General features: G+C 36.9%; 7 protein-coding genes and 1 pseudogene across 15 annotated transcripts in view; 3 read left to right on the top strand and 5 right to left on the bottom strand.

Annotated features, from left to right (window-relative positions):
• The first annotated feature begins 2,427 nt into the window (after window positions 1-2,427).
• Window positions 2,428-10,249, top strand: LOC111467175 (carbon catabolite repressor protein 4 homolog 1-like). Of its 3 annotated transcripts, none has more exons than XM_023111975.1 (12): window positions 2,428-3,149; window positions 5,766-6,519; window positions 6,814-6,900; window positions 7,035-7,118; window positions 7,201-7,287; window positions 7,407-7,493; window positions 8,577-8,630; window positions 8,711-8,802; window positions 8,895-9,009; window positions 9,128-9,275; window positions 9,364-9,522; window positions 9,945-10,249. In XM_023111975.1, the coding sequence occupies exons 1-11, from the start codon at window positions 2,992-2,994 to the stop codon at window positions 9,507-9,509; spliced, it is 1,812 nt and encodes a 603-aa protein (XP_022967743.1). In that variant the 5' UTR covers window positions 2,428-2,991; the 3' UTR covers window positions 9,510-9,522; window positions 9,945-10,249. The 3 variants fall into 3 exon arrangements, with proteins under 3 accessions (XP_022967743.1, XP_022967744.1, XP_022967745.1); XM_023111976.1 differs by having other exon boundaries at window positions 9,940-10,249; XM_023111977.1 differs by lacking the exon at window positions 9,945-10,249 and adding an exon at window positions 9,856-9,866.
• Window positions 10,250-11,165: 916 nt separating this feature from the next.
• On the bottom strand, window positions 11,166-21,569 carry LOC111467185 (CDK5RAP3-like protein). Of its 2 annotated transcripts, XM_023111991.1 has the most exons (10): window positions 21,429-21,569; window positions 21,148-21,282; window positions 18,318-18,412; window positions 18,111-18,205; window positions 17,889-18,024; window positions 17,611-17,760; window positions 16,934-17,464; window positions 16,640-16,848; window positions 14,634-14,766; window positions 11,166-11,542 (listed from the first exon to the last, which is right to left on the bottom strand). In XM_023111991.1, exons 1-10 carry the CDS (start codon window positions 21,484-21,486, stop codon window positions 11,411-11,413), a joined length of 1,674 nt encoding a protein of 557 aa, XP_022967759.1. In that variant the 5' UTR covers window positions 21,487-21,569; the 3' UTR covers window positions 11,166-11,410. The 2 variants fall into 2 exon arrangements, with proteins under 2 accessions (XP_022967759.1, XP_022967760.1); XM_023111992.1 differs by lacking the exons at window positions 18,318-18,412; window positions 21,429-21,569 and having other exon boundaries at window positions 21,148-21,241.
• A 544-nt stretch (window positions 21,570-22,113) lies between these two features.
• On the top strand, window positions 22,114-34,692 carry LOC111467183 (TBCC domain-containing protein 1-like). Its single transcript, XM_023111987.1, has 9 exons — window positions 22,114-22,638; window positions 23,513-23,653; window positions 24,401-24,781; window positions 25,312-25,416; window positions 30,744-30,884; window positions 30,969-31,172; window positions 31,689-31,781; window positions 31,944-32,055; window positions 34,060-34,692. Exons 1-9 carry the CDS (start codon window positions 22,168-22,170, stop codon window positions 34,101-34,103), a joined length of 1,692 nt encoding a protein of 563 aa, XP_022967755.1. The 5' UTR covers window positions 22,114-22,167; the 3' UTR covers window positions 34,104-34,692.
• A 2,120-nt stretch (window positions 34,693-36,812) lies between these two features.
• LOC111467244 (zinc finger CCCH domain-containing protein 31) lies at window positions 36,813-42,905 on the bottom strand. The gene is made up of 3 exons (XM_023112097.1): window positions 42,590-42,905; window positions 40,755-40,812; window positions 36,813-37,820 (listed from the first exon to the last, which is right to left on the bottom strand). The coding sequence occupies exons 1-3, from the start codon at window positions 42,660-42,662 to the stop codon at window positions 37,055-37,057; spliced, it is 897 nt and encodes a 298-aa protein (XP_022967865.1). The 5' UTR covers window positions 42,663-42,905; the 3' UTR covers window positions 36,813-37,054.
• Window positions 42,906-44,119: 1,214 nt separating this feature from the next.
• On the bottom strand, window positions 44,120-45,494 carry LOC111467260 (annotated as a pseudogene).
• On the bottom strand, window positions 45,380-46,127 carry LOC111467283 (transcription termination factor MTEF18, mitochondrial-like). Its single transcript, XM_023112140.1, has 3 exons — window positions 45,849-46,127; window positions 45,502-45,806; window positions 45,380-45,463 (listed from the first exon to the last, which is right to left on the bottom strand). The coding sequence occupies exons 1-3, from the start codon at window positions 46,092-46,094 to the stop codon at window positions 45,439-45,441; spliced, it is 576 nt and encodes a 191-aa protein (XP_022967908.1). The 5' UTR covers window positions 46,095-46,127; the 3' UTR covers window positions 45,380-45,438.
• Window positions 46,128-47,788: 1,661 nt separating this feature from the next.
• LOC111467194 (pentatricopeptide repeat-containing protein At2g13420, mitochondrial-like) lies at window positions 47,789-49,878 on the bottom strand. 2 transcript variants are annotated; one of them, XM_023112011.1, is made up of 2 exons: window positions 48,330-49,878; window positions 47,789-48,228 (listed from the first exon to the last, which is right to left on the bottom strand). In XM_023112011.1, exon 1 carries the CDS (start codon window positions 49,863-49,865, stop codon window positions 48,342-48,344), a length of 1,524 nt encoding a protein of 507 aa, XP_022967779.1. In that variant the 5' UTR covers window positions 49,866-49,878; the 3' UTR covers window positions 47,789-48,228; window positions 48,330-48,341. The 2 variants fall into 2 exon arrangements, with proteins under 2 accessions (XP_022967779.1, XP_022967780.1); XM_023112012.1 differs by having other exon boundaries at window positions 47,789-48,210; window positions 48,333-49,878.
• Window positions 49,879-51,453: 1,575 nt separating this feature from the next.
• LOC111467237 (rhomboid-like protein 14, mitochondrial) overlaps window positions 51,454-53,245 on the top strand; it is a 3,529-nt gene continuing 1,737 nt past the window's right edge. Inside the window, exons 1-4 of one of the 5 annotated variants that reach the window (XM_023112082.1) lie at window positions 51,454-51,569; window positions 51,837-51,936; window positions 52,017-52,186; window positions 53,094-53,245. The exon at window positions 53,094-53,245 is cut by the window's right edge and continues 41 nt beyond it. In XM_023112082.1, the coding sequence (XP_022967850.1) occupies window positions 53,113-53,245 (133 nt within the window). In that variant the 5' untranslated portion in view covers window positions 51,454-51,569; window positions 51,837-51,936; window positions 52,017-52,186; window positions 53,094-53,112. Of the gene's footprint in view, window positions 51,570-51,836; window positions 52,187-53,093 lie in introns of those variants that run through there. The other 4 variants (XM_023112085.1, XM_023112084.1, XM_023112081.1 and 1 more) reach the window with 4 other exon arrangements.

Genomic DNA, 53,245 nt, shown 5'->3' with positions numbered 1-53,245 from the left:
TTGTTATTCTTTGTTTTCTAGATGGCTCGTGAGGGTAGCCGTCGCTGGTGGAAGCATTTAGGAGACATGAAGTTGTAGGGGACTCTTAGATCTCTAACGTCTTGTAGAACTCCCACAAGTGTATATAGATGTTTTGTTTAATCTTATGTCTATAAAGTTTACTTGTTCTCTCTCGTCATCCTCGTTTCAAAACGGAAGAAGTTTTATTAAAATTTTCACTATTGAGTCGATACGTGACAGTTCGTGGTTCAAAACCTCGAAAAGTAGGTTATTACATAAGCTCTTGTCAAGCACGTGCATCTTGATGTGATTGTATCCTGTTCTACATCCACAAAAGTATGCAACTCATGGCCAGCTGTGGCATCAACCAATCGATTGATCCAAGGTAATAGATGCACGTGTATTGCTTCCCATTAGGCTTATTTACGAGGACAACGTTAGAGAGTCATTCCTAAAATTGTGACTCTCGTATAAAGCTTGCTCAAAGCAACTAGTCAACTTTGGCAGTAGCAGTGAAATTTCTCAAATGCGTCCATCGTATGCCTCTTTTGTAGACCTGTTTTGGAACTGGGGTCAACGTTCAAGCCGTGGATCGCCACCATAGGTTTGATTATAGCTTTGTCCTCGTGAGTCACAAGAAGAACACGAACTCGAGTGTCTTGGTCACATGGATGCTTTCTTCTCTCAATGTCGATTAAGGGAATCATAAAGTTTCTTAGGTTGTTGTGATCGTCTGTACTGGAGATGTCTCTATTTTTTAATATCCTTCAAATGAGTATGTGGCTTATGTTGGGCATTGTCACTCGAGCGTAATTACAAGGCTAATGGTGATCGTGGCCTTGGCCTTAAAAAATTCAATGAGCTGGTTGACAATAGACACTTGGGTTGTACACACGTCAAAAGCTAAAAGTTATTCTAAGTCGTTCGGGTTAAGGCCTTCTACATTTTACTGAAATAGACCTTAGTCGAGGCTTCAAAGATGGTTGCAACAATGATTACCTCAACTTTTTCATCCCTTAAGCTCTTTTGGTTCCCCTTAAATTCTTTCAAATAACCTAGATGGATCAATGTCTCGTTCTGATATTTAAGGTCACTACAGTATGTCGTGTCATGATCGTGATCTTCATGGAACTTTTAGTACTTTTTTCAATCATGCTTTTGGAGCTCAACCTTTGCTTTGTCAGGCAAGCACCCCTTTCATTCAATGCAGACAAGGATTTGGTGGATCGAAGTGTTCATTATGGTTTAGTTTTCAGTTAATTTTAACCTCGACTAGAACATGGACAATGGATTCGTAGTTGTGCACAATTGTTCCTAAAATTCCCTCTGTCGGTGGCCTAATATCCTCCACTAGTTCATTCATTGAAATTAGTCCTAACAACCACGAGTCTAACTATCTCGCATATTTGCCTTTCCCTTTCTCGAGTCGTAGGGGATGGAGTTGTTAGTAAGGCTCGATCCATTATATGTGTCATAGCCTCCTTGCTTCCCATGAACTCACACATTGTAGCCTGGAATGCATCATCTATGCCATGAAAGAGGGCTTCTATTCGTAGTAGAGTCTTCCTTAGCCGGTTTGAGTTCTTATTTGTGGGTTGAGGGGATACTAGTTCTCGAGTTCATCTTTTCTAGATAGGTAATGTCTTTGAGGCATGTATGATATCAGTAACTCGATGTAATGGAGAAAATACACGTTGATTCGTGATTCCAATCAAGCAAGTGAGTTAGTTTTTATGGTTGAGTTGACTCGCAAAACAAAAACCTCACACCAATGAGTATTTTACCTAACACGCTTCAATATTTAGGTCAGTACCGAAATTGAAATGGTGTGAAGTTTAGCACAATTAGATTACATAATTTGTTTTGAGTTGAGTTCCTACATGCATACTAGCCCATCTAACACGCTTGTCAGATCCCCCATATGAGCTAGTTACGATAGAGGAGTGATTTCCAAGTCGTACATTTTGATCGTATACTTTGTTAAAATGACCATTTTAGCCCTTTCATTTTTATCCGTTTTTTTTTATTAAAATATTAACTAGTCATATCCCTATAGTATATTTTGGGGCATTTTAGCCCTTCAGGTGTAGACACGATTTTGGTGAACAGAAAGGGTAAAGACCTATCTAGGATGAAAGCATATAAAAGGGGTTTGGAACGGGCATGCAACCATGGACAACACGTCCTAGACAAGCAAGACCGAGATATCTGACATATAGCCATTGACAACTCGTCTTGGACATGCATGATCGTGACGTGACAATGTATTCACTAAATTCGATTTCGTGTTTATAAAGTTTTAAGTTCGAAATAAGAGTAATAAACTAAAATGAAAGTGGAAGAGACTAGATTTAAACCAACATTGTTGCCTCTAATAAGTCGACCTAGTCAATAAATCAAAAACTCATCTCTTAAACTCTTTACCCTCCTGAAATCTGGGCTTATTTTTGGCAATTTTCCCTGTAAATGGGAGATCTGTTAAAAGAGATGCAAAGCAGAAGAAATGGAAGAAAAACTGTGAATTCAAATTGTAAAGAGCTGCAAAAAGGGGAAAAAGATTAATTTTTGGGCGATTTCCCTCTCTCAATCAAACATATGAACCTGAATTTTAGTTTTACTTCTACTTCCTCCGTGAAACCCTAAAAATCGATACATTTCTCCAATTTTCTCTACTATTTATCCTTACCCTTTAATTTCCAGCACACAATTTGGTCTTCAATCGTCACCAATCCAATCCAACTTCCTAAATTTTCACTCGATTTGCTTTCGAGGTTTGGAATTCGGATGTTGTTTAGAGATTTGCAACCTGGGCTGCCTGCAAGTTTCTTGAATTCGGTGATTAAGGGGTTTGATTTTGCCTCCCGAAGCTGGCGAGTATTCGTGTGAAGAAGTATTAATGGCAGATCCGCCAAGTGTCTGCCTCTTTATCTCTGTATTTGATCAATTGGTGTATAGGGTTATTCTGTTGCGACGTGTGATTAACCATAAAGTATGCTGATCGTGCTACGAGTGCACCTTCCTTCTGATATCCCCATTGTAGGTTGCGAACTCACGCCCTACGTGCTCCTCCGCCGTCCGGATACCACCGTCACGACTGATGATGTGCCGGAATCGGCTCCGATCGATGGCTATTTTCTCAAATATAAATGGTAAGCCCCATTCGACATCCTTTTTTGTTAAGGTTTTTACTTTTGGGTTTGTCTTTGGTGTGCTGGGAGGCTGGTTTGCTGCGGCGTTAGGTCACACGATCGAGGTTTCAGCTTGGTGCTGCCCAAGAGTTGTCTTATATTTGTCCATAGCATATTTGGTAGGTTGCATGCTTTGTCACGATTGGGTTTCGAGAGTTTTAACTTGTGTTATGCCCATGTTATCATTCATAATCAAACGACGTTGTATAAATTAAGGTTGAATACTTCTTGGAAGCTTGAAAATCAAATGGGAATGCTTCAATACTAAAAATATTCTTGATTAACATGATACTATGAAGCTCGTTAGTAGGTTAACTAGGATCTCTGTGACAGCTTATGTCTTGGAAGGCTCCAAAAGCTTATGTCTTGTATATCTTCTTCGTATTAATATTGATCAGATGCTAAGCATTTCTCTTTTCTATAATGGGAAAATATTGAGTAACAAGCATGCTGGAATGTAGATCCTCTACTCAAGACTTGGAAATGGAAAGCAGATTTTTTTTCAAGATGTGCATGTACTTTCACATCATTGTGCTTCTTCCACATCTCATTGTTACTGTCAACCTATCTTAGTTTACTCATAGAAATCTATTGGTGGATTTTGTCATCTTTTTATCATCCTTGTGTTACGTTGTGTTCTTGGTATGAAGGTTAAAGTGGTCCTTTATATAGGAAAAATGTGGGGCATTTCCTTTTCCTCACAGATAAGGATTTGAGTTATATGATGAGGGACCTTTGATTGAACATTTGTGGTATCCTCAAAGATGAAGAGCATGACACTCATGCGGTATGTTGAGGTGTCCTCAATAGAGGATCAAGGGGGCTTAAGTTGGGTTAGTGGAGAGCAACTTGTACTGGTTATGGGGCTTTAGATTGGTGTTGTTCATTCACTTTTACTTTCCTAAAAATAGTGTTGTTCCTAACCAAGTGCTCATAGAAACTAGGCAATTGAGATTTATATGCTGAGGAAAAGGAGGGCACCGTTTTTGAGATAGATTTTGGAAAAAAGGGTCTATGAGTACGAAGATTGGAGCTTCTTGGACAAGTGATTCGGAAAAAAACGTTTGGCTTCGAATGAAGATTTATTATGTTCTTTCCTACCAATCATGCTGCTATAAAAATAAAATAATAATAATAATAAAAACTCTTGTAGGATCCTCAATTCTTGAGGACTTGGGCCGAACAATCCTTTTCTACCTGTCTGTTTGTGTTTTTTTGTGGATGTTCTAAGTAATCTTTTTGAGAGGAGCATACGAAAACACTACCCAACATAAGCGTATACAAAACCATGTTTTTATTGAGATAAAGGGCAATCCATGTTTGTTTATGCACACGTCTCTTCCAGGATTGGTAATGGCAGCAACACTGGTTTTTGGTCTGACTTATGGATTGGGGATGAAATCAAATTTCCTTCATTATTTGCCATCACACAGAAGGGTAAAGGCTCTGTTGCTGTTATGTAGAATTCCTCCTCGAAATCCTGGAACTTTTATCCCTGGAGAAAATTAAAAGATGAGGAAATCAAGGAATGGGCCAACCTCACCCTCTCTTGCCACTGTTCACATCAATGATTCTACTAACATTTTGAGCTGGAATTTTGAGAAAAACAGAGCTTTCTCACCCAAGTCCCTATCCCGTACATTGTTCTCAAAAGGTGATCTGGGCTGCAATCATCTAAGTAAAATTCTTTATTTGGGAGTTAAGCGACGCTTGCCTCAACACACAGAATAAGCTACAGAAGCAATCTCCTTGGTCTCCATCTCATCAAAGTGCTGTATCATGTGCAATCAGTAGAGGAAACACAAGTACATCTGTTTTTTTATTGGTGAAGCAAGCTAGATTCTTCAGGGAGTTCTTATTTGGTGAATTTGGTTGGCAGACTGCCCTCCCTGTCCACACTAGGGACATTCTTGGGTCTACATGGCTTGCGCGAAACTTGTATTTTAACAGATAAGAAACAAGGCTATAGAGACTTTCTTACCTGCAGTACCTTTTTATCTCTTGGTGTAAATTGAGCCCTGCTTTTATGTAATTATAGTCTTACTAATCTCAGGACCAATTAGAGAAGTTTGTTATAATACATTGGATTGGAATTCCCCTTTTGTAATTCCATCTCATCTATTTACTGTTTCCTATATATATATCTATATATCTATATATATAAATGATAAATACAAGAAGCCAAAGGATCCCTTTTTCTCTGATTCTGTTTCACGTATTTTTCTTTCTAGTTCTTGTATAAATAGGGAAAAACGTCTGGTGATAGGTACCAACTGTGAGCATAGTAAGCTTTGATTTATATGTATACGTACATGTATTTAAGAAATAAAATGTTGATTTGTGAGAAAAGATTTGCTTACTATTGGACTCCCATTACAAAATGAATTTGTTGTTTGTTTATCCTTAATTTTTCTCCAATTAAATTTCTTATTGAAAAAGGGATTGAATTCAATAGACTATTCCTTCTTTAGTATGTACGTTTTTTTTTTTTTTTTGTTTTTTGTCGTTTCCTATTGAAAGAAGTTATCTGTTTCTGACATATTCACTAATTCTGTTCTTCCATTTTTTCTGTTGCAGGTACCGTGTACAAAGTGATCGAAACGTAGCCGTATGTAGTGTACATTCTTCTGTGCAAGCAACCTTGCAATGCATAGGCTGTGTTAAGGCAAAAATACCTGTTGCTAAAAGTTATCACTGCTCAACTAAATGTTTTGCGGATGCATGGCAGCATCACCGTGTGCTGCATGATCGTGCTACTACTGCTGTGAATGATACTGTAACTGAGGACGATGAGTTATTTGGACGCTACAATAACCCAGGTTCTGGAGTGATCAGTGCTACCTTCTCTGGTGCAGTATCAAGTACTAGCTTGACCAACGGTCCAACTCCTTTTTATCCTTCATCCACTACACAAAGGAGTGGTGGAGAGACTTGGTTTGAAGTTGGACGATCTAAAACATACACACCATCAGCTGAAGATATTGGCCATGTCCTCAAGTTTGAGTGTGTTGTGATAGATGCAGAGACAAAATTGCCCTCTGGACCAGTCAACTCTTTACTAACTTCCCGTGTGATTCCAGCTCCATCCCCTAGTCCACGCTGTTTAGTCCCTGTTAGTGGTGTTGATGTGATTGGGAATTTGGACTCCAATGGTCGTGCTTCATCTTCTGGTTCTTTCACAGTGCTCTCATACAACATTCTTGCTGATGTGTATGCGACAAGTGAATCATATAGCTATTGTCCTTCATGGGCTCTTTCCTGGGCATACCGTAGACAGAATTTGTTACGAGAAATAGTTGGCTATCATGCTGATATTGTTTGTCTTCAGGAGGTATGATGGGACATACGTGGTGCGTTTTTCCAAAACCATGTGGATTTTGTTTACTGGCACTCAAAAGACAACTCTCTCATGTTGTGTTGGAATGCAAAATCTATTGTTTCTTAAAAGAAACCATTGAGATAAATTCCTATGTCTTCATCCCTTTTTGTGGTGCATCACTTTCAAGTTTTACTTCATGGAACTTGTTAGAATCACCTCCGTATTTAAGAATTAATGAGCAGTGATCTGATGGGATTACGTGAATGCTACCTATGCTAAAATATGTATATATATTTTTTTTTATAGGTTCAAAGCAATCATTTTGAGGCATTTTTTGCACCCGAACTTGACAAACATGGCTATCAAGCTCTGTACAAAAGAAAAACAAATGAGGTTTCTGTGTCCTTGTTCTTTTATTACCTTTAGCTTCCTACTTTTTCTCATTTGGCTTTTGTTTTTAGGGCATGATCTGTCTTCTTTTTCCTTTTCTGTTCGGTCCTCTCACGTTCCTTATTGTTGTCTTTTAGGTTTATAGCGGAAACACACAAACAATTGATGGTTGTGCAACATTTTTCCGTAGAGACAGATTTGCGCATGTCAAGAAATATGAGGTTTTGAAAACTTCTTCTAAATGCATGGTTTCCAATTTTTATGTTTATTTTATATCTAAGAGAGCTTTATGCTTGCGTTCAGGTTGAGTTTAATAAGGCTGCCCAGTCGTTGACCGATGCTCAAATTCCCACTGCACAAAAGAAGAGTACTTTAACCCGATTAGCTAAGGTATAGACTGCTTGTCCCTAGGTTGATCAATGAATTAAATTTGTGATTCTCGTTTTACTTTTCTCGTGTACTTTGTTTTTGTTCTAGCTATAATCAGCTTAACTACATTATATGCCTAGGACAATGTTGCACTGATAGTCGTTCTTGAAGCAAAATTTGGCAATCAGGGAGCTGATAATCTGGGGAAAAGGCAGCTTCTCTGTGTGGTAAGATATATTTTTGCCTTTTATTCATCGATCTTTACAACGGGTGATGATTGAAGAAGTGTATACCTTATAGGAAAAAAACACTTTATTAATTGATTTTGTTGCGAAAATTTGTTTTCTGTTTGTTTGCTGTCCACCAACTGGAGCCCCTTCCCAAATTCCTTTGATATTTGTTTGGCCTCCAAGGGTATACAACTTCTTGGTATGGTGGTTCAGAAGCCCCAAAAATTCTTTTGTAATTATAGCGTTCTCGTCATCATTAATGATGGGAAGGTGTTTCCTTTGTCGTCCCCTTTGTAGCCTTCGCATGATTTTCGGTGGTTCAGAAGCCACAAAATTATTATGAGGTTGAAGAAACCATTTACTTATTTCCAATGATATAGTGACATAAATCAAAATATTTGAAAAACATCATTATTTTTTTCAAAGTAAATATGTAGATAGTAAAAATTCAAACACTTCAGTTCAGCTGTCCATTTTATTGTTGAAAAAAAAACACCCAGACACATCTCAGTGGCGTCGCTTTGAAATAGCAAGGCTTCCTAAATGGTCTTTTTCATGTAAGCTTAAAATAATGTTTGACTGATGTCTTTAACAAATGTCGGAATTGCATTCGATTTGTTCAAGTTCAACTACCATTGAACTCATGCCTACTTATCAATATGAGTGTTCGATATAAATTGCCTAACTTGAAGTGTCCTAGCTTCTCCTTTTGGTTCTTGGCAGCCATCCCTTAGAAAGCAGAGGTCAGTCCTTTAGGTAAAACTGGTTAGATAGCTTTCTTTCTGATGTACATGACTTGTAAAGAACGATACGATCCTCAATTATGAAGAAAATACCATTATTATATCCCTGGATAGTCTCATTTTAGGCTACCTAGATTTTGTGATTCTCTTCTGTGGCTTATTTTTATCCTTTTCCTGTTATACTAACCAAATAATTTGGAGGGTTCTTTTTACTAGTTGCTTATTTCTTATAGAGGTTTATAATCTTTTTAATTTTGATTAACTGATAAAATCATGCCACTGTTCGACACTCATGCAAACAGAATTTGACCATTTTTTGGTGGAATCTTCTGTTCAGGCCAATACTCATGTTAATGACCATCAGGATTTAAAAGATGTCAAGCTGTGGCAGGTGCGTCCCCGCATCCCCGACCCACCAAAAAATGAGAAAGATTTAGAAAGTTCTTGCTCTAAATATTTATTGGAAATCAGGTGTCTACTCTTTTAAAAGGACTGGAGAAAATAGCTGTTAGTGCGGACATTCCAATGTTAGTATGTGGGGATTTCAATTCTGTTCCTGGAAGGTTTGTCTTCAGCACTGAAGCTCTAAGAATGCTGACGTTCTCTTTTTCGATCTTTTTTCACTGCTCAATTTTACTACCGAAATATGTTACAGTGCCCCGCATTCACTTCTTGCATTGGGGAAGGTAGAACCATCACATCCAGATCTGGCAGTTGATCCTCTCAATTTATTTCGTCCACCGAGCAAGCTGATTCATAAGCTTCAACTGGTACTATTATTCTCCTCCCCTCTCCCTCCCTCCCTCTCTTTTTATTTATTTAGTTACTTTTAGATAATTTAAATAGGATAGAACAAGTAAAAGCTAACTTGGGGCTGCATTTACACAGGTTAGTGCTTATTCATCCTTCGCAAGAATGGGTTCTGGTATTGGATCAGAGAAGCAAAGGAAGAGACTTGACCCAACAACAAATGAACCCTTGTTTACAAATTGTACTAGAGATTTCATTGGCACCTTAGACTACATATTTTATACTGGTAAGCTTTTAGACACCTTTTTTGTATGATACATCATTAAGAACAATTTCCATTTATTTCATCATTTCTCTTTCCTTTTTGTTTACAGTGGACTCCTTAACCGTCGAGTCTTTATTAGAGCTCCTAGACGAGGAAAGCATGAGGAAAAACACGGCACTTCCCTCGCCGGAGTGGTCTTCTGATCATGTGGCCCTGCTCGCTCAGTTCTGCTGCAAGCCTCGAATCAGACGCTGAGACTTCGATGCAGGTAACTCCATATTTCTCCATATTCAAATTTTTACTTCTTTTCTTCACTTAGAGTAGTTCCCTATTGAGCTAATTTGAGGGTTCTAGTTGTGTCCTGTGGATGGCTTCTGTCTGCTAATTGTGGAAGTAGGACTTGTTGTTTAAGCTTTCTACAAACTTTGCATTAGTTATGAGCATGAACTGAGCTGATTTCCTAATCATAGAGAAATAAGATTGCATATCGAAAAAGAACGGTTGCCTTAATAAGACATGGCGATTAACAGAAAACACTAGACAGATGCAATGAAAATTCCCATCCAAACCTCTGCTTTTATATACTTGGTTCATGAATAAGATGTGGAGATTGTCATGAACAGTGTTTGTGAAACGAGATTATAATGGTTTGTGTGGTAATTGTTGTATTAATGGTTGTTTGTAGTATAGATGTGGAGACATTCATTCAAGAGATGCAATGAAATAATGTTGGATACCGATTTAAGTGTTGTTGCAAGGAGGGATAAGATTTGGGCAGCATGCTGTTTCTTTCCTATTTTGATTTTTTTTTCATTGAGGAAGAAAAAATTTGGTAACTCCCAACAAATCTTTGCCTCTGATGTGTAATGGCTCAATATCAAAATCTGAAGCCATCATTCTCTCCTCTTTCTTCATGTATTTATTTTGCTCCCACGATGTGTATGATGATGATGATGGTCTTTCAATCTATATACACCATTTTTCCTTTCCTTTTATTTTGTTTTCATCTCACATGTCTGTGTTCTTTTGCTTGGAAATGGGAACTCGATTTTAAAGTATGGTTACTACATTTCTTAAATGTCAAGTCGAGGGCTTCATTGTTGGAATTTCGACCGAACCTGATCAACCTGAACTTCCAAATCCAAAGTATAAAGGTTGGGTTGGGTTACATTTTTTTCTAGTTTGGCTTGAATTGAATTTTTGGAAACTTGTAAACTTAGATTGGTTTGTGAGTTAGATATTTTTTTGGTCGTTTGATATTTGAGTTTTATGAGATTTTAGTTATTGATATATCTTAGTAAATATAATTTTTTTAAAATAGGAACAATCTGATAATCCAATCGAACTCAAAAATAGAAGGTGAAATTGAGTTGGATTATGAACTATATTCATGTTATTCGAGTCATTAGTTCAACTTGTGTACAACTGATGTTGTTGTGACGTTTTTTGGTTGTTGTATTCTAATAATAATAATAAGAGAAAATTTAAACCCATTTAAAATGGTGAAAAAATGGGCAATATAAACTTTTGTGATAGTAATCTTATGCAACATCTTATACCGAGACATCTTAAACAAACCTTCAATTATCCAACCTCTTTAAAAAAAATGTTCTCTCAAAGTTCCAACTCAATGTTGAAAGCACTTGTTAATAATGAATTTCATAAAACCAATATGGGAGAAGTGTTTAAGCATAGACATTTGTTAACTGATCCATTATATGGGCCAATTGCCTAAAGGATCTAAGGAATTGAGCAGTTATTCATCTAAATTGAAGTTGATTACAAACATACATGATCAACTGCTTTGTTTGTATTATCAAATTTTATACATCGATTCGATCATTCGTTACCATTAAAAGATAAAATAAAAGGAATTAAATTGAGTATTTAAAACAATAGGAACTTATATGAAAAAAAGACTCCAACAAAGAACGCTTAAAAACATGTATTTAGCCTTCTTAACACTAAAGAAAAACAAATCAAAACAAACTGAAAGGTGATGATGTAAAGTTAAAAGCATTAGTAAAGCTACTGTGTCTACAGATTGGTTTAGGGAGAAATAGGGTGAGGAACAGCAATCCACATATTCTTTTTATTCTAAAGAGTTAGCTTCAAAAGTGTGTGGTGATGACAGAGGCAAAGACATTTTTGGGTACTTACGCGGTGAGGCCACTTGTTAAGACAGTATTGATCTCGCCAATAATGTTGACAGGCCTTCCATCGAACATGGATGATAAAGTGCTTTCACATAACTTCTTCAACTCCCTGGTTTTCGTCAGAGCTGCTTCCTGCAATACCACCCAATATTTGCTCATTTTAGAGTTGGTTTCCCTTTTTTTTGGCCAATGTATCTCATCATATGCAATCCAGGTTAATGAAATTTCCGGCAACATTCATAAAAATATAATAGATAGAAGAGAGAGGCAAATACAAATGTTGTTGATGTTACGGTCATGCTTGTCTAAGGCATGTTGTCTACAGCCGCATGACAGATGTCCCAGTCTTACTTGTCCGAGTCAGTTGACAAAGACGTCAACCAATTGAGTGGAGGAGGATGTCGATGTCACGGTTATGCTTGTCCAAGGCGTGTTGTCTATGACCGCACGACAGATGTCCCAATCTTGCTTGTCCAAGACGTATTGTCCATAGTCACATGCCTACTTTAAACCTCTTTTACATACTTTCATTCTAGATAGGTCTTTACCATTTCACATTAGGTCAATACAGTGGTGTATGACCGTTCACCAAAACCATATCTACCTCCGCTAAGGCTAAAATGCCTCAAAATGTACTATAAGAAGAAGTGACAAATTCCCGACTTAGTCTTCAATTTCACTTGGCAAAAGACAGACCAAGCCTTTTCTCTCTTTGGGGTCATGTGGATGTATATAAGCCCTATGGTGGAAAACTTCACTAAATTCTCTCCTCCAGAGAGAAGGCACAGTACTCGGGTAGCAAATAGAACAATTCTTCATAGAGTGTTGGTAGAGAGAAGCCAAAAGATAATTGGGTTTACATTAAATTATACATTACAAAGATTAAATGAACAAAATAAAACATAAACTCGTATCTGTTTTTGGAATTAGATATTGTAATTTCATTGTTACTCGTGTTTTTTGTGTCTAGATACCTAACATTTTTTTAGTTCAACAATATATGGGGTAGAGAAATCAAACTTTTGACATCTTAATCGAGAGTAGATGCCTAAACTAGTTGAGCTAAGTTTAGCTGAGACCAGGTTGATGTTGGGAACCAAAACTAAAATTAAAATCAAATAGTCTTACGCCATTCATTATGGATCGACTTCCCAAAATATGACCTCCCCTCTATAAATCCTAACTCCTATTTATAACCAAACCACCTCTAATTAACTATATCATTAAACCCTTACTAACACCCCATCAGTAGAACATGACTCCTCCAGGAAAACTTTGGAAATACAAGTCTCAAAAGAGTATTAAATTCTTCCTATGGGAATTTGGTCAGAAAAGCATAAACAATCAAGACGTCACTCAGAGAAGGATCTGCTCCCTCACCCTCTCACCAAATTGGTGTGATGTGTAAGAAGGAATCTGAAACTGAAGGTCATTTGTTCTTTACATGCAGCTTGGTAACAGGTTTTGGAATTCTTTATTATCTTCCTTCAGCTAGCAGACCCCTCTTGCAACCAATATGAGAGGCCTGCTTTCTTTCATCTACTTGTTTTTTTTATAGGACACAAATACGTATATTCATCAAAAGAATAACAAAAGACAGCCTAGTAGAGACTACCCCTCTCTGCCAAACCTAGCAATGGAGAGCCTTCCAATTGTTTATAATCATTAAAAGATTGTAACTACAAAAGCCAAGAAGAATCAGAAGGAGAGGACTTCTTCAAACACCCTGTTGTTTCTTTCCCTCCAAAGCCCCAAAGAAGAGAAAGCATTGTACAACGCCAAAGGACTTCTCCCATACCACCAACAAACCTTCCCCGAGTTTCTTTGGAAAGCAAGACTCAACCCCAAATTTCTCAAAATAACGCAACCCACCCTTTAGCTGCAAAAGGACAGTGAAGGAACAAGTGGTCTAGGGATTCTTCCTCACGTAAACATAAACAATACACAGAAGGGGAAATCAGCCAATTTCGGAATATCCTCTAAACTTTTCCGTGGGTATCCAAACTTCAACAAGCCAACGACCAAAGAAAGACTTTACCTTTTTTGGGACTTTAAAGTTCCCGATTAGGTTCACCATTGGGTAGGTCAAATTTGTCTCCCCGTTGGTTAGCTTCAGAAAGGTAGAGTTAGCTATAGAAGAACCCGATGAGTCGATCTTCCACCTACGCAATCAGATGGACTGAGTTCCCCAAATCTCAGTTAAAAAGTGGTCTTCTAATATCCAAGTCCCATGCTTGATGCTCACAATCCCAACAATCAGCAATGGAGACCCCTTTCTTTATAGTAATGGAATAAATATCAGGAAATTTGATAGCCAAATACTCTGTTCCACACCAATTTTCTTCCCACGTATTAATTCTTCTTCCATTCCCAACAAAAACTCCACAAAACTGAAAAACTGGTCTTTGTCCTTCATGGTATTTGACCTCAGCCGCTGTCTCCATTTCTTTTTGGTAGTTTTAGTAGTTCAACCCATAAGCTCCATCCCATAAATAGTGCAAATACCTCTTCTCAGTGAACCTCCACGACCATTTCATTAGGAGGGATTGGTTTCGTTGATAGAGATAGCCAATCACAAGGCCACTGTAAATTGAGGGCAACGAAGTCCATTTCCAAGCCACAAGGTGAGGTGTCCCGGTTTGAAGATACCACCATCCCAAATAAAATCTCTGACAATTCTCTCTAAGCAATTGATCACCTTCATAGGAGCTCCCATGAGGTAAGAGAAATAGCAAGGGAGGTTATTCAGCACAGCTGCCTGGGCAAGGGTTACTGCCCCCCATTTCAGAGAGACCCCTCTCCATTTGACAACTTGTAGTTCAAAATTTCTCAACAAATGTATACCAAACCGCCACTGTCCCATAATTTCCACCAATCAGAAAACCCAAGGAATTAAAAGGGAATGAATTCTACTTTGCAGCTTGTTAAAACTTTGGCTACAACTTGTTAGAACTTTCATTTAGCTAAACCCTAAACATTTTTGTTTTATGAAAGTGTTTTTCTCGCCATTTGCAGATTATAGTTTAAATTATCATCCGCCCAACTAGAAGGCTTTTATGTAGCTTCCATCAGCTTTGGGGCGGGTTTTCCCTCTTCTTTTGTATATTTTATTCCATCATTGAAACATAATATTTTTATAACTAAAATAAAATAAAAATAAAGAAAAAAGGAAAAAAAAACTAAAATAAAATAAATAAATAAGTCGAAAGGAAGAAAAACTTACTTGTTTTGGCCAAGATGAAGCTAATGAATTTTGAAGCTCCATACGTTTGGCAGACAAGTCCTTCAGCCCTTCCTTCAGCTTCACTTCACGCTGCTTCTTTTCCTCAAGTTTACTAACTAATCTCTCTAGAAATCTGAAATCAAAGTTCACATCAGTTTCCCTGAGAATGATCAAATTTTAGAGAAAAAAAAATCTTAGATAAAAATTATAAAATAGAGTTGGATCACTCTACAGGAGCCTTTTTCAACTGGCCTTCAATTTTATCCCTTCTTTTTGTTTTGTTTTTTTGTTTTTTTGTTTTTTGTTTTTTGTTTTTTGTTTTTTTTTGTTTTTTTTTTTTTTTGGTAAGTATCGAACTTTTGTTGAAACAAAATTGAAAGAATGCAGGGATGCACCATAACTCGAGCCGCCAAAAAAACAGAAGAGTATCATTAATCAAATGGAGAGTATTCTTGAGAGCCTACTTTCACTCTGAGTTGGAATGTCTCTTTTCCACCTCCCCTTTTTATCCAATATTTCGTCCTTTGAAATATGGAATTTGTCTCCTAAAATAAAATTTTAAGAAGAAAATCATAATATTGGTCCCCCGTTCAGAATGGTTTCACTTGGCTTTCAGGTTATAAATCCACCATCTGAGCTTCTAAAGTTCTTGACTTAATAAAAAAGAAAGTATTTCGTTAACCATGATAACAAAAAGTGAACTTATATTTTCACATTGGCTTCTCTTGACTTGCTTTTGTCATTAACTTTCGTCGTATTACTTCCTGAGTTAGTAAGTTAGCTGATAAAAGAATATATTAATTAAAATTAGGAACGAAAATTGACAAGTAACATAATTAATCAAGAAATGTTCAATGAAATGAATCAGCCAAATTAATAATCAAACTAATAATTATATAAATTAATTAGACATATTAACAGATGAAACAAACTAACAGAAGTCAAGTGCCCATGATAAGTACACACCAATGTGAACCTTGATCCAAATCGCAGGGTTCAAAAATGTACTTTTCCAAATAAATGAAAAAACCATCAACTCAAAACCAAGTTTTCGATACTGATTCTCGACAACAAGACAATTAAATAGAAAATATATTGAATACATACTTCCTTCACAGACATTCAGCATTGTATTAATTGTGTCCCTGACGGTTAAAATTTGCAATTATGTCTCTAAACATTGAACTACATTTAACCAGTGCCTATAATCGTTACCAGTAGATAAAGTGCAAACGCGGAACTCATTTCTTGAAATTTGGATGAAGTGACAATTTAACAACTAATTAGATGGATTTCATACATTATTGGGCAGGTGAATTTTAAGAACCAAAAATCCAATTAACACTAAGAAGATGCTGTCAAATCTAATAAATAATCTTTTCAACTAGCTGTAAAATGCTACCTCATCCAAATTTTAAGTAAAGGGTGCTACTTCAGTGTATTGCTAACTAATATTCATCGTCAAGACTAAAAATAAGTAGAATTCAAAATCTAGAGATGTAACTAAAACCTCTTAGTTAGACGTAATGCTTACAAGGACCCAAAAATGAAGTTTAACCTAATAATTACAAGGGTCAAACATGTTAACTGTAGATCATATAGTATTTAAACCAAACAGTTTCTAGAATAACATTACATATTTTGATATGTTTTAGAAAGTACACATGCAGATTATCGTAATTGCAAAGTTTGTCAAACAAAGAATTATAAACCTACCAGCACTAGTTCATCAATCAACTAAAGTTACAAATGAAAAACAAAAATAACTTATTGCATCAAAACATAGAAACGTTAATATTAGCACCAAAGAAAATGCTAATACATACGAACTTAGAATAGTAAATTAAGTGGGTTAGTTTTTATTGAAAAGGTGGGTGAAATCGGGTAACAGTAACTTCATTTTGTTGGCATTTCTCAAGAAATTTTTTTATCAAAATCTGGAAAATCCCTACGAGAGGTGGATTAAAGAAATAAGAAAACAATGACCAATGTAGTAACAGTAGTACCTTTTAGAATTGAGAATCATAATTAAATCTTGAGTTTTCCTACTTGACAGTAATGATATAGCCATGGAAACATCTGATAGCATCATCTCAATGGCATCAGGAGTATATTGCTGCAGCACAAAGGGAGCAACTGCCTGGACTTGATGTTGCAAAGACAGAGTTTCATCATTCTTCAAATCATTCAAACGTTGACTTAGAAATGCCTTTATCTGAAATTGTAAATAGATATAGCCATTAAACCTTCGTATAAGATATTTAATGCCACTTAAGTTTTGTACCAAAGCTATGATATACCTCGTATAGATCATCAAGAATCTTATTTCTATACTCGGTCTCCAAAAGCTGGCTTCTAACTTCAGTGATTTCTGCAGAATGAGTTGAAGGAATGAATGTTTTATTATTCACTTCTATATCAGGCAAGGTTACATCATCGATGATATCAACTTGAGGTGTTTCAACACTGACATCCCATGAAATCTCGGACACAGTAGCCTCTGGCAATGTAGTACTACCCTCTTTACTAGATTCCATTTGGTATGATGATTCCAAAGCATCACTCGCATGAACTATTTCATAAGGTCCCAAACCATTTCCTGTATCCTCAGTTTCCTCCAGTGCACCTATATCCCAGTCAATTTGAGTATTTTCCAAGGATATATCCCAGTCAATATTATCAGCAGCAATTCCTGTTTGTCCAATAGCATCTGGTTCTATATAGCTTGATTGATCATTTACAGAATCAACAATCTCAAAGCCCACAGACACATGTAAAGAAGGAGGATGCTCACGTATATGCCCCAGGCTTGGTAATACAGTCACGTGTTTCTGTACACATGTATGAAATGTTAGAGACTCAGAATTAACATTCCACATCACAATAATTTAGTCATCAGTATCAGGAAATAAATTTCTCTATTCCTCTCTTGGACATTTATGATCATCAGACAATGCTTATTGCACTATTTCCTTACATCCTTATCCGAGTGAGCATCCCTTACAAAATTGGAATAGTATTCAATAGCACGTGACACAGAATCACCATTTATGACTTCTAATATTCTGCTAAATGTGCTTGGAAGTGACCTTGCAGTCTCCAGAAGTTCAACTCTAACATTTTTTCCCTGCAAGATGAAGAAGATAAAGAAGCTTGACTTCAACAAAAAAAACAACAAAAAATAAATCCACGCAATAAAAGGAAGATACAAAAAGAGTCTCCTAAAGCTTCAAAATATACAGAGTAGGTTACAACCTGCAAACCGAGATCCTGACAAGCCTCTACATATCTAGCTGCCGAAAGAGAAGCATTTCTTTTAGTATCAGATTCTTTACGTTCCAGCTCAGCTAGCTGTTGATGAATCTTTTGGACCTGTTTCTTCTGATATGGGCTTCACATTAAAAGTAATAGTAGCATGAAAATTGAGCTCTTCTATATCCATCAGTTACTACACAAAGTTCATAACAAGACATTTACATTTCATAAGTCACATTCTGAACAATTATTTGAGCTGCCTCGCCAAGAAAAATATGATCCTTCTCATAAGTTCGTACAATCACCTCCCAAGCACCCTGACAAAAATATTTCTTATTTAGAAAACAAACGGAGTAAAGCTCTAAATTAATTCAAGCCTGCCAATGTACAGTGAAGGCTGAGAAAAGAGCAGGAAAAGACAAGTCTTACAGCAGCACCTGATAGCCGGCCAAATATATTCCGGCTTTCTGGGGTTGACTCTAGAAGAATATTATATATTTTCTTTGCCTCTAGATAACCAATATCTGAGAGAAAAAAAAATCCCATACAACCAGTGTAAAAGTTATTAATGAGATTTAAACTATTACTCATAAGTAAACAAATTGAATAACAAGGGACATTTGATGCACAAGATAGAGAGATTACATCAATTAGAATTTAGAGATGTTAATAGAATTATGATAGAACCTCTGTATTTATTCAACAGAGAAGTACACTGCCCTAACTAACCTGTTTCTAATGTGTAGTATCTCGATTTGTACCAAAAAAGGGGGAAAAGAAGAAGAAGAAGAAGAAAGGGGGAAAAAAGAGGGATCAGTAATGTCAGCCATGTTTCAGTAGAGGGTCGGCATAATGTCAGAGTGACCGTATGGTCAACTGTCAGTTTCTTTAATTTCATTACTCTTTGTATAGCTTTTAAGCCCCTAGGAGTTCATTCTTCAAGCTTTATTTACTAGTTTTATTCTTTTGATTTAATGTAGGCCATATTGGAGGAACTTAAGTAAATTTAGAATTTTCTGAAAACTCGAATTGAGCCCAGGAAGTTAACAACCAAATAAGTCGCCATTTGAATTTTTAAAAAATACTTGTAGGGATCGACTAGGACTTGGGTATATGAATTATTAGCATGATTTAAGGATAATTTGAGCATGGAAATGGATTAGTTAAATCCTGGATGATGGATTTATGCTGGTTTAGCTGATGCGCACGTTTAGGACTTCCCCCATGTAACCAATGACACTAATTTATTTAAATGCTTTGTTAGGACTACGACATGTTATATCTTATTGTACCTGATATGCATGGAGTTGTGCAGATACGTATGATTTATGATTTCATGTCACCCATAGAAGCGTGTTAGGAGGTTGGAATACCTACGTGCCCTGATTGACGTATGGATTAGATGTTATGTGCCTTAAGAGGATATGTATGATCTATTAGTGATCCTTAGCTTATGTTTCATCCTTCCTTGGTTCTTGAGCCACATTTAGAGTTCCTTATGATACATGGGTTGACTAGATTTATGTAGGGACATTTGGGGACAACTCCTAAACGTCGACTCACCTTAATGGGTGAGGGTCTACTTAGCATATAGGAACGCAATGTCACCCACTTAGAGCCCATGGCACACTAGAGGGTACTACTGGAAGAGCTTTGGTTGTACCTAGTGGATGCCAATTTTGCACTATTCAAGCCTAGAATGGCATAGGAATAAGGAGCATTGTCGGTACCATTATGGTAGCTTCCGACTAGCGCCTATTTACTACTAAGAGAGATCCGATTGTACCTAGTGGAAAGTAGGTTGTGCACTGTTCTAGCCAAGAATGACATAGGAATAGGGAGCATTTTCATATGCCATTTGGGGAGTTTCCAGCTAGCACTTAGTAGTAGGCGCGTATGGAGATGTAGGTAGATTGAGAGGTCACCTATAGCGAGCGACGGCTCCTTCATACCTGTTAGACTTTCCTTGAGCTTGAGACATACGAGGGCACCCTAACTTATGCGCAAGAAGCACAATGACTATATGGACCTTGGAAAGTATGAAACGAGAGGTTAAGTGCATCCTGAAACCTAAATATACCCCGATGGGTGGCTTGCACTTAAATATACCCCGATGGGTGGCTTACATTCTTGGAATAGGAGTAAGTAGGGTATATGAACCTTGAGAGATTGAGAAGGCTAGAAATGAACCCAAGCCATGGAATTAGCCGACTGTAGGATTCTGATGGAGCACATAGCTTAAGAAGCATTGAATAGGAGGAGTTTCAATGAGACCCTACAAGTAGGTGCTCATTGAGTATTTTTATACTCATTCCTACTATTCTTTGTTTACAAATGGAGTGTAGACCTTGATTGCTAGCAAGAGCCTACAGAGTCGTCCAATTACAGAGAGGACCCTTAGATCAAGTTGTTTTTCCTCTTTTGACATTTTAATGTTATTCTTAAACACCGTCTTGAAACTTGAGTCATTTTATAAACTATTTTGATGCAATTCCGTGGAAGTGATTTTGTACTTTTAAATACTTTTTATATCAAAATTCCTGCTTATGTTTGACTTCGAATTCTTCATGTTCCCCGTTTTTTCAAAATTGAAAAAGTTTATCGCCCTTTTTACACTTGAGTCCACATGGCGATCCGTGATTCAAAGGCTTGAAAAGTGAGTTGTTACATAATGCCACTGGTAATCAAAAGAGTACCTATCTCTCAACACATTTCCAACTAAAATACTATTAATGTCACACTCTTTCTCAAATGTGACTTTTTTAGTGAACCCCACACCAGTTGATATCTTACCAAATACTCCCTGCCTCTCCTACGACTATATGCTAATTTCTTTTATCACCCTTCTGGTAGAAAAGATAAAGGAGAATGATTTTTAATCCTAGTTTGGCCATTGCTTGAGAAAACGCCAAACCTCCCCAATTTAGTTTTTCCATTCGTGAATGTACAAGCCAGCCGGCTTACGACTAATCTCACAAGACAAGTTATTAAGCAACTCATAGAATGACAAGTTATCAAGAAACCCATAGAATTTAATATCTTAGATTAGTGCTCGTTTTTTACTAAAATGGAAGTTTGTTTCTTAGCTTTGCAGCAGCGTCAATTAAAGGTTCCAATCCCGTCAATTGCAGAACTAGTGATAAAAAGGAACTCTCTCTCTATCCTTTGTTAATCAAATTTTATTCAGAGTAGACTTCACTTAATGCCAGTAGATTAAACATAATAATTCCGTAGAAAACTTGAAAAAATCAAATCTAACCTTCATGGTCTAAGGTATGGAAATAGGGATCGGTATCTTTGGGAAGGGACAAGAACTCCTTGGAGATGCGAACTCTCAACGCTGCCAAACGCTTACGCCAATCAGCAGGGACTCTTTTCCGATCGACAAGCCACTCTTCACTCCCACGAAGGTGCAAAAATCAACCCCAATCAAATTGTTGAAAAAAACAAGCACAATTCAAACAAACAATAAATGAAGTATGCAATGAAATCAAAATCACTAATCGAACAAGAATCGGAGATTGTAAGTGGATTTGATACCACCAAGACGAGAGAATGTGATGTCAATTGGAAGATTCCGAATATCGTCGGCAGCCATAGTTCTTTTTGCACTAAGAAATCGTTGCTTAGGGTGTGTAAGAGTTTTGTTCGGGATCGAGGGAGAGGCAATTTTTACTTCATTATTCTTAATTAAAATATATATATATATATTAATTTTATAATTATATTTCAATTTTCCATTTTTTTTATAATAATTTTTAAAATATATATTGAAATTGGCTCGCAAATTTTATTTTATCATTTATAAATAAATAAATAAATAAATAAATATTTTAATTATTAACCGTTTATATTTATTGAAAATAAAAAATGAATAAATTATTTGAACAAAAAAGAAATAAATTTTTAAATAAAAGATGTTGTGTTGATAGGAACGGTTAAATTACTAAATAGTTAACAATTTAATTACATTTAAAATAATTTAATCATTAAATTTTTTATTTTTAAAATTCTCATAAAATTCAAATTTTGTCTTAATTTTAAAAAACACAAAATTTAATGAGAAAAAAAAAAGACATGGAAAAGAATGAGGGTCAATGATTTGACTAATCTAATTCATTTAGACGAATAATATATGGCCACGTGTCAAAAACTCTGAATCTGCCCGCAGGCAATCCCAGCCCAACCCCTTCTCCCTCCCTTATTGATCTCTGAAAGGATCTGCCATTTCCACGAGGCTCTGTTGCGCTTCACTCTCTTTCTCTCTCTATCCATCGCCATGACCGAAGCTACTGACCAATCTTCCTCATTGCCGGTAAAAGATCCAATCTTGATCCGTCCCCGTCGCGAGCCCTTTGAGCATGGCCTCCTCCCCATTCCCAAGCTCGTCTTCTCCGACCCCATGCAAACCCTAATCCCTCTCAAGCAAAAGCTTCTTCAGGCTTCCCCTTCCCACCGTCTCAACTCCTCCGCCATTTCCGAATCCCTCCAGATCTCTAGTGACCATGCTCGCCTCGTCCTCGACACCCTCGCTTCCGTTCTCCACTCCGACTCCGACCCCCTTGTCAATGCTACTCCTGACGAGGTCGATTCTGTTGGCGTCGATGTCCTTGATCTGCTTCTCTTCTTGTATATTCAGTCTTACAAGAGGCTGCTTCCTAGATCGCATAAGGATTCCGCTGCTGTTGCCGATGTCTGGCCTTCCACTTCTGCTTTTGATGGCTACTTGTCTGCCCTTTCGCCCTTGCAGGTTTTTTTTTTATTTATTTTTTTTATCTCGATTTATGCTAGTCAGAGGTTTTGATGTCTTTTGCTGGGGGTTGCTGATTGTTGATGTTGATTGGTGGTTGTTATTTTATTGTTGAGGGTTCAATCTTTCGTTCGTTTCGTTTTTGGTAGTTTTTGCATTGGTGTTGCCTGTGCTTTTGTGAACGAGGACAATTAATTCTATATAATGACGAAGTAAAATGTGCTGTTGGAATTAATAGTTTCAGTTTAGCGGATCGATAGATTCAATTTTATAAACTCAGAATATGTAGCTTTTTCATTTACGGATGACGTTCTTGGTGCTTGGTAACAGTGATTTGTTGGTAGGCTGTCCAGAATTGTTTTCTCAACAAACTGCTTTCATTTTTCTCTATTAGCTTAGAATGTCTGTTTTGTTTTTTCTGGAGTGGATTTCACTAACTTGTTTACTGAACTATAAATTAAATCACTTGCTTTCAACCATTGATGGTCCATCATGTAGACCTTGTTTCGGTTTTCATGAACCATGGTTTTTTTTTTTTTTTTTTGATAATGGCATTAATCCTTTTCTGGACAGGGCTCTGTTAGTATCATTTGTTTGTCTTGGTTCTGCTGAGTTTTTCTCGTTGACAGTAGTACTTCTGCATTGTAGAAATAGTGCTTCCTCTCTCTTTCCATGCATACGAGCAGGTGTTTAGATGTGCAAGTAACTGAGGAAGTTGATTATTCATTTTTAGTTGCTTTACCATTCAGGTTCATTGTACCTGCACATTTTTGAGAATTATCTCTTTATTTATGTAGGGTAGAAATGTTTATACCAATCACTTTATTATCAGCGTACTGCTAAAATAGCTCATATTTGTTCCATTACACTGCAGCTTGTGCGCAGCAACAGCCGTCGACTTATGCCATCACAGGCTGATGAAGAGGCTCACCAATTATCATATTTACAAAAGCACTTGCCCAACATTCTCTCTCTCTTGGCAGAGAGTGTGGAGGAGGAAGGCGAGGAATCTTCGGTTAGTAATTTTTGGCTATTTTCCCTTCAATGATTGCAGAAGAGAAACTGTGATGAAGCTTAACTATGTTAACTTCTTCTCCTTTTCTAGGTTATACGATGTAAATATTTTTGTAATTTCCTAGTCTAGTTATCCATTATTTGGTCAGCATTTCTAATATGGACTTGTCTTATTTTGCATTTGCCTTCTTTTAATTACTTCTTTGTCAGTTTTGTAGTAAATTTTAATTTGAACGTGCTAAAACTTTGATGCACTTCCTTTGTACTTGCAATTTCGTTATTTGCATGCTTGTTAAGTACTAATGTCTCTCTTATATGCTAGTATGAATTTTCTCACTACAAATCCTTGAAGTTTTAGAACATTAAAGTGAATTTTTATTTGTTCTTATAATACTTGTTCATTATGGATGGTTTTACTTGAAAATAGTTTACCTTCTTGAACTTTTGTGATAGGATAGAGTATTATTAGGATTAGAGTACAGTAGTAATCAAAGAAGAGAGTTGTTAGGGGATTTATTATCAATAGGGGGAGTAAAGAAGGAGGGCATTGAGAATTTTTTTGCGAGTGAATTAGGGCTTGGGAGTGATATCAAGAGGGAGGTCCACGTACCTTGAAACACTTGGTTTATCTTGTAAGTTTTCATCCTTATTTCAATATAGTTTGATTCTGTTTTGGTTCCTATCATTTTGCTTTCATTTACAATTTTCAAAATATCTTATTCTTTGTTAACTGCATGCAATCTTGTAGGTTTTATCTGTTGAAAGATTTGAGCACCTCGGATTTTTGGTTCAATTTGGTGATAAGGGATCTGATGGAATGCAACTGAGCCAACATACTCCATTTTTTGCCAATTCTGATCCTGATATGCCTGCCGTTCCATTGCCGGCAGCTCAAGTGTTGGACTGGATTTTGCAAAACATTGCATCTGCTTTAGATAATATTTCAGAGAGAGCTTCTCTTAAAGAAAATGGACCATCTGGTGCATCTGACCCAGATGTTGCTATGGCTGATGCATCCACAAGTTCAGTGAATAGGACTAACACTAGCAGGGGTCCTAGTTATATTGAGGGCATTTCTAAGTCTTCTCTTGTGAAGCAAGCATCTGATCTCAAAGGTTCTTCTGTGAAGGTTTGTCATTGTATTGTTTTATTACTGCTGTATAATAATAATCTGTTGAAGAATAAGCTTAGTTTCTTTATTGTAAGGTTATCATATTTATTTTCAAATGAAAGTTTTGATCACTGAATCTGTTATTCTTTTACCTTTGAGCGTATGGATTATGATGTGTTTGACATATATACTCAGAATCAGGCTAGAATGGGCCATATTATTAGTGAAGGTTTCATATTACTTCATAGTGCTGTTAGTTCTAGGCATTGTACTTGTTCCCACTTATATCTTCTGACAATTAAACTGATTTCCAAAATCTCTTCATCATATATGGGACAGACGTAATTCCAATTGGTATTTGATTGGAATCAAGGTACATATGAAATTCAAAGGAATTAGGCAAAAAAAAATTGATCCTAGCCTCATGGAGGTGATGTATGACAAAGTAGAATGAAAGATCTTGAAGTTGGCAATGTTAATATTTTTGGTTTTACCCGTGAGTTGTCTCTGGATGTGATTTCATTTGTAAGTTTTATTTGTGGTTACAGGTGCTTAACTGCCATGAATCTGTCATTTACATATTAGCACCTTTGAGATATGCCACGATATATGGATGTTCTGATACTACTATCGTTCTTGGAGCAGTTGGAAAGGTAATAACTAGTAATAATTGCATTTTGCTAATGGATTCTATTTGTTCATTGTGTATGCATATTAGGTGAAGAGTTGTATTGTCGTTTCCGTTAGGCTAGTATATTTACTGGTTTGAATTTGATTATGGGCTAGGTGAGTAATGTGATTGCGGCATTTAATCGCTATTTCTTGAGTTTCGCATACCTATTTTTGAGGAAAATGGGAACCCACAAACATCTCCTTAATGGTTGGATTTTGTCCATTCTGTGTATAAGTAGTCGTGACTTTGTTTTTGATTCATCTGAAAGGGCCTTATACATTGTTGTCCTGCTTTTATTCCATGTATCTTTCCTTTCTGTAGTTAATGTGTAATTTTTTTGCACTCCCTAACGGTACTCTCCTCAAATGTAATGCTACCCAAATGTCTCCTTGAATAGTCTTCATTTGTTTAATCTCATCTGGCTACGAGAGTTTGATCTTATGAAAGCTAATGACAAACTCAAACAGAGGACAACCATGGGTTCCACATCGGTTGAGTACGGAAACTTCTCCCTAGTAGACATATTTTAAAACCTTTAGGGGAAGCTTGAAAGGGAAAACCCAAAGAGGAAAATATCTGCTAGCGGTGGACTTGGACTGTTACAAATGGTATCAGAGCCAAACATCAGGCTTTGTGCCAGCGAGGACGTTGGCCCCCAAGGAGGGTTGATCGCTTGTGGATGTATATAATAAAATGATCTGAAATTCACAAGAATAAGTACAAGTATACACTATCACAAATAGCAAGTAATAAGTAAATTATCGATTCCATAGAGAACCTATATTTTTGGTTAATTTTATCGTTGGAAATTAAGTATGTTTTTGGGTAACATTCAAATGGTGTTGGTGATTTCGAATTAAATGATGCAAAGTGCCACTGCGGTCGAAAAACAAAAAAAATTGAGAAAATCAACAATAATGAGAAAGATTCGCTAAGAGAGATTGAATAGATAAGATTCTAGTTTCTTCTAATAGATTCCTAAGCCCACTTTCGAAGGTCATGTATAGTGATTACTTCCATAATTGTTTTTAATTTTTATTAACAAGGCTCTAGGAGAAGAATTATTTCTAACCCTTCTATTCCCTTCAAGTCTTCTTACAATGGAACTAGAGTATTAAAGAGGATTTCATTGCTCCTTCTCTTCTCCCGAATGAAAGAACAACTATGTATGTAAAGTAGCTAATTAAACACACATGTAAATCATTAACAACAACTCTTTAATAAACTAAAATCATACCGTCAACATACTTAAACTATATAAACTCTCTTGCCTCCCCTACAAAGCTTAGCTCTCCATACAAACTGAAGTAAACAGAGGAACCCACATCTCAATCCTATAAAATGGATAGAGTAAAAATAGAGAGTAAGGAAATATTGAGTTATCAAGCTTGTTGTTGCTTTTCAATGGAAGTTCCTTTCCTTTAAGCTCTCACGTCCACCTTTTTGCCTCAATCAATCCTTCTTGGTCTTCTTTTCTTCTGCTGTCAACAACTACTGGATTAGGGTTTTCTTCTTCTTTTCTGATTTCACAGCATCTGAGGTTGCTGCTGTCTAATCTGAAAATCTGCTCTCGTTTTTAGTTATTCCTCTTTCGTTTTATATTGTGTATGGCTCCCCGTTTAGGGTCGAAAAGGAATAAATTGTCCACATAGGATGTTCCTAATTGGGTAGTCAATGACCCACTTGGATTGCTGATGTGGATTAAAATTTCCATGTCATCCCCCATTTGTTTCCAGATTTACTACTGCATCATGGTTCAGCATAAATGTCTGAAATTTTACCACATAACTCAATTAAATGTAAGCTCGATTTATGCAAATTCATGTTTTTTTTCATGTTAAACCCAATTGACTATTTCATGTATACCAATTAGAATAAATGGAGCAATTAATGAGAAAATGGTGAGTATGAGTGCAAAATTAACTACAAAAAGATGTGATATAACTCTACTTTTGGAGAGATCAAGGGTAGAGTGTGAGATCTCGCAGTGGTTGAGAGGGGAACAAAACATTCTTTATAAGGGCGTGGAAACTTCTCCCTTGAAGATGCGTTTTAAAACCTTGAGGGGAGGTTCGAAAGGAAAAGCCCAAAGAGGACAACATTTGCTAGCAGTAGGCTTGGGCTGATACATGCACTATTAATCCCTCCCCTCAAACAAGGATATATCATTCCTATATGTCTATTGAACATGATTGGACTACTTTTCATCTTTTTACCTTCCAATGTAAACATTATCAATCTTATTGAATCCAAATGGAGGAATTGTTGTAGGGGCTTGGTCAAGAGTTTACGGGGTAAAAGAAAGGTGGAGCAGGTGTGCTGGTTGGCTTAAGGTGCGCGGTAGGAGTCATTATATTAATGTGGGATGCCTCAATTGCCAAGTCTTTGGAAGTGATTAAAGCGGCCTTTCTAGGGTCAATTTTTTTATTAGCTTTCAAGGGTAGAGCTGATGTTTGGGGTTTATGAGCCTCCCAAACAAAGCGAGAGGAAAGAGTGCTAGGATGAGTTTGGTGGGCTATTTAGCTTACGTGGCCCTTGTTGGTGTGTGGTGTCACGATCGTACTTTTTCAACCATGCGGCGTCGTGATGTTGACACACTCACGACCAGTCTTGAGGGGAAACCATACTCATTCATTTTTCGCTCGACTTTGTGGCTTTGTCAGACCTTAAGCAAGGTTTGTCCTCGCCCATTGAACAAAACTTGTGCGGAACCCAAGCTTGATCAACCACATGCCACCTATGCGTGCATGTTCAATTATCTGAGACCCAACCAATTTGCCTCTACACTAGGCCATTCGACTCGACCTTGCCTCTACTTGGGGCCAAGGTCTCTCAACACAATGTTGCATTTCAATATCATCTAGGAAGAAGTTTTTCCATCGTTGGGGGCCAAGGTCTCTTGCATAAATCTTAAACTTCTCCATCATCATTATCAATGGAAGACCAAGAGGGAAGATTTATGCCACACGGGGTCTAAGACAAGGAGACCCACTATCCCCTTTTCTCTTCATCATGGTAATGGACTACCTCAGTCGCCTACTGACAAAAGCAGAATACGAAGAGCAGATAAAAGGTTTTCATATCGATAATGAAGGCCTGAGCATCAACCACTTTCAGTTCGCAGATGACACAATCCTCTTTTTTGATTTGGTGGATGCATCTTCCATAAAAAACATGATTGACACGATAAAAACCTTCAAAGGATTATTTAGACAAAATATCAATCTCCAAAAAACTAAGATCATTGAAAAATTTAATAGCATATATGGTTGTAAAAAGGGAGAATGGCTGAATATATGCCTAGGACTACCTCTAAAAGGGAACCACATATCTTTTTCCTTCTGGAAGATTATTATTGAGAAAATAGAAAGAAGGTTGTCACCATGGTCAACACGTTATACTTCAACAGGCGGAAGACTCACCCTAATACAAGCTACATTATCCAACCTCCCTACTTACTACATGTCTCTATTTGAAATGCCACAAAAAGTGGTCGTGGATATAGAAAGACTATTCAGAAACTACTTGTGGAAAGATGGTGCACACTTTGTTTGTTGGAATATTGTAAACCTCCCAACAGAAGAGGGAGGCCTCGGTCTTCTCTCGATAAGGAAGAAGAACAAAGCTCTCCTTGCCAAATGGATATGGAGATATCATCATGAAGAAAAGGCCTTATGAAGAAATCTTATAAAGACTATATATACTCCTACTATAATGTCCCACATTGGTTGAGGAGGAGAACAAACCACCATTTATAAGGGTGTGAAAACCTTCCCCTAGCAGACGCGTTTTATAGCCTTGAGGGGAATCTCGAAAAGGAAAGCCCAAGGAGGACAATATTTGATAGCGGTGGATCTGGATCGTTACAAATGGTACCAGAACCAGACATTGGACGATGTGTCAGTCTTCTCACTGTTCCCCGAAGGGGGGTAGACACAAGGCAGTGTGCCAGTTAGGACGCTAGGCCCCAAAGGGGGGTGGATTTGGGGGCAGTCTCACATCGATTGGAGGAAAGAAAGAGTGCTAGTGAGGACGCTGGGCTCTGAAGAGGGGTGGATTTTGATGTCCCACATTGGTTGGGGAGGAGAACAAACCACCATTTATAAGGGTGTGGAAACCTTCCTCTGCTAGACGCATTTTAAAGACTTGAGAGGAAGCCCAAAAGGGAAAGCCCAAAGAGGACAATATCTGCTAGTGGTGGATATGGGTCGTTACACCTACATCAAACAAAAATCATCCCTTCCATCTTCTACAAAAGGGCCTTGAAAGTGCAAAAAGAAACATCAATATCTCATCACCAACCAAACTCGCCATAAGGAGGGTAATGGGGAAGCACATCATTTTGGACCGACCCATGAATTGAAAACACCAAGCTAGCCTTGAAGTATCCACTTTTGTACAGGCTCGTAGCAAAAAAGCCACAATTAAAGAAACATGGAATGTTGTCAACAAATTTTGGGACTTGAAGCTTGGAAAGAATTTAAAGGATAATGAAGCAACGGAGTGGGCCGAATTAAGCCTTGACTTTTCCCCTGTAGTATTGTCAAACAAAGAAGATTCACTAACTTGGCTCCCCAGCGTTGACGGGGTCTTTTCTACAAAATCCTTGATGATGGACATGGGAGAAAAAGTAGAAGCAATAAATCCCACACTAGCAAAGACAATATGGGAAGGACATCAACCTAAAAAGGTAAAGTTCTTCCTTTAAGAAATAGCACATAAAGCCATCCGCACAAGTGAAAATCTTCAAAAAAGAATGTCTTACATCACTATCTCTCCAAATTGGTGTCCATTATGCAAGAAAGAAAACGAATCACAAAGTCACTTGTTTATGCAATGCATATACACTCAGAATTTTTGGACAACGATTCTCAATATATTCAAATGGCATCTCTAATTTCCTAGAGAGGTAAAGGATTTTTTGGATATGACTTTAACGTACCCCACCCTTTCTAGAATGTAAAAGCCCTATTATGGAAAAACCTCATCATGGCTTTCTTTTGCAATTTGTGGAAAGAAAGAAATTAGAGAATATTTGCAGATAAGACGCAGACCTACACAAAACTTTTCGACAATGTTGTTTACCAAGCTATATTTTGGTGTAAAGTGTCTAATATTTGAATTCCTATAGTTATACCTCTCTCATTGCGAATTGGGAAGGTCTTTTGTAAACACCGTGGATTATACATCCCTCTTGTAAATTTCAATCATCAAGGAAATTGTCTCTTGTAAAAGAATAAAATAAAATAAAAAATCCCATGACAAAAGTAATCCGAGTTGTGCTAAATGTATTCTTTTCTTTTTCAGGCTGTAAGAGTCGAACATTGTGAGCGAGTTCATTTAATAACAGTTGCAAAAAGAGTTTGCATTGCAAATTGTCGAGAGTGTTTGTTCTTTTTGGGGGTAAATCAACGACCGCTGATTGTTGGTGATAATCACAAGTTGCAGGTGAGTTATTATTTAATCATATTCATTAGAAATTTGAATTGCCTTAAATTTTCATGAAACTGGACATTTTATATCTCATCGCAGGTAGCACCATATAATACATTTTACTCTCAATTGGGATCCCACATGAGTGAAGTTGGCATCGAGGCAGCTCTGAACAGATGGGACGAGCCACTTGCCCTTGGAGTTCTAGATCCTCATGATTCATTATCTCATCCCGCGGGTGTCTCTGATGTACAAACTGAGACTGCTACATGTCTGGATCCTGACCAGTTCACTAATTTTTTGGTAGGCCTTTTATTATTTTAGGGTGAAAAAGTTACATTGCGCAGTATTTTTCCTTAATGTTTCATGCAACCATTAGTTAGAGTTGTTTAGTTCTGTTTATCAGAATATTGTGATATAATTATGTTGTCTAGTGGCTCTTTTATGGATACTTCGGTATGAAAGAAACAAGAAGTTGTTTCAATTTCAAGGGTGTGACTCTTGCCGTTAAGATTTTCAAGATCAAGTCAGACTGTTCCCTTCTGTTGTTTTGAGTGCTCTCTTCATGTTGACTTTTGTAATTATGGCTAGATGCAAATTTATACCAATTGGGAGTCCCTTCATAATCCCTTTGGCTGGTTGAGGATATCTCATCTCGGTCTTGGTATACCCTCTCTCTTTTGATTGATGAATTCGTTTGCCTAGTTTATAGAGTCTGGCACAGCAGTTTTCTATAAGAGTCACGTAAGGTTCTGCCCCTCTATGGATGGAAAAGATCATTTTACATTTTTTCTTATGATGCACTATCCTCTGTTGCAGATTCCAAACTGGGTTTCTGGTGAATTTCCTGGAGCTACGGACTGCAATCCATTCCCACTACCAGATGCTTATTTGGCCTCTCTTGAGAGGAATGTATGTCCATCAAACTGTCCTGATTAGATTTAAGCTAGCATTGGCATGTGCATGTTCGTCAAACAATTGCATTAAGATTTTGTCTTTATTTGACCTCATTTTAGATTTTGTGGGTTTCAATTACTCCGTGTAATGGACTTATTATATCTTTTTTACCCTCAGAAAAAGTCTTTAGGGGAAGTGCTGCAAATATTGAGAGAAACCCCACTTGAAGAGAACCGCAAACGAGAATTATCATCTGCACTTCATGTATACTTCAAAGACTGGCTATATGGTAATGATCTTTTCTTTTCTTTGCATGTACTCAATGTATACATCAAAGTCGTGATTGATAATAGTCTATTTTTATTATTTTAATTTAAGAGCCCTATTTTTTACTGCAAAGAATGATCTACTTATCTCTGTGCAAGTTGGCATGAAGGTTCATGGATATAAGATGATGAATAACATAGAAAATAAATATGAATTGAGATCAAACGTTTCTTGGAATTAGAATTTTTTTTTTTTTTTTTTTTATTGATTTATTGAAAAGCTTACTAAGTAAGCCATAGATAGATTAACAGGGCTTAAAATTCCAACTTGAGTTAATCTTAACTATAAATATTACACAGAACTGGATGCCGGTGACAATGAAGAAGCTTAAAACATAGCTAGGTCTGTCTGGCTAGAATAACCTCACGATTAATCCATAATCCATTCAAAATCTCTAGCTCTCATCCTTTATCTTTCATCAACTATGCTATAAAGAAATTGTCAATAATTTAAGTGGCCAAGATTTCTCCATCTAGACCCTGAATTTCGTTCTTTGAAGCTGGAGAATACCCTTACAGTTGAGACGTTAACATTTGATGGTCCTTTGACTTGTTAACTGCAATGATGTTGCTCCCTTTCTCGTTGTAGTCTTCTTGAACCAGCAATCTCTTCATTTCCTTATTTTAGCTTTGATAGTTCGTTGTAGTCTTCTTGAACCAGCAATCTCGTTGTAGATCAAAAGCATAGCCCTTCACCTTTGAAGTTGTAACTCAACATCTAACACCCTTTTGAACAAGGTTTCACACTTAGAGCTACTGTTGACTTTTCACCCTTTGCATCACTCTAGTCCTTTGTTCTATGCATTCTTTAGTTGGTAACTGTTTCGTTTGATGTGGAAAAGAGGTTGGGCTAAAAGCATTTGCCCATCCTAAGCCTGTAGTACTTGAAAAATATTTTGTTTTTCACTTTGATATTCAGCCAATTGGAAGACTTCCATTGTAGCATTCAGGCTCACAAGCTTGAACATACTTAATTCCACTCTGGTCTCTGTCTTCATCCTATTAAAGAAGTTTCTCGACTACAAAGTCAAGAACCTTTAGTAAGGAAGCTGCCAATGTTCTTTATATCCGAATGTTGTCTCACATTGCTCTCATGATGAAGCGAGAAAAATTACTCAATAGAGTTTCCTCTTGATTAGATTTAATTGAACGATCAATGCCTGCTTGAAATTCTCCCACGATTGCAATTGTCACCTCCTTTTGACCCATAAAAAAATCTTGCCATAGCCTCCCTGATCACGCACAAACCTACTGGAGATAATGTTTCTAATTATTTTGCTCAATTGGCCTCGAAGTATTGAACTTTTTCATATCCCATCCACAGGGGTTGCTGCCATTGAACAATGGTAGCTTATCCTGTGAACTGACCTCTTTCTTCCACTCTTTCTACCTCTTTCTTTCTTTACTGGTCGTTGCATCCCCACATTTGCCAATTCCTCGGCCATTAACCTGTTTTTGCGCTAATGGCATTTGCCAGATGCTTGGTTTCCTCGTCTTAAGTTGGGTTACTCCTAGGGATTCAGAGATGTTTTCTGTTTGGATCAAATTGAATTCTTCTGCCACTATTCCCAATTTTTTGATTCCATTACTACGATCTACTTGCCATCTTGTTTTCATTTGGCATATCAATAGAGAATTTCGGTACCAATTAACAGAATACTATCAGCATGAGTTCAATTGAGCCTATCTTACCATCTGCAGTAAAGGTAAAAGGGAGAAAAGTTGTTTTGAGTGGGGAGAGGACGGGCCTCAAATTCCTGAGGTTGCATTTAAGATATTGGATAATGGAGGCGACTAGACTAGCTAGATTATTAGGACAACAGACGTTTATTAATCTCACTTTTTTTTTTTGTGTTTTTTTTAATGTAGTAATGAACATGGCTTCTCTTTCAACCTGTAATATGTTTTGCCTGTTATTACTGTGCTGCATGATATGGCTTATTTTGGTTGTCTTTTTGTTCCTGCAGCTTCAGGGAACATCCGTCAGCTTTATTGCTTACAAGGTGACTGATTGATTGGGACGGGAAAACGTGGGTTTTACAGTCAAATATGATGGTAAAGGCAGGAAAAGTTCTTTTTTTCCCCCATCTGTTTCTATATTAAATTGTCAACTAGTTGTTTCCGCCAATTCCTTTTTGGTACTCTACTCTTGCTATGAGTAGCTGAGAGCTAACCCTCTGCACGTGGTGGTGGGATCAGAAAAGAAAAAGAAAGAAAGAAAAAGAAAAAAAAAAGGATTTGCTAATCTCAATTGTAATTCTTATGGGGAAAAAGAAACAAATAATGTCTCTGCATTTGCTAATCTCAGGACCTTGTGAATTCCACCTTTCCCTTTTTGGTTTTCTAACAGTTGAGATTTGCTTGTGGATTGAGTTCATAGTTTTCTTTTTCCTCACAAAATCCAATGATATCGAGTATGTAATGTAGGTTGATGAAACTGAGAATTTTGTTGAAAGCATGCCTTTTTGTCTGTAATATATATATGTGTGTGTGTGTATTGTGAGGCCAGCTTGTCAGTGTTCTGCTTGTGTAAAACAAAGCAACCTTCTTTATTTTCAATATCATTCAGATGAGAAGGCTGAATGTTGGTTGGTTGGTTGGTTGCTATTTTGGTTATAAGTCAGCAATTTGATGCTTTGGACGATTTTACAAGCCACTCTTAGTTCTCTGTGCAATAAAAAAAAAAAAAAAAGCACAGATCACCAATCTAGGCAAATTTGATCTACGGTTTGCATGGTTGAGCTTCTCATATTTTCTGGGTTTGTTTTAGTATAAGATGACAGGTAAGGCGAACATTTCTATATGGAGCCTCCTCATGACATCTAAGAACTACCGCATTTTGGTCCTATCTATCCCAACTTCCTTGGCATTCCTAGGTGTATTTACTAGTCCATGAGTCGAGGAGTTCTGTCTATTCAATAATACATCATTTCCTGCCGGGGCTCAGGCATTAAAGAGAGGTGAGGCAGGACGGTTGCTTGCTAAATCAAAGAGAGCAGAAGCACCTCGCCTAACAGTATCGGTAAGCAGTTAATTAATCATATCCCATTTTAGTATCAATTTACCCTACAATACTTGGCTTATCGGAGAATCTAAGAGAGATATTACTGTCGAGATTCAACAGCTAGGCCACCAACACAAGGGTCTAGGAATGGGAAATCCTTTAAATTTGTTTAGGGGTGAAAGGATTGTGCATGCATTCCATTCTATTGGCCCTCCTCTCAAACCTTTGAATAGCTACCTTTGAATAGAATGCATTCCATTCTATTCTTTTTCTTAAATTATTCTTTCTTACAATTTAACAATTTATATTTATTAACAAATAGAAATCACTCGCGAGTTTAGGTACTTTAAGATGAATTGTAACAATAGATTGTATTGCTCATTTAAAAGGTTAACTTAGGAAGTAGTTTTAGCTATGATTTGTGTTTGTCCTCCAATACTTTCAATTGAAGGTACAATAATGGTTGTGGATTGATGTCAGTTTAAAACAAGTTCATACATTACTAGTTGGGAATAGTCGTTAAATCATTATAGTTATACAATGACAATTAACTATGATGTTAGTTCTAAGCTAACATTATACCCAATGTCATCATATATGTCCAAAGACAAATTTTAGAGGACGTGTTATACTTACCATTGTTTCAGTATAAAATGATAGTTTAAAACTTGTATAAATCGATAATTTGAATCCAAAACTTGTATAAAATTGATTTGTACATAATTCTCGGTATATGTTATTACTAACTCAACTCAATCCAACCAAATATTTCAGGAAAATGACAATTTCAAAACATTCCATCATTAATATAATGTATAATTGAATATAATTCTCAGACAACTATACAATTCTAAGTATTGAAAATAGAGTTGGATGGCAATACAATCAAGTAGCATTTTGCTTGAACTTACAAATTAGAGAGAGATGAATATAGTTGGATGGCAATACAATATTGGGCACATAGATAGGTGCATTTTCTACTAGGGGTGAAACATCTTTGAATTCTCCTCTTATAGACATTTACAATTGAATTTATTTTTCTCTCTTTTTTAACTTTTTTCGGGTTGAAATTCACATCAAAACTAATTTTTATTATTTTGATTACAAATTAAGGGGAGGTATTCGTTTAAAAAATTAGATTTTCACGAACTTTGCTCTCTTCCAATTCGATATTTGGAAGTGACTATAGTCCTAATGAGGAACTGCGGTTGACATGGGAGTAAAAATGGAAATGAGGGTAGGAATATTCATATGATCAAAGAATCCGACCAACCTGAACTACCTAACTCAACCCAACTGGGTTTTTTTATGGTTTGAATTGAGTTAGATTTTTGAAAAATCGAAAATTTGGGTAATTTGGTCCAATCAACCTAACAAACGTGAAAATAGGGTTACAACCTACTTTTAAGATTACTATAAAGTACTAATACATTTTAAGATTATTATAAAGTACTAATACATTTTAACCGGTAAATGTTTAATATTTGATTTTATGAAGTTTTAATAATTAATGTAACAAAACTATAAATAAGTTATATTAATCCTACCCAACTAAAAAGTAGAAGGTTGAATTAGACACTCTATTTGAGTGGCTCGAGTCACAAACCCAACCAACTCAAAATTTCGATTTAATCCTTAAGGAGAAGATCTTTACAAAAAAAAATATCAAAGTCCGTGTTTAGCTATGTGCTGTTCTACGATTGAAAGGGACAAACATTTAACCAAATTATGTAAATTATGAAAACATCTGATGCAATGGACATTAAAGAAAATGATTTAACTTAATTATCTTCTAATCAACAAATATTAAGACACTCATAAAGCTACAACATAACAAGAACAAGAACCGCCAACCCTCCTCAACTTCAACTTCAATATCGCACTCGTGTCGTCGATGACACGCTTTAAAGCAAAAACTCCCTTATAACAATAAAAGCTCGACAAAATCGGGAACTTGATCATACTCCAGACTTACGTAACTCAGCAGCTCCGTGCGCAAAATGGCATCTCTCACCAAAAGTACAAGAACCTTTTGCAAAATTATCACATAGCTTTGTTTTATAGTTGCTACCTGAAGGAGCAGGGCCTCCTCCTCCCATCGCACCATGGGCTTTGCCGGGTCCTGACATTGAAACTGTGATAATGAGCTCCCTCACCATTGCACTTGCTTCGTTGATTTGCTCAAAAGTGCCCTCCAGTTCTATGTTCCTGAGATTTGGGTCTGATTCATTGTCCCTGATGGAGAGTTTGGCACCCGTTTGGCGACAAATCTGCTTCGAGTTAATCCCACCCTTCCCAATGATCGCTCCGGCGAGGGATGCATCTATACTAATCTTCGCAGTAGCTGAAGCGCCAAAGCTTGCAGCAGGACCTGGTGGTGGCAGGTCCATTCGCCCACCCATACGACCAACCATATGTCCTCCTCCCATACCACGGGGATTATCGTGAGATGGAGGGGTAGGCCTCCCGAGTTCCCACTCTCCATGGGCAAAGTTACATTTATCACCGAACTTGCAGCCTTCAGCGCTGTTGAACTTGTTACACATGCGAGTTTTGATTTGGGACGGAGCAGAGGACCCGCCATTGGAGACAGGAGGGGCAGCCATATTTCTGGATGGTTGAGAACCAACAGGAGCAAGATTCATCATTTGAGCAACAGCATTATAACCACCAGGAACGTAATGCAAAAAGTGGCAGCTTTCACCAAATGGGCAACCAGCAGTGCTGAAATCCAAAAAGATGAACACAACACTATTAGATCAACCAAACCTCCGAACCAGAATCCCTCGGAAATTCATAAATCTAAAGATTAGTATTCACTCGGAGAAATCAAACTCCAGCATACAAATAGGAGCAATCAATCTCCGCAAGAACCGCATGCATATCTTTTGAATAAAGTAATATCATGTTTTCCTCTTTCTAAATGTTCAAACTCCTCCAGAAGTTGTATGTTATTGAGAAATAGCATAAAAATTTTCTGAGATATTTCAGGAAGTTTTGAAAAATGGCTCCCTTCAGTATAGAAAGAAACTTTAGAACGAAACAAATAAAACAAAGATCTACTCTACTGGAAAAAGAAACTATAAACAGCCTTTTTGTAAAATGCAGCCCCACTAGAAACGAAGTTGCAAATAGAAAGAATACTCGAGCTTCTTCACAAAGACCTTTTTTGTCTTTTGCAATTAACTTGGCAACCTTTAGCAGTTTTTCTCCCCTTTGGGGTGACAAGTACCAAATCTGTCAACCAACCTCCCATCAAGCCCCAACTCCTTGTTAGTGCTAAAAGATCCCATCCTTTTTTTTCTATCGGAACAGTTTACTCCCTCACCGTGCTACCAAAATAATTTTTATTTTATTATAAGATCAAAATTATTTTTAAGAATTAGCTTAGAAATGAAAGTAAAAAACCCACCACCACCAACGTTTGAAACTTAAAAGCACAGTTAATTCTTTTCATTTTTGGAAACAAGACTTCATCTTTTAGAAACAGCTTCCAATCAGTCCCAACATTAGACTACATATTACTTTAGAAACTGTTTTCTAAATCAATAGTATAAAACTATTTTCTGTTCTTTTTCATTTCTAGTTTCTACCGTTTTTTATTCTGATGAAAATTTATCCTGCCAAACAGGTTATCCATATTAAAAAAAAAAAAAATTATACTTGGTAACAGAAAACTATTTTTAAACGTTCAACCTAGTATCTTAAGTAGGACCCCGTGTATCAAGTATAAGGTTAGCAAGCGTTTAAAAAAGCATATCAAGTAACCAAATCAAATTGCCACACCTCAAAGAGAAGCTTAAGCAAATCAAATAACTCAAACTAAATCTTCACATCTTGATAAAAGATTAAACACAATGCAATCAGGAGAGTGAATAGGAAGCTCTTATGGCTGATTATTGCCCTACAAGAAAATCTATTTCAGACATGAGTTGAAATCTTGGGAGAAAGATATGAAAACTTAACACTTTTCACGAGATAAGCAGACAATAAATCTATTGGTAAGTGGTCTAATCCATTCAAGAAATTCAAAACTATAGGCACTTAGTAGATCGTCACAAACAATTAGAAAATCAATTGTTACTGGGACAAGAAAAAATAGAGGCCTGTGTCCTTTTAAAAAGAATAAAGATGCACACTTACAATGATTTATGGCGACGAAAAAAAAGAGATTGAAAGACATGAATTGCCAACAAATACAAAGATAAGGAAAATCCATCAGCATGATCCATTAATACTAGAAAACTCACAGCTGATAACAAACAACTCAAACATCGATGGAATACAAAGTGGCAAATTGGAACACAGATCACAAAATACTTTTAAGCCTCAATCCCTCCACCCATACTTTCTACCCATATTTCTACAAGCCATCAATATACTGAAGAATATTAAATAGAGGTACTAAAAATTGAAGCAAATGGCATGCTCTAGTTGAATTAGCTGCTAGAAGGAAAAACGATGCAAAGGCAACTGTAATAACTTTTCTTTTTTCTTTTTTCTTTTTTTTTTTTTTTTTTTTTTTTTTTTTTTTTTGAAATAAAAATCAAATTACACCTCCAAATTTTAGAGTTGTATCAATTAAATCCTCAAACTAATAATTATATCAATGAAAATCTAAACTTTCAAGTGAATCAATTTAGACCCTTCATTAGGATTCTATTTTAAGACCTTTAATGCATAATTCTCACACATGTATATGACATTAATAGAGAGAAATCAAATGGATAGTAGCAACTCTCACTATTTATGAGTGGTTCCATCTTTTCTTCTTCCTCTATTTTTCTTTACTTATTAAGAAAGAATTCTGTGATACGTTTTCCTACTATTTTAGCAGACTTTTGGAAGAAGAATTATATTTACCCAACTATGAGTTGATTTGAAATGAAATTAAGTTAAAATTGTTATAACTCACTAATATAGGGTCTACATTGATTCACTTATGAAAGTTTAGGATTCAAATTTATACAATTATTGCTCTGGAGTTTTATTTGATACAAGCCTCGAAGTATAGGGGTACAAAATTGATTTTTTCCTCTATTCTTCTTTTATTAAAAAACAATTTTTGCTTAAAGGTTAGATGCTGACCATATTTCTCTCTACTCTCTCTCTTTTTTTTTTTGACTGGGGCATTTCTATTACTAAGTGGAGAGATTCACAAGGAAAAGGAAGGTAAGTCATCTCTATTCAGATAAGAGATGTGTAGACAAAAAAAATTAGGGCTCAAAACCTCATTACAAAGATAAATGATGGACGCAAGCTAGTAAAATAGAACTGGATCAAAAGGGAATAATAATCGACCAAAATTAAAAATAAAAAAAAGAACAGATCAAACTAATTTGTAACCAATGAGAATGAGATTGTATCCCACGTGCAGTGCAAAATATAAATGAAACAGAGAGAGAGAGCCTGTGTTTTGTAGTAACTGAGAAAAATTTTAACTTACTATAATTCATTAATAGGTTTAGTTTTAAAATTTTATTGACTTGGTTGAAGGCTTAGAGTAATAATTTATACCTGTATTCCCAGTTTTTAGAGGCGCAATTACTCAGCTTTATCTTGTAATTCATGATCAATTAAATTCTTACAACAAGTTTAGATGATTAGGGAGAGATAATATGCAGCTTAAATACTTATTTAGGTAGGTAAGATATGAACCTGAAAAACTTGGTGCATGGCTTCGATTTGCCCCCTACAGTTGATAAGGACTCCAGTTCTGTTGCAAAACATTAATTATTCTTTCTCAGTTACAGTTTGTTAAGATTTTTACTCTAATACTTTAATACATCTTCACACTTAAATTATTTAGGCAACTAAAACAATTACTAAATAATTTGTAGCTTTCTGTTACTGTAGGGTAACAATCTAAATATATGATTGGTAACTTCAACTGTTTCAGTTGAATTGTGGGGTTACCTAGGTTTATATATACAATAAGGCCCAACACCAAAACAAAGTTTTTTTTTTTAACAAACAAAAAAAAAACCACCTAGATCCAAATTTTGTCAATGGTAGATGAAGCATTTTAACCCTCCACTCCAAGCTTAATGACTGACCTAAGGATAAAATAAAATTATTCCGAGAACAATTTTTTTTTTTCTTGATCCAAAGAGTACCTTTTCCATAAATAAATATGATGCAAACAATTGTTTCCCTCACTCATCGCTCAAAGAAAAAATATTGCAGCAAATGAACAAGATATTCAGGAATTGTTCTTAAAGTCATAATTTTTTAAATAGATCTTTTCCATATTCAACCCATATTCCCTTCAAAGTGTATACAACTCAAATATGCTGGAAGGCTGAGGAGCTAGTCACCTAATGACAGGGTAACTAGCGACTTTGATGGATGGTGACCAGTACTTCTGAGTTACAACAATCCTAGAGCTTTAAAAACCAAGGGTTTTTCCATAATATAAGACTCGAAAGTTGTAATCAAGAATAAAGAATAAAAAACTCGATGCTTAAACCTGTGCGGGGGTAGGGGCGGATGTAGCCAAGTGGATCAAGGCAGAACATTAAATAAAACAAAAGGAGGGATCAAACTGATTGGAATTTTTTTACGACAATTTCAAGTTCATAATAAATGGAAAAAAATTGGATTCAAATCTGCATTGCCAATTCTAGATTCTAGTCCAAGGAGAATAGTTGAAATAAGAGGCACTCAACTAGAGATATTCTTTCCCAATTCTTTGCTTTTCATCAACATTCTCAACATACTACTGGATGAAGCAATAATGACCGACTCTGAGGTGTTAAAAGTGGAGAGAGACCAAACCATGGTCTGTTGAGAATGTTGATGAAAAACACAGAAGTGATGGAAAACAAGAAAAGGGCAGGCTCCACGCTCCACCATACTTGTAATTCGATTATTGAACCCTACGCACACTTTGCTGAAGGATGACAATGGAGACAAACCCTCACATGGTCCCACATCTCACCACTAACAGGCACAATTTTAAAAGTCGTCCAATTACTAACCCTCCTATTACGCCACTAGTTATATCTAACCCCTCTCATAACCTACAAACAACAACCGTCTTCAATTACTTAAAGCAGATGCACTTACTAAAGGAGTATGCCAGTTATCCCTAATTGAAGAAGTATAGTAAAATGACATTGGATCAAACGCATATATACGGGTAGATCACGGAGCTCGAACACGTGGCGCCACTAACTAAAAAATCCGTAGAAACAAATAAAAGAAGAACCAGTGAGACAGTAAAAGCGAAAAGTTCCAACTTCAGAAAAGAAACGAATAACAAACAGAGGCCAAAAAAACCATCCTCCCCCAACAACGAACAAAGCAAAGCACTAGCTAAGCACATAAATGTTCTCTCCTCCCAGATATAAGCAACCAGATAAAGCTCAAACTAGTGGTACAAACGAACGAGACAAAGCATCGAACTACCACTCCAACAAACAGAACAACGAACACAATCCCAAAAACAGAAAATAAAACAAAACAAAAAACAAAAAACAAAAAAAACGAACCTTGCTTATGCTTCTTAAAGGAACCATTAGAATTGAAGGCAGCTTCAGGCCTCCCTCGCTTGCGCATATCCATTGTAAGGAAGTACAGATCGAGATCGAGAAAGTAAATCGAGAAAGAAAGCAAGCAGTGGAACAAGAGTTGCAGAGATCAGAGAGAACGCAAGAATAATTGGAGGAAGAAGAAGAAGAAGAAGAAGAAAACCCTAAGTGTGGAGTCGGAGAGTTATGGCGGGGAAGGAAATCGAGGTTTCTTAAAAGCTATGGAGAAAATTAGAGAGATGGGGAATTAGCGGAGAAGGGTGGAGCCAGGAAGATATTAATAATTAAATAATTAAATAAAATCAAAATAATTGGGGGCGGATTTTGAAATTAATGTTTCAAATTGGCTCATTCTTCCCGTTGGGTTCCGCGCGCTATTACCTTACGAAAAAAGAAAACAAAAGGCGCACGTGACATGCACGTGTCACGTTGACGTCATCGAAAAGGTTGAATCCCTCTCTTTTTCCCGACCGCCAATTTTTCATTTTTTTTATTAAAATAAATTATAAAAAAATTAATGTTGGGCGAGCTAACTTCTAATTCAAATACGACTCCCCTATAGTACGACGGCCCGATGGATAGTCCGTTGAAAATTCATTTCACACCAAATTTGGTGGGCTTTCATCTTTCATATCGACGGATTTAACTCCCGACCTGCATGCCGAAACTCATAGAAATCCCGACTTTTGATGTTATGGCTCGAGACCCTATCCGGCCCTCCTCAAATATTGAGTAGTAATCAAATAAGAACTTAGAACACAAATATACACGTATGCACTCATTTGTTGAGAACGAAATAATGGAAATAAAAGAGTTTAGACGAGAGAACCAAAGAAGAGAGACACGTAAAAGTACTAAACTTCGCACCTCACTCGAGGAGAAATTATTGGATAATAGTTTTACAAAGTTAGAAGCATGAAATAAAAAACTACCAAAAGTATTTGAATTTTGTAGCCCCCGAACCATCTTGACCTCAGCTAACCCCAAAAAGCCTCTCAGTCAGTCCCTTGAATTTTTAAGAAAATACGAAGAGCTAACCAAAGACTTGGTTGTTGATAGACTGAGATATATATAAATGCTTTGCTACAACAGCACATAAGATGTAACGGCCCAAACCCACCGCTAGCAAATATTGTCTTCTTTGAGTTTTTCCTTTCGGGCTTCCCCTCAAGGTTTTAAAACGCGTCTACTATGGAGAGGTCTAGCCCTACTCCGACCAGTGCCTTGTACCATCCAGTGACTGACCAAACACCGAGCGAGGTGCCAGCGAGGACACTGGACCATCAAGGGAGTGGATGGTGAGATCCCACATCAAAGAGGGGAACGAAGTATTGCTTATAAGAGCGTGAAAACCTCTCCCTAGCAGACACGTTTTAAGAACCTTGAGGGAAAGCCCAAAAGAGAAAACCTAAAGAGGACAATATCTGTTAGCGGTGGGATTTGACTGTTACGTAAGATATACCTCACCTCATCAGGATTTCATATGCAGTGAGTAAAGAATATGTAAAAGGAACCTCGAATGGCCAGTACTGAACAAAACAATGTTGTGTTACACTCCCCCAAGAGGACCATCGAAACCTGCAAATAAGGAAGACAAGTTTCACAGGAACTGCAAGCAACAAACTATTTAGTATGTCTACTTTGTGAAAATGATGCAGTATTTCGAAGTTCGACTATCATTTCCCGAAAAATCGAACTTTTTCACTGATCTTTACAGCAGATTAGCCCTCAAATCCATGAATTATTGAAAAAAATGTAGTATAACAGCACGAGTATAGTCTAACGAGCACGAGTATAGTCTAACGAGCACGAGATGTAAAAGAATTCAAACCTATTTCTCTCTTTAAATTCTGCCAAACTTCCATGGCCCCGGGATGATGATTCACATACCGTCTTAGAAATGTATTTTCCGAACACGGAACGATGGTGCTCAACGCCAATGCAGGGTCGGCTGCTCCTTGTTCCTTGAGCCAACTATACATAGAGAACCTAAGAGTGACCCTCTGAGCTGTATAGGAAAGATATGAAGGGAAATTATTTACAAGAAAATCTATCATCAATGCCAGCTTCAACAACACAATCGAACCGCTCTTGGAGCTCTGCTCCCTTCCCTCGAAACACCTTGAGTGCTTCTTTCATCTTACTCGAGTTTTCCTTCAGTCCTAATTTCAACAAGAATCGAGTTTTCTGTTGCCTTGATCTCATTGCCTCTCCAGTATCTGGTAGCGGTGTAACTCTTGTCCCGCGCTTCCAGTTCTTCAATTCCTCTGGATTCTCTAAGATAAATCGACAAAGCTGTTTCTTCCCAACATTCAAGTTAACGAGCAAACGGTTCGTCTTTTTCAGAGTAAACGATCCCAATAGCAAGGGATGAGACTGGAAAAGGTATTGTATCTCCTGCATACCCATGTCGATTTCATTGAAAAACAAAAGGCATAGCCTTATATTCGAAACAAACTTACCAACTCGGATTCGAGGGAATTGCACGAACACAGAACATATCTGGATCAATGAGTATCCCATTTTCAGTAACAACCCAATTAAGGAAAGGGACTTACCTCCTGAATCCTCAAATAGAAAATCTGGATGTTGGCTGATTAAATCAGCCAATTTTTCATTACTGCAACCCATCTGTTCAAACCAAACGAACAGCCTAAGAATTTGTTTCCAGTTATAGGAGTTACCATCCTTCAGTCGTTCTTCAACCCAGCTTGATTCAAATCCAATGTTCTTCAATTTATCTAATACCTTGACAAACCCCTCATTAGCACCACCAACCAATAGATAAGGGCTACAAACAACAAATTTAACTACACTAGCTTAGCTGAGACCAAGTTCTTCATACACTTTCAAAGTCGAGACCAAAACGAAATATCTGAGTCGCCTCCTTGTAGATCTTCCCTATCTTATTTCGTTCAATTCCATAGCTACACAACACATTATAGTTCTCTAGCAATAAACTATCATCACTCGAGAACATCAAATCACAGGGAAGAAACGCATTATACTCTGCAGGTTGCAGGCCTGCATTCTCAAAGAAAGGCTCGAATTCATTAATCGGATGATAGAGCAAGAATCGAGTAATTGATCGCCCAGTATCGCTCTCATGTTCAACTCTTCCTAGAAGCTTTTCAAGAAAGATCGGTGAATTTCTACTCATATTCTCAGCATCCATAAACTGAATCCCTCTAGTAGAATGCAAATATTCCAACAACGCAGCCTGAGCCTCCTTTCTAGTGGCCCGAGAAATCCGATTACCGTTTCTGCTACCCCTAGTCGAAATTCCCCCGGAATTTCCACATTCTCCCGTCTGGGGAGGCTTTTTAGTTCGATAAAATCTAGGGTTCGAGGCAACAGGGGAAGATCCAATTATCCAATACATGAAACGAAATGAGTTGAAATTGTTATCAGCAATAATCGAAGAAGAAACAACGGAAATTTTTGTAAGTTTTTGCAAGTAGGACATGACAGAATGCACAATGTACGCAGTTCAAGCTCATTACATACATCAAAAATGAAATTTCAAAAGGCACCTCTTGAGAAGATTAAGAACTTCAGCTTTTTGAGATTCGAAAGTCCGACAGTTTCAGTGAAGATCGAAGTAGAAAAAAGAGAGAAGTGGCTGCTGGAATTTGTTTTGCAAATGATTCGCCGTCGAGAATTTGTAGATTGAGAATACGAGAAGTACACTGGTGGTGCCATATGAATTTTCGGGCTTTCAAATCCTTCGCCAAATTGCTACTTTGGAAGTTCGAATCATTTAAATTTTGAAGCAGACTACGATAAGCAGATGGAGCGATGAAGAACAGTTGTTCATCAGGGTTGTTGAAAAATGGTCCAAATTTAAATATAAACTAGGTCATCTCATCTCATCTCCATAGAAGAAACGTTTTAAAACCATGAAGCGGCAATAAGTAACGAACCAAAACCGACAATATATGCTAGAGATAGACTTAAGCTGTTACAAATGGTATCAGAATAAAACACCGAACGGTATGCCAACGAGGACGCTGAGCCCACATCAATTTGAAAGTAGAACGAAACGAGTGTGAAAACCTCTCCCTAATAGATGCATTATAAAACCGTGAGGCTGGACCAAAGAAGAACAATATCTGCTAGCAGTAAACTTTGACTGTTACAAATGGTATTCGAGCTAGATACCAAACGGTATATCAACAAAGATACTAGCTCCCAAAGAGGGTGAACATTTTGAAACTCCGAAGTCTAAGAACTAATTTAGTGGTAAAAGTGTAATATTTTGAAATTAAAAGAATACCCGAAAACTAAACTCAAAACTTAAAAGATTATTTTTTTTCCTATTAAGTTTATTTCTAATATATGTGCTGTAACAGTCAAACTTAGATTAAATTTATATCCAAATTATGATCCAATGTGACAAAAAAATGTCGTAGACATAGAGCTCGAGAGCGGTAGAAATCAAGCCACACTAAGTAAAAGTAATATAATAGTTGACGTCATTTCTCCATAGGATATGGACTATGAACTCGTAACTGAAGAGACTATTTTTCGAAGTTCATGGACGGTAAATGTTTTTTTCCTAATTTTTTGATGATCCAAGATAACCATTTAAATCTTTTTCGGTTAAAAAATAGAATGACAAATTGAATTTGTACGAGTAGTAAATTATAGAAAAAAATATCATTTTGGTTCTTAAGTTTCGAGTCTAGTTTCTAGTTGATCCCTAAATTTAATAAACGTTACACATTTACTGTACGAACAAATACCTTATAAACCCACACGACAAGACTTGATCCAATTAGCTTTGAATAGAGTGAATTCGTTCGCTCCAAAGCTTGAAATCCTTCACAAATTTAATGATCAATCAAGCTTGGACGATGCGATGCACAAGACATACTACATAGAATATCCAAATGATTGCAACTCTTTGAAATTCAATCTAAAAACCTTGTTGAACAAGAAAACCTTTAGATCTAAATATCTAAGAACTCCAAAACGAACAAAAAAACCACACCGAGTGAAAGTAAGATTCAAGTTACCTTGGTAATCGAATACCTCAAAACAAGTATACTTGTTTGAGATTTGAATCACTCCACAAGCAAGATTAATCAAGTCAAGCTTGAATGATTCTAAACATTCAACCTAGACTACATAGAATTGTAAAGAAATTGAACCGTTAGCTAAAGAAAGCACAAATGCTCTTTTTACTACTTTTTCCAAGCCTACTTAGCCTCAAAATAAAACCATTCACCTTCCATGAGGAGACATTCTAAGAGTTGTAGACTTCATACTTTACGACCATAATTAGCCATTATATAAATGCAAGCTTAAAATACATAACGGAAATATCATAACTCTAGATTACCATTCACCCAAAATTTGTAACTATCCAAGAACAAATAGAGCTTGATTCTTCTTTATTTAATGTGGCATGAATTGCAACCTGCGTTTGCCTTATGATAATTTGAAGAGCATATTTTCTCACAACTTACTTGAAGTTCATATTGCATGATCGAGATATCTTGGTTCATATCACTCTCGTTCCTCGTCCCTCGTCCCTCGTAAAGCTCTTGATACTCGTTGATGTGGAGATTTTGTCATTCTTTGGTTGACCCACATGGCTGACCCACATGGCAATAATGCACATTTAGTTAGTATATCTTAAGATATGCATGAAGTAACCAAGGATTATAACAAAAAGTAGGGTGTAATTGTGGATTACCACACATGATTGTCATCTCCTGTAAGGCTTAATGTGATAGTTTTTGAACTCAGAGCCATAGGTTATAGACTCTTCTTCCAGTTTCTTCTTCAATCTCCTCCAAGTTCTCAACATATCAGACTGTATCAACCCTCTGTAAAGCATCTCAAAGGTCACCTTCTGGGGAAGAAACCCCCTTTCAATCATCTCAACAAAAAATTGACAGGCCTCTCTCCATCTCTGCTTCTCGCACAACCCGTGGATCATCGTCGTATACGAATCCAAATCCGGCCCTATCCCGCTCTCCTTCATATCATTCCACACCTCTTTCAGAGTCTCCTTCTTGTCAAGATTTAGAAACAAGCCCAGTAATATGTTATAGGTATGCAAACTAGGAGCAGCACATAGACAATCCTCTCTCATCTTCTTGTACAATCTCAAAGCACCAGCCCCATCCTTTCTACCTCTGTACTCTTTGAAGAAACAATTATAAGTTGCAGGGGATGGAGAGATTCCATTTCTCACCATTTCTCCTACCAAGTTTTCAGCCTCCTCGAGTCTCCCACAAGAGCAGAGGCATTTGATCACCGAAGTATAAGTCGCCACGGTGGGGGAGATGCCAAGCTCTTTCATCTGCTTCAGTTTATCAAAGGATAGCTCCGGCTTGTGGGCACGGCTATACACATGAAGCACAATAGAGAAACTGGTCACATCAGGATCAATCCCTCTCTGGCGCATTTCATCGAACACCTTCTCTGCAGTCCTAATCGTCTGCTCAAACCTCCCCTCCGGATGCAAACTCGCCCTCCTGCAAACCCCATTCAACAAAACATTATAAGTAACCACATTCGGTTCAATCCCACGCCCGATCATATCCTTCAAAAACCTCTCCCCCATCTCAAATCGTCCAATCTTACACCACCCATATATCAAAACCGTATAAATCTTGACATCAACACCAAACTCCGCCTTCCTCTTGTTAAAAACCTCCGCCGCAACTTTCACATAGCCATACTTACAAAGGGTATCCAGTAAATAGCAAAATTCATCGGTTCGTACCTTGTTTCCTGTAAGCCCCTCGATGTCATCAAAAGCTCGAACGGCCTGGCGAGTGAGACCAGCAGAAATCAAGCGGCGAATCAGCAAGAGAAAAGTGTCGGTACCCTTGTGATCCATTTGAAGGATGAGATGCCATGCGGCGTCGAACTGGCGAACTTTGGCGAGGATGTCGATGAGTATGTTGTAGGAGGAAGTGGAGAGGGGGTTGAAGGGGAGGGATTTGGCGTAGTGGAAGAGGGAGAGGGCGATTTTGGAGTGGTGGGTGAGGCGGAGGAGGGTTTGATCGAGGAGGTGGGAGGAGAAGGAGATTGAGTGGAGCTGTAGTGAGGATTCCATGGCGTGGAAGGGGTTGTGGTGGTGGACGAGGACTTGGGAAACCAAATCGGCATCTCTTGAGGCTTCGATTTGAGGAAGAAGAGAAGAGAGAGAGCGGAGGGAGGAAATGGTTGAAGAGAGAGGGAATTTGAGCTTACAGCCATGGAGATTTCTATACGCCATTGAATTCAATTGAATCCTTACTCAGCTTTAAACGGGAATGAGATATATATATATATATTGAGACATAGTATAAAGTTTATTAATATTTCTTTTAAATTAATTTAGCTTATTTTAAATATATTTAATATTTATTTCATGCAGAATCAAGTGCACCATGCCACAATCGCACTTTTGATAGCAGCGGACTATTGTGCGTTAGTCATTTTCCAGCAACAAGTGGGTTAAGCCAATTTGTTCTTGCGTCGCCTACGACCAAGCAACGTATACTCGAACCTCTAGCCCTAATTCAAGAGGAAAGTTTTAGAAACCGGGAGTAGAAAGGTTTCAAAAGAGAGTTTTAAAAGCAATATTTGAGAGATTGAAATTAGCGTTATATGTAATACAAGCAAAAATGCAACAACAATAGCTTACAGTATATAACTATCGGGTAGGGAGAAGTTGACAACTAGTTATATTTCTATATAGTACATTTTGAGGCATTTCATGTTTGGTAGACTTAGACATGATTATGCCGAAACATCGTACTTCCTTAGAAATACAAAAGTAAAGTATTACAACTTAGAAAATCATAAACGATATGACTTGACATGGGCATGCGCCCATGGGTAACATGCCCTAGATGAGCATGATCGTAACACACCATATACAGATGACGATGTCAGCTGAAGAGACCATAGAATCGAGCCTTGATAGTTTGTTTTGGCTGAAGACGTTAATTTTCTTATTTTCAACTATAAAATAATTAACACAAATTCTTTTTTTAATAATTAAGGTCGTAAAATTTATTTTGAGACATGTGTCAATTCGTCGACCGTACTAGAATTATATAATACAAATTGGAATTTATGTTAATTTTAAAATATATATTCTTTTAGGATACAATTCTACGTTCGTATATTTTATTTTACGTAATTATATAATTATTTATTCTCTGCAAATTTCAATTAAATATTGAAATTTAAGTAAATAACTAGAATAATTCGAACCGTCTTAGCGTTAGGATTAAACGGTGACCGGTTAGAGATTTGGAGGACCATAAACCTAAAGTTCGACTTTCACTGAGTTCGTCTCAAAGTGTGGATGAACTGATAAAGTCTAAAAAATGTCACAACCCGACCCAACTTAACTTATGAGCACCCCTAGTATAAACTTCCTTTAAATCTTATTTCCGTTCGTGAGGTTTAAGGTTGGCCCAATTTTAAATTTTTAAATTTTTAATTATATTTTGATAATGATATATAATCGAGCTTTATCTATCTTCAATAAAAATTTGTTTTAATGAAAAATCATCGAATTGAATTGAATTGTAATTAAAAATGTTCGCGTTTAGTTTCTATTTGAAACATGTATAATTACGAGAATGTCCTTTTGTATTTATAATCAATTTTAAATGCATTAGACTATATTTTAAGAATTAATTTTTGTTTACTTAATTCAAATTTTTATACTTAAAACTAATATATATATATATATATATACAAAAAGTATTAAAAAGAAAAAGATTTAAAGAATATTATTTAATCGAGTGGGTCCCACAATTTTCAACGAGAAAATTCGCGATGTTTCCCAATTGAAAAGGTTTCGTGGGCGGCAATCCATAAGGCGATGCGAAGCGAAGTTATTCTGTATTTCCAAACCCTTTCCAGCTGATCAAATTCTCAGATTTTGATCTCTCATTGCCTTCTTTTTCTCCTCTTTAAACTGGTAAGATTCGCAGTTTAATTCTTCATTTTTTGTTGTAGAACCCATTTTTCTGATTTCTGCAATCATCATCTTCCTGTCGATTTAATTTTTTTTTTGCAAAATATGGACTGCTTTTTGATTCAATCGCGCTTGTTTAATCAAAGTGGTGAAACTCTTTGTTTTTCTGTCCAAATTATTGCTTGTTTGTAGTGTTAGAATGCGAAAGTGCATTTTCTCGTGGATGTTGTTTTGAACTTTCGACCTTCAATGATGAGTTCTTTTGCGTAGGTTGTATGGATTTTTTAAAGATTGAATTTCATCTAGAATTCGAGGATTGAATCCTGTTCTGGAAATTCCAAAATCTGAATAAAATGAGCTGTGGAACGAGGTAGCATCAAAACTATCAACGAAAACGATCGTTTCAAATTTCAGTATTTTAGGGGTTCCTTTTTGGATCTGGAATTTCAGGTTTTGAACCAATTATTTTGTGTTATGCATAACCTTCTTGGCCTTCCCGTTTTCTTAATATAAAATCAAAACTAATGATAAATGAGAGGTTGGCGAAAGATATTCTTGGCAATGCAGTGGGTGAAATGCTAAAGATCGTTTTCAGTTATGCTACTTGAGGCATTGCTATGGTAACACAGAAATGCATTGTTAAAAGCTTCATTAGTGCTGTTTGTGCATAAGACTGATTAGCGTTGCCCTTTTATCAGCACCTTTTGCGAACGATAGATGTTTTATCCCAAATATTTTAGTAATCTCTTGGACTTTTTGCCTCAACTCTTCGGTGTCATGGGATTTATAACATCTTGTAGCTTACTTTAGATGGGGTTCTTATCGTTGCTTCGATTTCTATAGCCGTGAATAGAATGCTCTCAAATTATATATCCATTACTGAACAACACAATTTGAATCTGTCCCCCAGCCTTATCTTGTGAAATGCTTTTATCATTTCATCGATAATCGTGATAGCCATTTACCTAGGGGTGTACATCCAACCTGACTACCTGGATCAACCAAGCCCGAATTATAGGGGTTGGGTTGGATTAGCATTTCGGGTTGGGTTGGATTTCTTGAACCCGAATAGACTCGGTTCGGTTTCGGGTTCATAGGAAAAACCTCGGGTTGACCCGAACCAAACAGAACTTATAAAATACATTAAGAAGTTAAACATGTTCATGGGTCGGTCAGAGTGATAATTGTGATAGCCATTTACCCCAATCCAGTGACATTCTCCCAGGAAACTGTGAGATCTGGAGAGCCTCTTTGTTTCACCCAGTTCCCCCACTTAATCTTCGAGTATAACTTTGTACGAATTACTTCTTGAAACGATGCTATGCCAATTTAAGCATAAGGGCTTATTCCAGGAAGTTTGGTACCCTTCAGTTATATATATATACTTTACGAAACAATACTTGTTTGATTTGCAATGCATTAACTGCATGTAACTTGTGCTGTTTTATCTTACTGACTTTAGAGAATGCTGCTCTTTCCTCTTTGTATTATTGTCCTATTTAACTATATTTTTATTGGATACTATAGGAAATAAGCACACGCTGGAATGCTACCACTGCTAGCTTACCAAGTGGTGACCCAATACAACAGGCTCCAGGGAAAGCCCATCACAGTGGGGCTCCTCGCCACTAATACTCTTATTCATCTAAGGCCCGGTTTTCTTCGTTCTGTCATCCCGT

This window comes from Cucurbita maxima, unplaced genomic scaffold (genome assembly GCF_002738345.1).
Source record: "Cucurbita maxima cultivar Rimu unplaced genomic scaffold, Cmax_1.0 Cma_Scf00033, whole genome shotgun sequence".
Classification (NCBI taxonomy): Eukaryota; Viridiplantae; Streptophyta; class Magnoliopsida; order Cucurbitales; family Cucurbitaceae; genus Cucurbita; species Cucurbita maxima.
This window is presented reverse-complemented; position numbering and strand designations above follow the sequence as displayed.

What these genes read in the sequence shown, in the direction of transcription:
- LOC111467283 (XM_023112140.1), bottom strand. Translation starts at nt 46,094, where the DNA reads ATGTCCTACTTGCAAAAACTTACAAAAATTTCCGTTGTTTCTTCTTCG. An exon ending in CCACTAGAAAGGAGGCTCAG is followed by an intron (nt 45,807 to 45,848) that starts GCTGCGTTGTTG and finishes AGAGGGATTCAG; the next exon opens with TTTATGGATGCTGAGAATAT. An exon ending in TACAAGGAGGCGACTCAGAT is followed by an intron (nt 45,464 to 45,501) that starts ATTTCGTTTTGG and finishes GTGTATGAAGAA; the next exon opens with CTTGGTCTCAGCTAAGCTAG.
- LOC111467183 (XM_023111987.1), top strand. Translation starts at nt 22,168, where the DNA reads ATGACCGAAGCTACTGACCAATCTTCCTCATTGCCGGTAAAAGATCCA. An exon ending in ACCAGTTCACTAATTTTTTG is followed by an intron (nt 31,173 to 31,688) that starts GTAGGCCTTTTA and finishes CCTCTGTTGCAG; the next exon opens with ATTCCAAACTGGGTTTCTGG. An exon ending in TGGCCTCTCTTGAGAGGAAT is followed by an intron (nt 31,782 to 31,943) that starts GTATGTCCATCA and finishes TTTTACCCTCAG; the next exon opens with AAAAAGTCTTTAGGGGAAGT.
- LOC111467194 (XM_023112011.1), bottom strand. Translation starts at nt 49,865, where the DNA reads ATGGCGTATAGAAATCTCCATGGCTGTAAGCTCAAATTCCCTCTCTCT.
- LOC111467185 (XM_023111991.1), bottom strand. Translation starts at nt 21,486, where the DNA reads ATGGCTGCCGACGATATTCGGAATCTTCCAATTGACATCACATTCTCT. An exon ending in CCATACCTTAGACCATGAAG is followed by an intron (nt 18,413 to 21,147) that starts GTTAGATTTGAT and finishes TTTTTCTCTCAG; the next exon opens with ATATTGGTTATCTAGAGGCA. An exon ending in GCCGGCTATCAGGTGCTGCT is followed by an intron (nt 18,206 to 18,317) that starts GTAAGACTTGTC and finishes TATTTTTGTCAG; the next exon opens with GGTGCTTGGGAGGTGATTGT.
- LOC111467175 (XM_023111975.1), top strand. Translation starts at nt 2,992, where the DNA reads ATGCTGATCGTGCTACGAGTGCACCTTCCTTCTGATATCCCCATTGTA. An exon ending in CTTTAACCCGATTAGCTAAG is followed by an intron (nt 7,288 to 7,406) that starts GTATAGACTGCT and finishes TTATATGCCTAG; the next exon opens with GACAATGTTGCACTGATAGT. An exon ending in AAAGGCAGCTTCTCTGTGTG is followed by an intron (nt 7,494 to 8,576) that starts GTAAGATATATT and finishes TCTTCTGTTCAG; the next exon opens with GCCAATACTCATGTTAATGA.
- LOC111467244 (XM_023112097.1), bottom strand. Translation starts at nt 42,662, where the DNA reads ATGGATATGCGCAAGCGAGGGAGGCCTGAAGCTGCCTTCAATTCTAAT. An exon ending in CTTTAAGAAGCATAAGCAAG is followed by an intron (nt 40,813 to 42,589) that starts GTTCGTTTTTTT and finishes GTTTTGCAACAG; the next exon opens with AACTGGAGTCCTTATCAACT. An exon ending in CCATGCACCAAGTTTTTCAG is followed by an intron (nt 37,821 to 40,754) that starts GTTCATATCTTA and finishes TTTGGATTTCAG; the next exon opens with CACTGCTGGTTGCCCATTTG.